This window comes from Coturnix japonica, chromosome W (assembly GCF_054131305.1).
Source record: "Coturnix japonica strain WE chromosome W, WE-NBRP24, whole genome shotgun sequence".
Taxonomy (NCBI): Eukaryota; Metazoa; Chordata; class Aves; order Galliformes; family Phasianidae; genus Coturnix; species Coturnix japonica.
Window position 1 is genome coordinate 18247698 of NC_140701.1, and position 72089 is coordinate 18319786.

Sequence of the window (72089 nt, forward strand, 5' to 3'; positions counted from 1 at the left end):
AGGATCGCACATCTTCTTCCAAAAACAAAGCTATGCATATCGAAAGTAAGTTTTCTCTTAAAAACACCGCGTTTTATCCCGAACATAACTTCTTTTCTCCCTTAAATTTCACAGTTTATCCCAGAAAGAATACATTTTACTCTAAAATATCGCCTTTTTGCCCTAAAATTAGTCATAATCTAGCCAAAATGCAGTTTCTCCTTCCATTAATTCAACATCTTTTCCTCAGAACATCGCATTTTATCCCAGAAATAACACATTTAGTACCCGAGTACCGCTTTTTATTCCGAGGATCGCACATCTTCTTCCAAAAACATAGCTATGCATATCCAAAGTAAGAAGTTTTCTCTCCAAAAACACCGCGTTTTATCCCGAACACACCTTCTTTTCTCCCTTAAATTTCACAGTTTATCCCAGAAAGAATACATTTTGACTCCAAAATATCGCCTTTTTGCCCTAAAATTAGTCATAATCTAGCCAAAATGCAGTTTCTCCTTCCATTAATTCAACATCTTTTCCTCAGAACATCGCATTTTATCCCAGAAATAACACATTTAGTAGCCCAATACCGCTTTTTATTCCGAGGATCGCACATCTTCTTCCAAAAACATAGCTATGCATATCGAAAGTAAGTTTTCTCTTAAAAACACCGCGTTTTATCCCGAACATAACTTCTTTTCTCCCTTAAATTTCACAGTTTATCCCAGAAAGAATACATTTTACTCTAAAATATCGCCTTTTTGCCCTAAAATTAGTCATAATCTAGCCAAAATGCAGTTTCTCCTTCCATTAATTCAACATCTTTTCCTCAGAACATCGCATTTTATCCCAGAAATAACACATTTAGTACCCGAGTACCGCTTTTTATTCCGAGGATCGCACATCTTCTTCCAAAAACATAGCTATGCATATCCAAAGTAAGAAGTTTTCTCTCCAAAAACACCGCGTTTTATCCCGAACACACCTTCTTTTCTCCCTTAAATTTCACAGTTTATCCCAGAAAGAATACATTTTGACTCCAAAATATCGCCTTCTTGCCCTAAAATTAGTCATAATCTAGCCAAAATGCAGTTTCTCCTTCCATTAATTCAACATCTTTTCCTCAGAACATCGCATTTTATCCCAGAAATAACACATTTAGTAGCCCAATACCGCTTTTTATTCCGAGGATCGCACATCTTCTTCCAAAAACATAGCTATGCATATCGAAAGTAAGTTTTCTCTTAAAAACACCGCGTTTTATCCCGAACATAACTTCTTTTCTCCCTTAAATTTCACAGTTTATCCCAGAAAGAATACATTTTACTCTAAAATATCGCCTTTTTGCCCTAAAATTAGTCATAATCTAGCCAAAATGCAGTTTCTCCTTCCATTAATTCAACATCTTTTCCTCAGAACATCGCATTTTATCCCAGAAATAACACATTTAGTACCCGAGTACCGCTTTTTATTCCGAGGATCGCACATCTTCTTCCAAAAACATAGCTATGCATATCCAAAGTAAGAAGTTTTCTCTCCAAAAACACCGCGTTTTATCCCGAACACACCTTCTTTTCTCCCTTAAATTTCACAGTTTATCCCAGAAAGAATACATTTTGACTCCAAAATATCGCCTTTTTGCCCTAAAATTAGTCATAATCTAGCCAAAATGCAGTTTCTCCTTCCATTAATTCAACATCTTTTCCACAGAACATCGCATTTTATCCCAGAAATAAGACATTTAGTAGCCCAATACCGCTTTTTATTCCGAGGATCGCACATCTTCTTCCAAAAACATAGCTATGCATATCGAAAGTAAGTTTTCTCTCCAAAACACCGCGTTTCATCCCGAACATAACTTCTTTTCTCCCTTAAATTTCACAGTTTATCCCAGAAAGAATACATTTTGACTCCAAAATATCGCCTTTTTGCCCTAAAATTTGTCATAATCAAGCCAAAATGCAGTTTCTCCTTCCATTAATTTAACATCTTTTCCTCAGAACATCGCATTTTATCCCAGAAATAACACATTTAGTACCCGAGTACCGCTTTTTATTCCGAGGATCGCACATCTTCTTCCAAAAACATAGCTATGCATATCCAAAGTAAGAAGTTTTCTCTCCAAAAACACCGCGTTTTATCCCGAACATAACTAATTTTCTCCCTTAAATTTCACAGTTTATCCCAGAAAGAATACATTTTGACTCCAAAATATCGCCTTTTTGCCCTAAAATTAGTCATAATCTAGCCAAAATGCAGTTTCTCCTTCCATTAATTCAACATCTTTTCCTCAGAACATCGCATTTTATCCCAGAAATAACACATTTAGTAGCCCAATACCGCTTTTTATTCCGAGGATCGCACATCTTCTTCCAAAAACATAGCTATGCATATCGAAAGTAAGTTTTCTCTTAAAAACACCGCGTTTCATCCCGAACATAACTTCTTTTCTCCCTTAAATTTCACAGTTTATCCCAGAAATAATACATTTTGACTCCAAAATATCGCCTTTTTGCCCTAAAGTTACTCATAATCTAGCCAAAATGCAGTTTGTCCTTCCATTAATTCAACATCTTTTCCTCAGAACATCGCATTTTATCCCAGAAATAACACATTTTGTACCCGAGTACCGCTTTTTATTCCGAGGATCGCACATCTTCTTCCAAAAACATAGCTATGCATATCGAAAGTAAGTTTTCTCTTAAAAACACCGCGTTTTATCCCGAACATACCTTCTTTTCTCCCTTAAATTTCACAGTTTATCCCAGAAAGAATACATTTTGACTCCAAAATATCGCCTTTTTGCCCTAAAATTAGTCATAATCTAGCCAAAATGCAGTTTCTCCTTCCATTAATTCAACATCTTTTCCTCAGAACATCGCATTTTATCCCAGAAATAACACATTTAGTAGCCCAATACCGCTTTTTATTCCGAGGATCGCACATCTTCTTCCAAAAACATAGCTATGCATATCGAAAGTAAGTTTTGTCTTAAAAACACCGCGTTTCATCCCGAACACACCTTCTTTTCTCCCTTAAATTTAACAGTTTATCCCAGAAAGAATACATTTTACTCCAAAATATCGCCTTTTTGCCCTAATATTAGTTATAATCTAGCCAAAATGCAGTTTCTCCTTCCATTAATTCAACATCTTTTCCTCAGAACATCGCATTTTATCCCAGAAATAACACATTTAGTAGCCCAATACCGCTTTTTATTCCGAGGATCGCACATCTTCTTCCAAAAACATAGCTATGCATATCCAAAGTAAGTTTTCTCTTAAAAACACCGCGTTTTATCCCGAACATAACTTCTTTTCTCCCTTAAATTTCACAGTTTATCCCAGAAAGAATACATTTTACTCCAAAATATCGCCTTTTTGCCCTAAAATTAGTCATAATCTAGCCAAAATGCAGTTTCTCCTTCCATTAATTCAACATCTTTTCCTCAGAACATCGCATTTTATCCCAGAAATAACACATTTAGTAGCCCAATACCGCTTTTTATTCCGAGGATCGCACATCTTCTTCCAAAAACATAGCTATGCATATCCAAAGTAAGTTTTCTCTTAAAAACACCGCGTTTTATCCCGAACATAACTTCTTTTCTCCCTTAAATTTCACAGTTTATCCCAGAAAGAATACATTTTACTCCAAAATATCGCCTTTTTGCCCTAAAATTAGTCATAATCTAGCCAAAATGCAGTTTCTCCTTCCATTAATTCAACATCTTTTCCTCAGAACATCGCATTTTATCCCAGAAATAACACATTTAGTAGCCCAATACCGCTATTTATTCCGAGGATCGCACATCTTCTTCCAAAAACATAGATATGCATATCGAAAGTAAGTTTTCTCTTAAAAACACCGCGTTTTATCCCGAACATACCTTCTTTTCTCCCTTAAATTTCACAGTTTATCCCAGAAAGAATACATTTTGACTCCAAAATATCGCCTTTTTGCCCTAAAATTAGTATAATCTAGCCAAAATGCAGTTTCTCCTTCCATTAATTCAACATCTTTTCCTCAGAACATCGCATTTTACCCCAGAAATAACACATTTAGTAGCCCAATACCGCTTTTTATTCCGAGGATCGCACATCTTCTTCCAAAAACATAGCTATGCATATCCAAAGTAAGTTTTCTCTTAAAAACACCGCGTTTTATCCCGAACATAACTTCTTTTCTCCCTTAAATTTCACAGTTTATCCCAGAAAGAATACATTTTGACTCCAAAATATCGCCTTTTTGCCCTAAAATTAGTCATAATCTAGCCAAAATGCAGTTTCTCCTTCCATTAATTCAACATCTTTTCCTCAGAACATCGCATTTTATCCCAGAAATAACACATTTAGTACCCGAGTACCGCTTTTTATTCCGAGGATCGCACATCTTCTTCCAAAAACATAGCTATGCATATCCAAAGTAAGTTTTCTCTTAAAAACACCGCGTTTTATCCCGAACATAACTTCTTTTCTCCCTTAAATTTCACAGTTTATCCCAGAAATAATACATTTTGACTCCAAAATATCGCCTTTTTGCCCTAAAATTAGTCATAATCTAGCCAAAATGCAGTTTCTCCTTCCATTAATTCAACATCTTTTCCTCAGAACATCGCATTTTATCCCAGAAATAACACATTTAGTAGCCCAATACCGCTTTTTATTCCGAGGATCGCACATCTTCTTCCAAAAACATAGCTATGCATATCGAAAGTAAGTTTTCTCTTAAAAACACCGCGTTTTATCCCGAACATACCTTCTTTTCTCCCTTAAATTTCACAGTTTATCCCAGAAAGAATACATTTTGACTCCAAAATATCGCCTTTTTGCCCTAAAATTAGTCATAATCTAGCCAAAATGCAGTTTCTCCTTCCATTAATTCAACATCTTTTCCTCAGAACATCGCATTTTATCCCAGAAATAACACATTTAGTAGCCCAATACCGCTTTTTATTCCGAGGATCGCACATCTTCTTCCAAAAACATAGCTATGCATATCGAAAGTAAGTTTTGTCTTAAAAACACCGCGTTTCATCCCGAACACACCTTCTTTTCTCCCTTAAATTTAACAGTTTATCCCAGAAAGAATACATTTTACTCCAAAATATCGCCTTTTTGCCCTAATATTAGTTATAATCTAGCCAAAATGCAGTTTCTCCTTCCATTAATTCAACATCTTTTCCTCAGAACATCGCATTTTATCCCAGAAATAACACATTTAGTACCCGAGTACCGCTTTTTATTCCGAGGATCGCACATCTTCTTCCAAAAACATTACTATGCATATCCAAAGTAAGAAGTTTTCTCTCCAAAAACACCGCGTTTTATCCCGAACACACCTTCTTTTCTCCCTTAAATTTCACAGTTTATCCCAGAAAGAATACATTTTGACTCCAAAATATCGCCTTTTTGCCCTAAAATTAGTCATAATCTAGCCAAAATGCAGTTTCTCCTTCCATTAATTCAACATCTTTTCCTCAGAACATCGCATTTTATCCCAGAAATAACACATTTAGTAGCCCAATACCGCTTTTTATTCCGAGGATCGCACATCTTCTTCCAAAAACATAGCTATGCATATCGAAAGTAAGTTTTCTCTTAAAAACACCGCGTTTTATCCCGAACATAACTTCTTTTCTCCCTTAAATTTCACAGTTTATCCCAGAAAGAATACATTTTACTCCAAAATATCGCCTTTTTGCCCTAAAATTAGTCATAATCTAGCCAAAATGCAGTTTCTCCTTCCATTAATTCAACATCTTTTCCTCAGAACATCGCATTTTATCCCAGAAATAACACATTTAGTAGCCCAATACCGCTATTTATTCCGAGGATCGCACATCTTCTTCCAAAAACATAGCTATGCATATCGAAAGTAAGTTTTCTCTTAAAAACACCGCGTTTTATCCCGAACATACCTTCTTTTCTCCCTTAAATTTCACAGTTTATCCCAGAAAGAATACATTTTGACTCCAAAATATCGCCTTTTTGCCCTAAAATTAGTATAATCTAGCCAAAATGCAGTTTCTCCTTCCATTAATTCAACATCTTTTCCTCAGAACATCGCATTTTACCCCAGAAATAACACATTTAGTAGCCCAATACCGCTTTTTATTCCGAGGATCGCACATCTTCTTCCAAAAACATAGCTATGCATATCCAAAGTAAGTTTTCTCTTAAAAACACCGCGTTTTATCCCGAACATAACTTCTTTTCTCCCTTAAATTTCACAGTTTATCCCAGAAAGAATACATTTTGACTCCAAAATATCGCCTTTTTGCCCTAAAATTAGTCATAATCTAGCCAAAATGCAGTTTCTCCTTCCATTAATTCAACATCTTTTCCTCAGAACATCGCATTTTATCCCAGAAATAACACATTTAGTACCCGAGTACCGCTTTTTATTCCGAGGATCGCACATCTTCTTCCAAAAACATAGCTATGCATATCCAAAGTAAGTTTTCTCTTAAAAACACCGCGTTTTATCCCGAACATAACTTCTTTTCTCCCTTAAATTTCACAGTTTATCCCAGAAATAATACATTTTGACTCCAAAATATCGCCTTTTTGCCCTAAAATTAGTCATAATCTAGCCAAAATGCAGTTTCTCCTTCCATTAATTCAACATCTTTTCCTCAGAACATCGCATTTTATCCCAGAAATAACACATTTAGTACCCGAGTACCGCTTTTTATTCCGAGGATCGCACATCTTCTTCCAAAAACATAGCTATGCATATCCAAAGTAAGAAGTTTTCTCTCCAAAAACACCGCGTTTTATCCCGAACACACCTTCTTTTCTCCCTTAAATTTCACAGTTTATCCCAGAAATAATACATTTTGACTCCAAAATATCGCCTTTTTGCCCTAAAATTAGTCATAATCTAGCCAAAATGCAGTTTCTCCTTCCATTAATTCAACATCTTTTCCTCAGAACATCGCATTTTATCCCAGAAATAACACATTTAGTACCCGAGTACCGCTTTTTATTCCGAGGATCGCACATCTTCTTCCAAAAACATAGCTATGCATATCGAAAGTAAGTTTTCTCTTAAAAACACCGCGTTTTATCCCGAACATAACTTCTTTTCTCCCTTAAATTTCACAGTTTATCCCAGAAAGAATACATTTTACTCTAAAATATCGCCTTTTTGCCCTAAAATTAGTCATAATCTAGCCAAAATGCAGTTTCTCCTTCCATTAATTCAACATCTTTTCCTCAGAACATCGCATTTTATCCCAGAAATAACACATTTAGTACCCGAGTACCGCTTTTTATTCCGAGGATCGCACATCTTCTTCCAAAAACATAGCTATGCATATCCAAAGTAAGAAGTTTTCTCTCCAAAAACACCGCGTTTTATCCCGAACACACCTTCTTTTCTCCCTTAAATTTCACAGTTTATCCCAGAAAGAATACATTTTGACTCCAAAATATCGCCTTTTTGCCCTAAAATTAGTCATAATCTAGCCAAAATGCAGTTTCTCCTTCCATTAATTCAACATCTTTTCCTCAGAACATCGCATTTTATCCCAGAAATAACACATTTAGTAGCCCAATACCGCTTTTTATTCCGAGGATCGCACATCTTCTTCCAAAAACATAGCTATGCATATCGAAAGTAAGTTTTCTCTTAAAAACACCGCGTTTCATCCCGAACATAACTTCTTTTCTCCCTTAAATTTCACAGTTTATCCCAGAAAGAATACATTTTGACTCCAAAATATCGCCTTTTTGCCCTAAAATTAGTCATAATCAAGCCAAAATGCAGTTTCTCCTTCCATTAATTCAACATCTTTTCCTCAGAACATCGCATTTTATCCCAGAAATAACACATTTTGTACCCGAGTACCGCTTTTTATTCCGAGGATCGCACATCTTCTTCCAAAAACATAGCTATGCATATCCAAAGTAAGAAGTTTTCTCTCCAAAAACACCGCGTTTTATCCCGAACACACCTTCTTTTCTCCCTTAAATTTCACAGTTTATCCCAGAAAGAATACATTTTGACTCCAAAATATCGCCTTTTTGCCCTAAAATTAGTCATAATCTAGCCAAAATGCAGTTTCTCCTTCCATTAATTCAACATCTTTTCCTCAGAACATCGCATTTTATCCCAGAAATAACACATTTAGTAGCCCAATACCGCTTTTTATTCCGAGGATCGCACATCTTCTTCCAAAAACATAGCTATGCATATCGAAAGTAAGTTTTCTCTTAAAAACACCGCGTTTTATCCCGATCATAACTTCTTTTCTCCCTTAAATTTCACAGTTTATCCCAGAAAGAATACATTTTACTCCAAAATATCGCCTTTTTGCCCTAAAATTAGTCATAATCTAGCCAAAATGCAGTTTCTCCTTCCATTAATTCAACATCTTTTCCTCAGAACATCGCATTTTATCCCAGAAATAACACATTTAGTAGCCCAATACCGCTATTTATTCCGAGGATCGCACATCTTCTTCCAAAAACATAGCTATGCATATCGAAAGTAAGTTTTCTCTTAAAAACACCGCGTTTTATCCCGAACATACCTTCTTTTCTCCCTTAAATTTCACAGTTTATCCCAGAAAGAATACATTTTGACTCCAAAATATCGCCTTTTTGCCCTAAAATTAGTATAATCTAGCCAAAATGCAGTTTCTCCTTCCATTAATTCAACATCTTTTCCTCAGAACATCGCATTTTACCCCAGAAATAACACATTTAGTAGCCCAATACCGCTTTTTATTCCGAGGATCGCACATCTTCTTCCAAAAACATAGCTATGCATATCCAAAGTAAGTTTTCTCTTAAAAACACCGCGTTTTATCCCGAACATAACTTCTTTTCTCCCTTAAATTTCACAGTTTATCCCAGAAAGAATACATTTTGACTCCAAAATATCGCCTTTTTGCCCTAAAATTAGTCATAATCTAGCCAAAATGCAGTTTCTCCTTCCATTAATTCAACATCTTTTCCTCAGAACATCGCATTTTATCCCAGAAATAACACATTTAGTACCCGAGTACCGCTTTTTATTCCGAGGATCGCACATCTTCTTCCAAAAACATAGCTATGCATATCCAAAGTAAGTTTTCTCTTAAAAACACCGCGTTTTATCCCGAACATAACTTCTTTTCTCCCTTAAATTTCACAGTTTATCCCAGAAATAATACATTTTGACTCCAAAATATCGCCTTTTTGCCCTAAAATTAGTCATAATCTAGCCAAAATGCAGTTTCTCCTTCCATTAATTCAACATCTTTTCCTCAGAACATCGCATTTTATCCCAGAAATAACACATTTAGTACCCGAGTACCGCTTTTTATTCCGAGGATCGCACATCTTCTTCCAAAAACATAGCTATGCATATCCAAAGTAAGAAGTTTTCTCTCCAAAACACCGCGTTTTATCCCGAACATACCTTCTTTTCTCCCTTAAATTTCACAGTTTATCCCAGAAAGAATACATTTTGACTCCAAAATATCGCCTTTTTGCCCTAAAATTAGTCATAATCTAGCCAAAATGCAGTTTCTCCTTCCATTAATTCAACATCTTTTCCTCAGAACATCGCATTTTATCCCAGAAATAACACATTTAGTAGCCCAATACCGCTTTTTATTCCGAGGATCGCACATCTTCTTCCAAAAACATAGCTATGCATATCCAAAGTAAGAAGTTTTCTCTCCAAAAACACCGCGTTTTATCCCGAACACACCTTCTTTTCTCCCTTAAATTTCACAGTTTATCCCAGAAAGAATACATTTTACTCCAAAATATCGCCTTTTTGCCCTAAAATTAGTCATAATCTAGCCAAAATGCAGTTTCTCCTTCCATTAATTCAACATCTTTTCCTCAGAACATCGCATTTTATCCCAGAAATAACACATTTAGTAGCCCAATACCGCTTTTTATTCCGAGGATCGCACATCTTCTTCCAAAAACATAGCTATGCATATCCAAAGTAAGAAGTTTTCTCTCCAAAAACACCGCGTTTTATCCCGAACATACCTTCTTTTCTCCCTTAAATTTCACAGTTTATCCCAGAAAGAATACATTTTGACTCCAAAATATCGCCTTTTTGCCCTAAAATTAGTCATAATCTAGCCAAAATGCAGTTTCTCCTTCCATTAATTCAACATCTTTTCCTCAGAACATCGCATTTTATCCCAGAAATAACACATTTAGTAGCCCAATACCGCTTTTTATTCCGAGGATCGCACATCTTCTTCCAAAAACATAGCTATGCATATCGAAAGTAAGTTTTGTCTTAAAAACACCGCGTTTCATCCCGAACACACCTTCTTTTCTCCCTTAAATTTAACAGTTTATCCCAGAAAGAATACATTTTACTCCAAAATATCGCCTTTTTGCCCTAATATTAGTTATAATCTAGCCAAAATGCAGTTTCTCCTTCCATTAATTCAACATCTTTTCCTCAGAACATCGCATTTTATCCCAGAAATAACACATTTAGTAGCCCAATACCGCTTTTTATTCCGAGGATCGCACATCTTCTTCCAAAAACATAGCTATGCATATCCAAAGTAAGTTTTCTCTTAAAAACACCGCGTTTTATCCCGAACATAACTTCTTTTCTCCCTTAAATTTCACAGTTTATCCCAGAAAGAATACATTTTACTCCAAAATATCGCCTTTTTGCCCTAAAATTAGTCATAATCTAGCCAAAATGCAGTTTCTCCTTCCATTAATTCAACATCTTTTCCTCAGAACATCGCATTTTATCCCAGAAATAACACATTTAGTAGCCCAATACCGCTTTTTATTCCGAGGATCGCACATCTTCTTCCAAAAACATAGCTATGCATATCCAAAGTAAGTTTTCTCTTAAAAACACCGCGTTTTATCCCGAACATAACTTCTTTTCTCCCTTAAATTTCACAGTTTATCCCAGAAAGAATACATTTTACTCCAAAATATCGCCTTTTTGCCCTAAAATTAGTCATAATCTAGCCAAAATGCAGTTTCTCCTTCCATTAATTCAACATCTTTTCCTCAGAACATCGCATTTTATCCCAGAAATAACACATTTAGTAGCCCAATACCGCTATTTATTCCGAGGATCGCACATCTTCTTCCAAAAACATAGATATGCATATCGAAAGTAAGTTTTCTCTTAAAAACACCGCGTTATATCCCGAACATACCTTCTTTTCTCCCTTAAATTTCACAGTTTATCCCAGAAAGAATACATTTTGACTCCAAAATATCGCCTTTTTGCCCTAAAATTAGTATAATCTAGCCAAAATGCAGTTTCTCCTTCCATTAATTCAACATCTTTTCCTCAGAACATCGCATTTTACCCCAGAAATAACACATTTAGTAGCCCAATACCGCTTTTTATTCCGAGGATCGCACATCTTCTTCCAAAAACATAGCTATGCATATCCAAAGTAAGTTTTCTCTTAAAAACACCGCGTTTTATCCCGAACATAACTTCTTTTCTCCCTTAAATTTCACAGTTTATCCCAGAAAGAATACATTTTGACTCCAAAATATCGCCTTTTTGCCCTAAAATTAGTCATAATCTAGCCAAAATGCAGTTTCTCCTTCCATTAATTCAACATCTTTTCCTCAGAACATCGCATTTTATCCCAGAAATAACACATTTAGTACCCGAGTACCGCTTTTTATTCCGAGGATCGCACATCTTCTTCCAAAAACATAGCTATGCATATCCAAAGTAAGTTTTCTCTTAAAAACACCGCGTTTTATCCCGAACATAACTTCTTTTCTCCCTTAAATTTCACAGTTTATCCCAGAAATAATACATTTTGACTCCAAAATATCGCCTTTTTGCCCTAAAATTAGTCATAATCTAGCCAAAATGCAGTTTCTCCTTCCATTAATTCAACATCTTTTCCTCAGAACATCGCATTTTATCCCAGAAATAACACATTTAGTAGCCCAATACCGCTTTTTATTCCGAGGATCGCACATCTTCTTCCAAAAACATAGCTATGCATATCGAAAGTAAGTTTTCTCTTAAAAACACCGCGTTTTATCCCGAACATACCTTCTTTTCTCCCTTAAATTTCACAGTTTATCCCAGAAAGAATACATTTTGACTCCAAAATATCGCCTTTTTGCCCTAAAATTAGTCATAATCTAGCCAAAATGCAGTTTCTCCTTCCATTAATTCAACATCTTTTCCTCAGAACATCGCATTTTATCCCAGAAATAACACATTTAGTAGCCCAATACCGCTTTTTATTCCGAGGATCGCACATCTTCTTCCAAAAACATAGCTATGCATATCGAAAGTAAGTTTTGTCTTAAAAACACCGCGTTTCATCCCGAACACACCTTCTTTTCTCCCTTAAATTTAACAGTTTATCCCAGAAAGAATACATTTTACTCCAAAATATCGCCTTTTTGCCCTAATATTAGTTATAATCTAGCCAAAATGCAGTTTCTCCTTCCATTAATTCAACATCTTTTCCTCAGAACATCGCATTTTATCCCAGAAATAACACATTTAGTACCCGAGTACCGCTTTTTATTCCGAGGATCGCACATCTTCTTCCAAAAACATTACTATGCATATCCAAAGTAAGAAGTTTTCTCTCCAAAAACACCGCGTTTTATCCCGAACACACCTTCTTTTCTCCCTTAAATTTCACAGTTTATCCCAGAAAGAATACATTTTGACTCCAAAATATCGCCTTTTTGCCCTAAAATTAGTCATAATCTAGCCAAAATGCAGTTTCTCCTTCCATTAATTCAACATCTTTTCCTCAGAACATCGCATTTTATCCCAGAAATAACACATTTAGTAGCCCAATACCGCTTTTTATTCCGAGGATCGCACATCTTCTTCCAAAAACATAGCTATGCATATCGAAAGTAAGTTTTCTCTTAAAAACACCGCGTTTTATCCCGAACATAACTTCTTTTCTCCCTTAAATTTCACAGTTTATCCCAGAAAGAATACATTTTGACTCCAAAATATCGCCTTTTTGCCCTAAAATTAGTCATAATCTAGCCAAAATGCAGTTTCTCCTTCCATTAATTCAACATCTTTTCCTCAGAACATCGCATTTTATCCCAGAAATAACACATTTAGTAGCCCAATACCGCTATTTATTCCGAGGATCGCACATCTTCTTCCAAAAACATAGCTATGCATATCGAAAGTAAGTTTTCTCTTAAAAACACCGCGTTTTATCCCGAACATACCTTCTTTTCTCCCTTAAATTTCACAGTTTATCCCAGAAAGAATACATTTTGACTCCAAAATATCGCCTTTTTGCCCTAAAATTAGTATAATCTAGCCAAAATGCAGTTTCTCCTTCCATTAATTCAACATCTTTTCCTCAGAACATCGCATTTTACCCCAGAAATAACACATTTAGTAGCCCAATACCGCTTTTTATTCCGAGGATCGCACATCTTCTTCCAAAAACATAGCTATGCATATCCAAAGTAAGTTTTCTCTTAAAAACACCGCGTTTTATCCCGAACATAACTTCTTTTCTCCCTTAAATTTCACAGTTTATCCCAGAAAGAATACATTTTGACTCCAAAATATCGCCTTTTTGCCCTAAAATTAGTCATAATCTAGCCAAAATGCAGTTTCTCCTTCCATTAATTCAACATCTTTTCCTCAGAACATCGCATTTTATCCCAGAAATAACACATTTAGTACCCGAGTACCGCTTTTTATTCCGAGGATCGCACATCTTCTTCCAAAAACATAGCTATGCATATCCAAAGTAAGTTTTCTCTTAAAAACACCGCGTTTTATCCCGAACATAACTTCTTTTCTCCCTTAAATTTCACAGTTTATCCCAGAAATAATACATTTTGACTCCAAAATATCGCCTTTTTGCCCTAAAATTAGTCATAATCTAGCCAAAATGCAGTTTCTCCTTCCATTAATTCAACATCTTTTCCTCAGAACATCGCATTTTATCCCAGAAATAACACATTTAGTACCCGAGTACCGCTTTTTATTCCGAGGATCGCACATCTTCTTCCAAAAACATAGCTATGCATATCCAAAGTAAGAAGTTTTCTCTCCAAAAACACCGCGTTTTATCCCGAACACACCTTCTTTTCTCCCTTAAATTTCACAGTTTATCCCAGAAATAATACATTTTGACTCCAAAATATCGCCTTTTTGCCCTAAAATTAGTCATAATCTAGCCAAAATGCAGTTTCTCCTTCCATTAATTCAACATCTTTTCCTCAGAACATCGCATTTTATCCCAGAAATAACACATTTAGTACCCGAGTACCGCTTTTTATTCCGAGGATCGCACATCTTCTTCCAAAAACATAGCTATGCATATCGAAAGTAAGTTTTGTCTTAAAAACACCGCGTTTCATCCCGAACACACCTTCTTTTCTCCCTTAAATTTCACAGTTTATCCCAGAAAGAATACATTTTACTCCAAAATATCGCCTTTTTGCCCTAATATTAGTTATAATCTAGCCAAAATGCAGTTTCTCCTTCCATTAATTCAACATCTTTTCCTCAGAACATCGCATTTTATCCCAGAAATAACACATTTAGTACCCGAGTACCGCTTTTTATTCCGAGGATCGCACATCTTCTTCCAAAAACATAGCTATGCATATCCAAAGTAAGTTTTCTCTTAAAAACACCGCGTTTTATCCCGAACATAACTTCTTTTCTCCCTTAAATTTCACAGTTTATCCCAGAAAGAATACATTTTACTCTAAAATATCGCCTTTTTGCCCTAAAATTAGTCATAATCTAGCCAAAATGCAGTTTCTCCTTCCATTAATTCAACATCTTTTCCTCAGAACATCGCATTTTATCCCAGAAATAACACATTTAGTACCCGAGTACCGCTTTTTATTCCGAGGATCGCACATCTTCTTCCAAAAACATAGCTATGCATATCCAAAGTAAGAAGTTTTCTCTCCAAAAACACCGCGTTTTATCCCGAACACACCTTCTTTTCTCCCTTAAATTTCACAGTTTATCCCAGAAAGAATACATTTTGACTCCAAAATATCGCCTTTTTGCCCTAAAATTAGTCATAATCTAGCCAAAATGCAGTTTCTCCTTCCATTAATTCAACATCTTTTCCTCAGAACATCGCATTTTATCCCAGAAATAACACATTTAGTAGCCCAATACCGCTTTTTATTCCGAGGATCGCACATCTTCTTCCAAAAACATAGCTATGCATATCGAAAGTAAGTTTTCTCTTAAAAACACCGCGTTTCATCCCGAACATAACTTCTTTTCTCCCTTAAATTTCACAGTTTATCCCAGAAAGAATACATTTTGACTCCAAAATATCGCCTTTTTGCCCTAAAATTAGTCATAATCAAGCCAAAATGCAGTTTCTCCTTCCATTAATTCAACATCTTTTCCTCAGAACATCGCATTTTATCCCAGAAATAACACATTTTGTACCCGAGTACCGCTTTTTATTCCGAGGATCGCACATCTTCTTCCAAAAACATAGCTATGCATATCCAAACTAAGAAGTTTTCTCTCCAAAAACACCGCGTTTTATCCCGAACACACCTTCTTTTCTCCCTTAAATTTCACAGTTTATCCCAGAAAGAATACATTTTGACTCCAAAATATCGCCTTTTTGCCCTAAAATTAGTCATAATCTAGCCAAAATGCAGTTTCTCCTTCCATTAATTCAACATCTTTTCCTCAGAACATCGCATTTTATCCCAGAAATAACACATTTAGTAGCCCAATACCGCTTTTTATTCCGAGGATCGCACATCTTCTTCCAAAAACATAGCTATGCATATCGAAAGTAAGTTTTCTCTTAAAAACACCGCGTTTTATCCCGATCATAACTTCTTTTCTCCCTTAAATTTCACAGTTTATCCCAGAAAGAATACATTTTACTCCAAAATATCGCCTTTTTGCCCTAAAATTAGTCATAATCTAGCCAAAATGCAGTTTCTCCTTCCATTAATTCAACATCTTTTCCTCAGAACATCGCATTTTATCCCAGAAATAACACATTTAGTACCCGAGTACCGCTTTTTATTCCGAGGATCGCACATCTTCTTCCAAAAACATAGCTATGCATATCCAAAGCAAGAAGTTTTCTCTCCAAAAACACCGCGTTTTATCCCGAACACACCTTCTTTTCTCCCTTAAATTTCACAGTTTATCCCAGAAAGAATACATTTTGACTCCAAAATATCGCCTTTTTGCCCTAAAATTAGTCATAATCTAGCAAAAATGCAGTTTCTCCTTCCATTAATTCAACATCTTTTCCTCAGAACATCGCATTTTATCCCAGAAATAACACATTTAGTAGCCCAATACCGCTTTTTATTCCGAGGATCGCACATCTTCTTCCAAAAACATAGCTATGCATATCGAAAGTAAGTTTTCTCTTAAAAACACCGCGTTTCATCCCGAACATAACTTCTTTTCTCCCTTAAATTTCACAGTTTATCCCAGAAAGAATACATTTTACTCCAAAATATCGCCTTTTTGCCCTAAAATTAGTCATAATCTAGCCAAAATGCAGTTTCTCCTTCCATTAATTCAACATCTTTTCCTCAGAACATCGCATTTTATCCCAGAAATAACACATTTAGTACCCGAGTACCGCTTTTTATTCCGAGGATCGCACATCTTCTTCCAAAAACATAGCTATGCATATCCAAAGTAAGAAGTTTTCTCTCCAAAACACCGCGTTTTATCCCGAACATACCTTCTTTTCTCCCTTAAATTTCACAGTTTATCCCAGAAAGAATACATTTTGACTCCAAAATATCGCCTTTTTGCCCTAAAATTAGTCATAATCTAGCCAAAATGCAGTTTCTCCTTCCATTAATTCAACATCTTTTCCTCAGAACATCGCATTTTATCCCAGAAATAACACATTTAGTAGCCCAATACCGCTTTTTATTCCGAGGATCGCACATCTTCTTCCAAAAACATAGCTATGCATATCCAAAGTAAGAAGTTTTCTCTCCAAAAACACCGCGTTTTATCCCGAACACACCTTCTTTTCTCCCTTAAATTTCACAGTTTATCCCAGAAAGAATACATTTTACTCCAAAATATCGCCTTTTTGCCCTAAAATTAGTCATAATCTAGCCAAAATGCAGTTTCTCCTTCCATTAATTCAACATCTTTTCCTCAGAACATCGCATTTTATCCCAGAAATAACACATTTAGTACCCGAGTACCGCTTTTTATTCCGAGGATCGCACATCTTCTTCCAAAAACATAGCTATGCATATCCAAAGTAAGAAGTTTTCTCTCCAAAACATTGCGTTTTATCCCGAACATACCTTCTTTTCTCCCTTAAATTTCACAGTTTATCCCAGAAAGAATACATTTTGACTCCAAAATATCGCCTTTTTGCCCTAAAATTAGTCATAATCTAGCAAAAATGCAGTTTCTCCTTCCATTAATTCAACATCTTTTCCTCAGAACATCGCATTTTATCCCAGAAATAACACATTTAGTACCCGAGTACCGCTTTTTATTCCGAGGATCGCACATCTTCTTCCAAAAACATAGCTATGCATATCCAAAGTAAGAAGTTTTCTCTCCAAAAACACCGCGTTTTATCCCGAACACACCTTCTTTTCTCCCTTAAATTTCACAGTTTATCCCAGAAAGAATACATTTTGACTCCAAAATATCGTCTTTTTGCCCTAAAATTAGTCATAATCTAGCCAAAATGCAGTTTCTCCTTCCATTAATTAAACATCTTTTCCTCAGAACATCGCATTTTATCCCAGAAATAACACATTTAGTACCCGAGTACCGCTTTTTATTCCGAGGATCGCACATCTTCTTCCAAAAACATAGCTATGCATATCCAAAGTAAGAAGTTTTCTCTCCAAAAACACCGCGTTTTATCCCGAACACACCTTCTTTTCTCCCTTAAATTTCACAGTTTATCCCAGAAAGAATACATTTTGACTCCAAAATATCGCCTTTTTGCCCTAAAATTAGTCATAATCTAGCCAAAATGCAGTTTCTCCTTCCATTTATTCAACATCTTTTCCTCAGAACATCGCATTTTATCCCAGAAATAACACATTTAGTACCCGAGTCCCGCTTTTTATTCCGAGGATCGCACATCTTCTTCCAAAAACATAGCTATGCATATCCAAAGTAAGAAGTTTTCTCTCCAAAACATTGTGTTTTATCCCGAACACACCTTCTTTTCTCCCTTAAATTTCACAGTTTATCCCAGAAAGAATACATTTTGACTCCAAAATATCGCCTTTTTGCCCTAAAATTAGTCATAATCTAGCCAAAATGCAGTTTCTCCTTCCATTAATTCAACATCTTTTCCTCAGAACATCACATTTTATCCCAGAAATAACACATTTAGTAGCCCAATACCGCTTTTTATTCCGAGTATCGCACATCTTCTTCCAAAAACATAGCTATGCATATCGAAAGTAAGTTTTCTCTTAAAAACACCGCGTTTTATCCCGAACATAACTTCTTTTCTCCCTTAAATTTCACAGTTTATCCCAGAAAGAATACATTTTACTCCAAAATATCGCCTTTTTGCCCTAAAATTAGTCATAATCTAGCCAAAATGCAGTTTCTCCTTCCATTAATTCAACATCTTTTCCTCAGAACATCGCATTTTATCCCAGAAATAACACATTTAGTACCCGAGTACCGCTTTTTATTCCGAGGATCGCACATCTTCTTCCAAAAACATAGCTATGCATATCGAAAGTAAGTTTTCTCTTAAAAACACCGCGTTTTATCCCAAACATAACTTCTTTTCTCCCTTAAATTTCACAGTTTATCCCAGAAAGAATACATTTTACTCCAAAATATCGCCTTTTTGCCCTAAAATTAGTCATAATCTAGCCAAAATGCAGTTTCTCCTTCCATTAATTCAACATCTTTTCCTCAGAACATCGCATTTTATCCCAGAAATAACACATTTAGTACCCGAGTACCGCTTTTTATTCCGAGGATCGCACATCTTCTTCCAAAAACATAGCTATGCATATCCAAAGTAAGAAGTTTTCTCTCCAAAAACACCGCGTTTTATCCCGAACACACCTTCTTTTCTCCCTTAAATTTCACAGTTTATCCCAGAAAGAATACATTTTGACTCCAAAATATCGCCTTTTTGCCCTAAAATTAGTCATAATCTAGCCAAAATGCAGTTTCTCCTTCCATTAATTCAACATCTTTTCCTCAGAACATCGCATTTTATCCCAGAAATAACACATTTTGTACCCGAGTACCGCTTTTTATTCCGAGGATCGCACATCTTCTTCCAAAAACATAGCTATGCATATCCAAAGTAAGAAGTTTTCTCTCCAAAACATTGCGTTTTATCCCGAACATACCTTCTTTTCTCCCTTAAATTTCACAGTTTATCCCAGAAAGAATACATTTTGACTCCAAAATATCGCCTTTTTGCCCTAAAATTAGTCATAATCTAGCCAAAATGCAGTTTCTCCTTCCATTAATTCAACATCTTTTCCTCAGAACATCGCATTTTATCCCAGAAATAACACATTTAGTAGCCCAATACCGCTTTTTATTCCAAGGATCGCACATCTTCTTCCAAAAACATAGCTATGCATATCGAAAGTAAGTTTTCTCTTAAAAACACCGCGTTTTATCCCAAACATAACTTCTTTTCTCCCTTAAATTTCACAGTTTATCCCAGAAAGAATACATTTTACTCCAAAATATCGCCTTTTTGCCCTAAAATTAGTCATAATCTAGCCAAAATGCAGTTTCTCCTTCCATTAATTCAACATCTTTTCCTCAGAACATCGCATTTTATCCCAGAAATAACACATTTAGTACCCGAGTACCGCTTTTTATTCCGAGGATCGCACATCTTCTTCCAAAAACATAGCTATGCATATCCAAAGTAAGAAGTTTTCTCTCCAAAAACACCGCGTTTTATCCCGAACACACCTTCTTTTCTCCCTTAAATTTCACAGTTTATCCCAGAAAGAATACATTTTGACTCCAAAATATCGCCTTTTTGCCCTAAAATTAGTCATAATCTAGCCAAAATGCAGTTTCTCCTTCCATTAATTCAACATCTTTTCCTCAGAACATCGCATTTTATCCCAGAAATAACACATTTAGTAGCCCAATACCGCTTTTTATTCCGAGGATCGCACATCTTCTTCCAAAAACATAGCTATGCATATCGAAAGTAAGTTTTCTCTCCAAAAACACCGCGTTTTATCCCGAACACACCTTCTTTTCTCCCTTAAATTTCACAGTTTATCCCAGAAAGAATACATTTTGACTCCAAAATATCGTCTTTTTGCCCTAAAATTAGTCATAATCTAGCCAAAATGCAGTTTCTCCTTCCATTAATTAAACATCTTTTCCTCAGAACATCGCATTTTATCCCAGAAATAACACATTTAGTACCCGAGTACCGCTTTTTATTCCGAGGATCGCACATCTTCTTCCAAAAACATAGCTATGCATATCGAAAGTAAGTTTTCTCTTAAAAACACCGCGTTTTATCCCGAACATAACTTCTTTTCTCCCTTAAATTTCACAGTTTATCCCAGAAAGAATACATTTTGACTCCAAAATATCGCCTTTTTGCCCTAAAATTAGTCATAATCTAGCCAAAATGCAGTTTCTCCTTCCATTAATTCAACATCTTTTCCTCAGAACATCGCATTTTATCCCAGAAATAACACATTTAGTAGCCCAATACCGCTTTTTATTCCGAGGATCGCACATCTTCTTCCAAAAACATAGCTATGCATATCGAAAGTATGTTTTCTCTTAAAAACACCGCGTTTCATCCCGAACATAACTTCTTTTCTCCCTTAAATTTCACAGTTTATCCCAGAAAGAATACATTTTGACTCCAAAATATCGCCTTTTTGCCCTAAAATTAGTCATAATCTAGCCAAAATGCAGTTTCTCCTTCCATTAATTCAACATCTTTTCCTCAGAACATCGCATTTTATCCCAGAAATAACACATTTAGTAGCCCAATACCGCTTTTTATTCCGAGGATCGCACATCTTCTTCCAAAAACATAGCTATGCATATCGAAAGTAAGTTTTCTCTTAAAAACACCGCGTTTTATCCCGAACATAACTTCTTTTCTCCCTTAAATTTCACAGTTTATCCCAGAAAGAATACATTTTACTCCAAAATATCGCCTTTTTGCCCTAAAATTAGTCATAATCTAGCCAAAATGCAGTTTCTCCTTCCATTAATTCAACATCTTTTCCTCAGAACATCGCATTTTATCCCAGAAATAACACATTTAGTACCCGAGTACCGCTTTTTATTCCGAGGATCGCACATCTTCTTCCAAAAACATAGCTATGCATATCCAAAGTAAGAAGTTTTCTCTCCAAAAACACCGCGTTTTATCCCGAACACACCTTCTTTTCTCCCTTAAATTTCACAGTTTATCCCAGAAAGAATACATTTTGACTCCAAAATATCGCCTTTTTGCCCTAAAATTAGTCATAATCTAGCCAAAATGCAGTTTCTCCTTCCATTAATTCAACATCTTTTCCTCAGAACATCGCATTTTATCCCAGAAATAACACATTTTGTACCCGAGTACCGCTTTTTATTCCGAGGATCGCACATCTTCTTCCAAAAACATAGCTATGCATATCCAAAGTAAGAAGTTTTCTCTCCAAAACACCGCGTTTTATCCCGAACATACCTTCTTTTCTCCCTTAAATTTCACAGTTTATCCCAGAAAGAATACATTTTGACTCCAAAATATCGCCTTTTTGCCCTAAAATTAGTCATAATCTAGCCAAAATGCAGTTTCTCCTTCCATTAATTCAACATCTTTTCCTCAGAACATCGCATTTTATCCCAGAAATAACACATTTAGTAGCCCAATACCGCTTTTTATTCCGAGGATCGCACATCTTCTTCCAAAAACATAGCTATGCATATCGAAAGTAAGTTTTCTCTTAAAAACACCGCGTTTTATCCCGAACATAACTTCTTTTCTCCCTTAAATTTCACAGTTTATCCCAGAAAGAATACATTTTACTCCAAAATATCGCCTTTTTGCCCTAAAATTAGTCATAATCTAGCCAAAATGCAGTTTCTCCTTCCATTAATTCAACATCTTTTCCTCAGAACATCGCATTTTATCCCAGAAATAACACATTTTGTACCCGAGTACCGCTTTTTATTCCGAGGATCGCACATCTTCTTCCAAAAACATAGCTATGCATATCCAAAGTAAGAAGTTTTCTCTCCAAAAACACCGCGTTTTATCCCGAACACACCTTCTTTTCTCCCTTAAATTTCACAGTTTATCCCAGAAAGAATACATTTTGACTCCAAAATATCGCCTTTTTGCCCTAAAATTAGTCATAATCTAGCCAAAATGCAGTTTCTCCTTCCATTAATTCAACATCTTTTCCTCAGAACATCGCATTTTATCCCAGAAATAACACATTTAGTAGCCCAATACCGCTTTTTATTCCGAGGATCGCACATCTTCTTCCAAAAACATAGCTATGCATATCGAAAGTAAGTTTTCTCTCCAAAAACACCGCGTTTTATCCCGAACACACGTTCTTTTCTCCCTTAAATTTCACAGTTTATCCCAGAAAGAATACATTTTGACTCCAAAATATCGCCTTTTTGCCCTAAAATTAGTCATAATCTAGCCAAAATGCAGTTTCTCCTTCCATTAATTCAACATCTTTTCCTCAGAACATCGCATTTTATCCCAGAAATAACACATTTAGTAGCCCAATACCGCTTTTTATTCCGAGGATCGCACATCTTCTTCCAAAAACATAGCTATGCATATCGAAAGTAAGTTTTCTCTTAAAAACACCGCGTTTTATCCCAAACATAACTTCTTTTCTCCCTTAAATTTCACAGTTTATCCCAGAAAGAATACATTTTGACTCCAAAATATCGCCTTTTTGCCCTAAAATTAGTCATAATCTAGCCAAAATGCAGTTTCTCCTTCCATTAATTCAACATCTTTTCCTCAGAACATCGCATTTTATCCCAGAAATAACACATTTAGTAGCCCAATACCGCTTTTTATTCCGAGGATCGCACATCTTCTTCCAAAAACATAGCTATGCATATCGAAAGTAAGTTTTCTCTTAAAAACACCGCGTTTCATCCCGAACATAACTTCTTTTCTCCCTTAAATTTCACAGTTTATCCCAGAAAGAATACATTTTGACTCCAAAATATCGCCTTTTTGCCCTAAAATTAGTCATAATCTAGCCAAAATGCAGTTTCTCCTTCCATTAATTCAACATCTTTTCCTCAGAACATCGCATTTTATCCCAGAAATAACACATTTAGTAGCCCAATACCGCTTTTTATTCCGAGGATCGCACATCTTCTTCCAAAAACATAGCTATGCATATCGAAAGTAATTTTTCTCTTAAAAACACCGCGTTTTATCCCAAACATAACTTCTTTTCTCCCTTAAATTTCACAGTTTATCCCAGAAAGAATACATTTTGACTCCAAAATATCGCCTTTTTGCCCTAAAATTAGTCATAATCTAGCCAAAATGCAGTTTCTCCTTCCATTAATTCAACATCTTTTCCTCAGAACATCGCATTTTATCCCAGAAATAACACATTTAGTAGCCCAATACCGCTTTTTATTCCGAGGATCGCACATCTTCTTCCAAAAACATAGCTATGCATATCCAAAGTAAGAAGTTTTCTCTCCAAAAACACCGCGTTTTATCCCGAACACACCTTCTTTTCTCCCTTAAATTTCACAGTTTATCCCAGAAAGAATACATTTTGACTCCAAAATATCGTCTTTTTACCCTAAAATTAGTCATAATCTAGCCAAAATGCAGTTTCTCCTTCCATTAATTCAACATCTTTTCCTCAGAACATCGCATTTTATCCCAGAAATAACACATTTAGTAGCCCAATACCGCTTTTTATTCCGAGGATCGCACATCTTCTTCCAAAAACATAGCTATGCATATCGAAAGTAAGTTTTCTCTCCAAAAACACCGCGTTTTATCCCGAACACACCTTCTTTTCTCCCTTAAATTTCACAGTTTATCCCAGAAAGAATACATTTTGACTCCAAAATATCGTCTTTTTGCCCTAAAATTAGTCATAATCTAGCCAAAATGCAGTTTCTCCTTCCATTAATTAAACATCTTTTCCTCAGAACATCGCATTTTATCCCAGAAATAACACATTTAGTACCCGAGTACCGCTTTTTATTCCGAGGATCGCACATCTTCTTCCAAAAACATAGCTATGCATATCGAAAGTAAGTTTTCTCTTAAAAACACCGCGTTTTATCCCGAACATAACTTCTTTTCTCCCTTAAATTTCACAGTTTATCCCAGAAAGAATACATTTTGACTCCAAAATATCGCCTTTTTGCCCTAAAATTAGTCATAATCTAGCCAAAATGCAGTTTCTCCTTCCATTAATTCAACATCTTTTCCTCAGAACATCGCATTTTATCCCAGAAATAACACATTTAGTAGCCCAATACCGCTTTTTATTCCGAGGATCGCACATCTTCTTCCAAAAACATAGCTATGCATATCGAAAGTATGTTTTCTCTTAAAAACACCGCGTTTCATCCCGAACATAACTTCTTTTCTCCCTTAAATTTCACAGTTTATCCCAGAAAGAATACATTTTGACTCCAAAATATCGCCTTTTTGCCCTAAAATTAGTCATAATCTAGCCAAAATGCAGTTTCTCCTTCCATTAATTCAACATCTTTTCCTCAGAACATCGCATTTTATCCCAGAAATAACACATTTAGTAGCCCAATACCGCTTTTTATTCCGAGGATCGCACATCTTCTTCCAAAAACATAGCTATGCATATCGAAAGTAAGTTTTCTCTTAAAAACACCGCGTTTTATCCCGAACATAACTTCTTTTCTCCCTTAAATTTCACAGTTTATCCCAGAAAGAATACATTTTACTCCAAAATATCGCCTTTTTGCCCTAAAATTAGTCATAATCTAGCCAAAATGCAGTTTCTCCTTCCATTAATTCAACATCTTTTCCTCAGAACATCGCATTTTATCCCAGAAATAACACATTTAGTACCCGAGTACCGCTTTTTATTCCGAGGATCGCACATCTTCTTCCAAAAACATAGCTATGCATATCCAAAGTAAGAAGTTTTCTCTCCAAAAACACCGCGTTTTATCCCGAACACACCTTCTTTTCTCCCTTAAATTTCACAGTTTATCCCAGAAAGAATACATTTTGACTCCAAAATATCGCCTTTTTGCCCTAAAATTAGTCATAATCTAGCCAAAATGCAGTTTCTCCTTCCATTAATTCAACATCTTTTCCTCAGAACATCGCATTTTATCCCAGAAATAACACATTTTGTACCCGAGTACCGCTTTTTATTCCGAGGATCGCACATCTTCTTCCAAAAACATAGCTATGCATATCCAAAGTAAGAAGTTTTCTCTCCAAAACACCGCGTTTTATCCCGAACATACCTTCTTTTCTCCCTTAAATTTCACAGTTTATCCCAGAAAGAATACATTTTGACTCCAAAATATCGCCTTTTTGCCCTAAAATTAGTCATAATCTAGCCAAAATGCAGTTTCTCCTTCCATTAATTCAACATCTTTTCCTCAGAACATCGCATTTTATCCCAGAAATAACACATTTAGTAGCCCAATACCGCTTTTTATTCCGAGGATCGCACATCTTCTTCCAAAAACATAGCTATGCATATCGAAAGTAAGTTTTCTCTTAAAAACACCGCGTTTTATCCCGAACATAACTTCTTTTCTCCCTTAAATTTCACAGTTTATCCCAGAAAGAATACATTTTACTCCAAAATATCGCCTTTTTGCCCTAAAATTAGTCATAATCTAGCCAAAATGCAGTTTCTCCTTCCATTAATTCAACATCTTTTCCTCAGAACATCGCATTTTATCCCAGAAATAACACATTTAGTACCCGAGTACCGCTTTTTATTCCGAGGATCGCACATCTTCTTCCAAAAACATAGCTATGCATATCCAAAGTAAGAAGTTTTCTCTCCAAAAACACCGCGTTTTATCCCGAACACACCTTCTTTTCTCCCTTAAATTTCACAGTTTATCCCAGAAAGAATACATTTTGACTCCAAAATATCGCCTTTTTGCCCTAAAATTAGTCATAATCTAGCCAAAATGCAGTTTCTCCTTCCATTAATTCAACATCTTTTCCTCAGAACATCGCATTTTATCCCAGAAATAACACATTTAGTAGCCCAATACCGCTTTTTATTCCGAGGATCGCACATCTTCTTCCAAAAACATAGCTATGCATATCGAAAGTAAGTTTTCTCTTAAAAACACCGCGTTTTATCCCAAACATAACTTCTTTTCTCCCTTAAATTTCACAGTTTATCCCAGAAAGAATACATTTTGACTCCAAAATATCGCCTTTTTGCCCTAAAATTAGTCATAATCTAGCCAAAATGCAGTTTCTCCTTCCATTAATTCAACATCTTTTCCTCAGAACATCGCATTTTATCCCAGAAATAACACATTTAGTAGCCCAATACCGCTTTTTATTCCGAGGATCGCACATCTTCTTCCAAAAACATAGCTATGCATATCGAAAGTAAGTTTTCTCTTAAAAACACCGCGTTTCATCCCGAACATAACTTCTTTTCTCCCTTAAATTTCACAGTTTATCCCAGAAAGAATACATTTTGACTCCAAAATATCGCCTTTTTGCCCTAAAATTAGTCATAATCTAGCCAAAATGCAGTTTCTCCTTCCATTAATTCAACATCTTTTCCTCAGAACATCGCATTTTATCCCAGAAATAACACATTTAGTAGCCCAATACCGCTTTTTATTCCGAGGATCGCACATCTTCTTCCAAAAACATAGCTATGCATATCCAAAGTAAGAAGTTTTCTCTCCAAAAACACCGCGTTTTATCCCGAACACACCTTCTTTTCTCCCTTAAATTTCACAGTTTATCCCAGAAAGAATACATTTTACTCCAAAATATCGCCTTTTTGCCCTAAAATTAGTCATAATCTAGCCAAAATGCAATTTCTCCTTCCATTAATTCAACATCTTTTCCTCAGAACATCGCATTTTATCCCAGAAATAACACATTTAGTACCCGAGTACCGCTTTTTATTCCGAGGATCGCACATCTTCTTCCAAAAACATAGCTATGCATATCCAAAGTAAGAAGTTTTCTCTCCAAAAACACCGCGTTTTATCCCGAACACACCTTCTTTTCTCCCTTAAATTTCACAGTTTATCCCAGAAAGAATACATTTTGACTCCAAAATATCGCCTTTTTGCCCTAAAATTAGTCATAATCTAGCCAAAATGCAGTTTCTCCTTCCATTAATTCAACATCTTTTCCTCAGAACATCGCATTTTATCCCAGAAATAACACATTTTGTACCCGAGTACCGCTTTTTATTCCGAGGATCGCACATCTTCTTCCAAAAACATAGCTATGCATATCCAAAGTAAGAAGTTTTCTCTCCAAAACATTGCGTTTTATCCCGAACATACCTTCTTTTCTCCCTTAAATTTCACAGTTTATCCCAGAAAGAATACATTTTGACTCCAAAATATCGCCTTTTTGCCCTAAAATTAGTCATAATCTAGCAAAAATGCAGTTTCTCCTTCCATTAATTCAACATCTTTTCCTCAGAACATCGCATTTTATCCCAGAAATAACACATTTAGTAGCCCAATACCGCTTTTTATTCCAAGGATCGCACATCTTCTTCCAAAAACATAGCTATGCATATCAAAAGTAAGTTTTCTCTTAAAAACACCGCGTTTTATCCCGAACATAACTTCTTTTCTCCCTTAAATTTCACAGTTTATCCCAGAAAGAATACATTTTACTCCAAAATATCGCCTTTTTGCCCTAAAATTAGTCATAATCTAGCCAAAATGCAGTTTCTCCTTCCATTAATTCAACATCTTTTCCTCAGAACATCGCATTTTATCCCAGAAATAACACATTTTGTACCCGAGTACCGCTTTTTATTCCGAGGATCGCACATCTTCTTCCAAAAACATAGCTATGCATATCCAAAGTAAGAAGTTTTCTCTCCAAAACATTGCGTTTTATCCCGAACATACCTTCTTTTCTCCCTTAAATTTCACAGTTTATCCCAGAAAGAATACATTTTGACTCCAAAATATCGCCTTTTTGCCCTAAAATTAGTCATAATCTAGCAAAAATGCAGTTTCTCCTTCCATTAATTCAACATCTTTTCCTCAGAACATCGCATTTTATCCCAGAAATAACACATTTAGTAGCCCAATACCGCTTTTTATTCCAAGGATCGCACATCTTCTTCCAAAAACATAGCTATGCATATCAAAAGTAAGTTTTCTCTTAAAAACACCGCGTTTTATCCCGAACATAACTTCTTTTCTCCCTTAAATTTCACAGTTTATCCCAGAAAGAATACATTTTACTCCAAAATATCGCCTTTTTGCCCTAAAATTAGTCATAATCTAGCCAAAATGCAGTTTCTCCTTCCATTAATTCAACATCTTTTCCTCAGAACATCGCATTTTATCCCAGAAATAACACATTTAGTACCCGAGTACCGCTTTTTATTCCGAGGATCGCACATCTTCTTCCAAAAACATAGCTATGCATATCCAAAGTAAGAAGTTTTCTCTCCAAAAACACCGCGTTTTATCCCGAACACACCTTCTTTTCTCCCTTAAATTTCACAGTTTATCCCAGAAAGAATACATTTTGACTCCAAAATATCGTCTTTTTACCCTAAAATTAGTCATAATCTAGCCAAAATGCAGTTTCTCCTTCCATTAATTAAACATCTTTTCCTCAGAACATCGCATTTTATCCCAGAAATAACACATTTAGTACCCGAGTCCCGCTTTTTATTCCGAGGATCGCACATCTTCTTCCAAAAACATAGCTATGCATATCCAAAGTAAGAAGTTTTCTCTCCAAAACATTGTGTTTTATCCCGAACACACCTTCTTTTCTCCCTTAAATTTCACAGTTTATCCCAGAAAGAATACATTTTGACTCCAAAATATCGCCTTTTTGCCCTAAAATTAGTCATAATCTAGCCAAAATGCAGTTTCTCCTTCCATTAATTCAACATCTTTTCCTCAGAACATCACATTTTATCCCAGAAATAACACATTTAGTAGCCCAATACCGCTTTTTATTCCGAGTATCGCACATCTTCTTCCAAAAACATAGCTATGCATATCGAAAGTAAGTTTTCTCTTAAAAACACCGCGTTTTATCCCGAACATAACTTCTTTTCTTACTTCAATTTCACAGTTTATCCCAGAAAGAATACATTTTACTCCAAAATATCGCCTTTTTGCCCTAAAATTAGTCATAATCTAGCCAAAATGCAGTTTCTCCTTCCATTAATTCAACATCTTTTCCTCAGAACATCGCATTTTATCCCAGAAATAACACATTTAGTACCCGAGTACCGCTTTTTATTCCGAGGATCGCACATCTTCTTCCAAAAACATAGCTATGCATATCCAAAGTAAGTTTTCTCTCCAAAAACACCGCGTTTTATCCCGAACACACCTTCTTTTCTCCCTTAAATTTCACAGTTTATCCCAGAAAGAATACATTTTGACTCCAAAATATCGCCTTTTTGCCCTAAAATTAGTCATAATCTAGCCAAAATGCAGTTTCTCCTTCCATTAATTCAACATCTTTTCCTCAGAACATCGCATTTTATCCCAGAAATAACACATTTTGTACCCGAGTACCGCTTTTTATTCCGAGGATCGCACATCTTCTTCCAAAAACATAGCTATGCATATCCAAAGTAAGAAGTTTTCTCTCCAAAACATTGCGTTATATCCCGAACATACCTTCTTTTCTCCCTTAAATTTCACAGTTTATCCCAGAAAGAATACATTTTGACTCCAAAATATCGCCTTTTTGCCCTAAAATTAGTCATAATCTAGCAAAAATGCAGTTTCTCCTTCCATTAATTCAACATCTTTTCCTCAGAACATCGCATTTTATCCCAGAAATAACACATTTAGTAGCCCAATACCGCTTTTTATTCCAAGGATCGCACATCTTCTTCCAAAAACATAGCTATGCATATCGAAAGTAAGTTTTCTCTTAAAAACACCGCGTTTTATCCCGAACATAACTTCTTTTCTCCCTTAAATTTCACAGTTTATCCCAGAAAGAATACATTTTACTCCAAAATATCGCCTTTTTGCCCTAAAATTAGTCATAATCTAGCCAAAATGCAGTTTCTCCTTCCATTAATTCAACATCTTTTCCTCAGAACATCGCATTTTATCCCAGAAATAACACATTTAGTACCCGAGTACCGCTTTTTATTCCGAGGATCGCACATCTTCTTCCAAAAACATAGCTATGCATATCCAAAGTAAGAAGTTTTCTCTCCAAAAACACCGCGTTTTATCCCGAACACACCTTCTTTTCTCCCTTAAATTTCACAGTTTATCCCAGAAAGAATACATTTTGACTCCAAAATATCGCCTTTTTGCCCTAAAATTAGTCATAATCTAGCCAAAATGCAGTTTCTCCTTCCATTAATTCAACATCTTTTCCTCAGAACATCGCATTTTATCCCAGAAATAACACATTTAGTAGCCCAATACCGCTTTTTATTCCGAGGATCGCACATCTTCTTCCAAAAACATAGCTATGCATATCGAAAGTAAGTTTTCTCTCCAAAAACACCGCGTTTTATCCCGAACACACCTTCTTTTCTCCCTTAAATTTCACAGTTTATCCCAGAAAGAATACATTTTGACTCCAAAATATCGTCTTTTTGCCCTAAAATTAGTCATAATCTAGCCAAAATGCAGTTTGTCCTTCCATTAATTAAACATCTTTTCCTCAGAACATCGCATTTTATCCCAGAAATAACACATTTAGTACCCGAGTACCGCTTTTTATTCCGAGGATCGCACATCTTCTTCCAAAAACATAGCTATGCATATCGAAAGTAAGTTTTCTCTTAAAAACACCGCGTTTTATCTCGAACATAACTTCTTTTCTCCCTTAAATTTCACAGTTTATCCCAGAAAGAATACATTTTGACTCCAAAATATCGCCTTTTTGCCCTAAAATTAGTCATAATCTAGCCAAAATGCAGTTTCTCCTTCCATTAATTCAACATCTTTTCCTCAGAACATCGCATTTTATCCCAGAAATAACACATTTAGTACCCGTGTACCGCTTTTTATTCCGAGGATCGCACATCTTCTTCCAAAAACATAGCTATGCATATCGAAAGTAAGTTTTCTCTTAAAAACACCGCGTTTCATCCCGAACATAACTTCTTTTCTCCCTTAAATTTCACAGTTTATCCCAGAAAGAATACATTTTGACTCCAAAATATCGCCTTTTTGCCCTAAAATTAGTCATAATCTAGCCAAAATGCAGTTTCTCCTTCCATTAATTCAACATCTTTTCCTCAGAACATCGCATTTTATCCCAGAAATAACACATTTAGTAGCCCAATACCGCTTTTTATTCCGAGGATCGCACATCTTCTTCCAAAAACATAGCTATGCATATCGAAAGTAAGTTTTCTCTTAAAAACACCGCGTTTTATCCCGAACATAACTTCTTTTCTCCCTTAAATTTCACAGTTTATCCCAGAAAGAATACATTTTACTCCAAAATATCGCCTTTTTGCCCTAAAATTAGTCATAATCTAGCCAAAATGCAGTTTCTCCTTCCATTAATTCAACATCTTTTCCTCAGAACATCGCATTTTATCCCAGAAATAACACATTTAGTACCCGAGTACCGCTTTTTATTCCGAGGATCGCACATCTTCTTCCAAAAACATAGCTATGCATATCCAAAGTAAGAAGTTTTCTCTCCAAAAACACCGCGTTTTATCCCGAACACACCTTCTTTTCTCCCTTAAATTTCACAGTTTATCCCAGAAAGAATACATTTTGACTCCAAAATATCGCCTTTTTGCCCTAAAATTAGTCATAATCTAGCCAAAATGCAGTTTCTCCTTCCATTAATTCAACATCTTTTCCTCAGAACATCGCATTTTATCCCAGAAATAACACATTTTGTACCCGAGTACCGCTTTTTATTCCGAGGATCGCACATCTTCTTCCAAAAACATAGCTATGCATATCCAAAGTAAGAAGTTTTCTCTCCAAAACACCGCGTTTTATCCCGAACATACCTTCTTTTCTCCCTTAAATTTCACAGTTTATCCCAGAAAGAATACATTTTGACTCCAAAATATCGCCTTTATGCCCTAAAATTAGTCATAATCTAGCCAAAATGCAGTTTCTCCTTCCATTAATTCAACATCTTTTCCTCAGAACATCGCATTTTATCCCAGAAATAACACATTTAGTAGCCCAATACCGCTTTTTATTCCGAGGATCGCACATCTTCATCCAAAAACATAGCTATGCATATCGAAAGTAAGTTTTCTCTTAAAAACACCGCGTTTTATCCCGAACATAACTTCTTTTCTCCCTTAAATTTCACAGTTTATCCCAGAAAGAATACATTTTACTCCAAAATATCGCCTTTTTGCCCTAAAATTAGTCATAATCTAGCCAAAATGCAGTTTCTCCTTCCATTAATTCAACATCTTTTCCTCAGAACATCGCATTTTATCCCAGAAATAACACATTTAGTACCCGAGTACCGCTTTTTATTCCGAGGATCGCACATCTTCTTCCAAAAACATAGCTATGCATATCCAAAGTAAGAAGTTTTCTCTCCAAAAACACCGCGTTTTATCCCGAACACACCTTCTTTTCTCCCTTAAATTTCACAGTTTATCCCAGAAAGAATACATTTTGACTCCAAAATATCGCCTTTTTGCCCTAAAATTAGTCATAATCTAGCCAAAATGCAGTTTCTCCTTCCATTAATTCAACATCTTTTCCTCAGAACATCGCATTTTATCCCAGAAATAACACATTTAGTAGCCCAATACCGCTTTTTATTCCGAGGATCGCACATCTTCTTCCAAAAACATAGCTATGCATATCGAAAGTAAGTTTTCTCTTAAAAACACCGCGTTTTATCCCAAACATAACTTCTTTTCTCCCTTAAATTTCACAGTTTATCCCAGAAAGAATACATTTTGACTCCAAAATATCGCCTTTTTGCCCTAAAATTAGTCATAATCTAGCCAAAATGCAGTTTCTCCTTCCATTAATTCAACATCTTTTCCTCAGAACATCGCATTTTATCCCAGAAATAACACATTTAGTAGCCCAATACCGCTTTTTATTCCGAGGATCGCACATCTTCTTCCAAAAACATAGCTATGCATATCGAAAGTAAGTTTTCTCTTAAAAACACCGCGTTTCATCCCGAACATAACTTCTTTTCTCCCTTAAATTTCACAGTTTATCCCAGAAAGAATACATTTTGACTCCAAAATATCGCCTTTTTGCCCTAAAATTAGTCATAATCTAGCCAAAATGCAGTTTCTCCTTCCATTAATTCAACATCTTTTCCTCAGAACATCGCATTTTATCCCAGAAATAACACATTTAGTAGCCCAATACCGCTTTTTATTCCGAGGATCGCACATCTTCTTCCAAAAACATAGCTATGCATATCCAAAGTAAGAAGTTTTCTCTCCAAAACACCGCGTTTTATCCCGAACATAACTTCTTTTTCTCCCTTAAATATCACAGTTTATCCCAGAAAGAATACATTTTGACTCCAAAATATCGCCTTTTTGCCCTTAAATTAGTCATAATCTAGCCAAAATGCAGTTTCTCCTTCCATTAATTCAACATCTTTTCCTCAGAACATCGCATTTTATCCCAGAAATAACACATTTAGTAGCCCAATACCGCTTTTTATTCCGAGGATCTCACATCTTCTTCCAAAAACATAGCTATGCATATCGAAAGTAAGTTTTCTCTTAAAAACACCGCGTTTTATCCCGAACATAACTTCTTTTCTCCCTTGAATTTCACAGTTTATCCCAGAAAGAATACATTTTACTCCAAAATATCGCCTTTTTGCCCTAAAATTAGTCATAATCTAGCCAAAATGCAGTTTCTCCTTCCATTAATTCAACATCTTTTCCTCAGAACATCGCATTTTATCCCAGAAATAACACATTTAGTAGCCCAATACCGCTTTTTATTCCGAGGATCGCACATCTTCTTCCAAAAACATAGCTATGCATATCGAAAGTAAGTTTTCTCTTAAAAACACCGCGTTTTATCCCGAACATAACTTCTTTTCTCCCTTGAATTTCACAGTTTATCTCAGAAAGAATACATTTTACTCCAAAATATCGCCTTTTTGCCCTAAAATTAGTCATAATCTAGCCAAAATGCAGTTTCTCCTTCCATTAATTCAACATCTTTTCCTCAGAACATCGCATTTTATCCCAGAAATAACACATTTAGTACCCGAGTACCGCTTTTTATTCCGAGTATTGCACATCTTCTTCCAAAAACATAGCTATGCATATCCAAAGTAAGAAGATTTCTCTCCAAAACACCGCGTTTCATCCCGAACATAACTTCTTTTCTCCCTTGAATTTCACAGTTTATCCCAGAAAGAATACATTTTACTCCAAAATATCGCCTTTTTGCCCTAAAATTAGTCATAATCTAGCCAAAATGCAGTTTCTCCTTTCATTAATTCAACATCTTTTCCTCAGAACATCGCATTTTATCCCAGAAATAACACATTTAGTACCCGAGTACCGCTTTTTATTCCGAGGATCGCACATCTTCTTCCAAAAACATAGCTATGCATATCCAAAGTAAGAAGTTTTCTCTCCAAAACACCGCGTTTCATCCCGAACATAACTTCTTTTTCTCCCTTAAATATCACAGTTTATCCCAGAAATAATACATTTTGACTCCAAAATATCGCCATTTTGCCCTAAAATTAGTCATAATCTAGCCAAAATGCAGTTTCTCCTTCCATTAATTCAACATCTTTTCCTCAGAACATCGCATTTTATCCCAGAAATAACACATTTAGTAGCCCAATACCGCTTTTTATTCCGAGGATCGCACATCTTCTTCCAAAAACATAGCTATGCATATCGAAAGTAAGTTTTCTCTTAAAAACACCGCGTTTTATCCCGAACATAACTTCTTTTCTCCCTTGAATTTCACAGTTTATCCCAGAAAGAATACATTTTACTCCAAAATATCGCCTTTTTGCCCTAAAATTAGTCATAATCTAGCCAAAATGCAGTTTCTCCTTCCATTAATTCAACATCTTTTCCTCAGAACATCGCATTTTATCCCAGAAATAACACATTTAGTACCCGAGTACCGCTTTTTATTCCGAGGATCGCACATCTTCTTCCAAAAACATAGCTATGCATATCGAAAGTAAGTTTTCTCTTAAAAACACCGCGTTTTATCCCGAACATAACTTCTTTTCTCCCTTGAATTTCACAGTTTATCTCAGAAAGAATACATTTTACTCCAAAATATCGCCTTTTTGCCCTAAAATTAGTCATAATCTAGCCAAAATGCAGTTTCTCCTTCCATTAATTCAACATCTTTTCCTCAGAACATCGCATTTTATCCCAGAAATAACACATTTAGTAGCCCAATACCGCTTTTTATTCCGAGGATCGCACATCTTCTTCCAAAAACATAGCTATGCATATCGAAAGTAAGTTTTCTCTTAAAAACACCGCGTTTCATCCCGAACATAACTTCTTTTCTCCCTTAAATTTCACAGTTTATCCCAGAAAGAATACATTTTGACTCCAAAATATCGCCTTTTTGCCCTAAAATTAGTCATAATCTAGCCAAAATGCAGTTTCTCCTTCCATTAATTCAACATCTTTTCCTCAGAACATCGCATTTTATCCCAGAAATAACACATTTAGTACCCGAGTACCGCTTTTTATTCCGAGGATCGCACATCTTCTTCCAAAAACATAGCTATGCATATCCAAAGTAAGAAGTTTTCTCTCCAAAAACACCGCGTTTTATCCCGAACACACCTTCTTTTCTCCCTTAAATTTCACAGTTTATCCCAGAAAGAATACATTTTGACTCCAAAATATCGCCTTTTTGCCCTAAAATTAGTCATAATCTAGCCAAAATGCAGTTTCTCCTTCCATTAATTCAACATCTTTTCCTCAGAACATCGCATTTTATCCCAGAAATAACACATTTAGTACCCGAGTACCGCTTTTTATTCCGAGTATCGCACATCTTCTTCCAAAAACATAGCTATGCATATCCAAAGTAAGAAGATTTCTCTCCAAAACACCGCGTTTCATCCTGAACATAACTTCTTTTCTCCCTTAAATTTCACAGTTTATCCCAGAAAGAATACATTTTACTCCAAAATATCGCCTTTTTGCCCTAAAATTAGTCATAATCTAGCCAAAATGCAGTTTCTCCTTCCATTAATTCAACATCTTTTCCTCAGAACATCGCATTTTATCCCAGAAATAACACATTTAGTACCCGAGTACCGCTTTCTATTCCGAGTATCGCACATCTTCTTCCAAAAACATAGCTATGCATATCCAAAGTAAGAAGTTTTCTCTCCAAAAACACCGCGTTTTATCCCGAACACGCCTTCTTTTCTCCCTTAAATTTCACAGTTTATCCCAGAAAGAATACATTTTGACTCCAAAATATCGCCTTTTTTCCCTAAAATTAGTCATAATCTAGCCAAAATGCAGTTTCTCCTTCCATTAATTCAACATCTTTTCCTCAGAACATCGCATTTTATCCCAGAAATAACACATTTAGTACCCGAGTACCGCTTTTTATTCCGAGGATCGCACATCTTCTTCCAAAAACATAGCTATGCATATCGAAAGTAAGTTTTCTCTTAAAAACACCGCGTTTTATCTCGAACATAACTTCTTTTCTCCCTTAAATTTCACAGTTTATCCCAGAAAGAATACATTTTGACTCCAAAATATCGCCATTTTGCCCTAAAATTAGTCATAATCTAGCCAAAATGCAGTTTCTCCTTCCATTAATTCAACATCTTTTCCTCAGAACATCGCATTTTATCCCAGAAATAACACATTTAGTAGCCCAATACCGCTTTTTATTTTGAGGATCGCACATCTTCTTCCAAAAACATAGCTATGCATATCGAAAGTAAGTTTTCTCTTAAAAACACCGCGTTTTATCCCGAACATAACTTCTTTTCTCCCTTGAATTTCACAGTTTATCCCAGAAAGAATACATTTTACTCCAAAATATCGCCTTTTTGCCCTAAAATTAGTCATAATCTAGCCAAAATGCAGTTTCTCCTTCCATTAATTCAACATCTTTTCCTCAGAACATCGCATTTTATCCCAGAAATAACACATTTAGTACCCGAGTACCGCTTTTTATTCCGAGGATCGCACATCTTCTTCCAAAAACATAGCTATGCATATCCAAAGTAAGAAGTTTTCTCTCCAAAAACACCGCGTTTTATCCCGAACACACCTTCTTTTCTCCCTTAAATTTCACAGTTTATCCCAGAAAGAATACATTTTGACTCCAAAATATCGCCTTTTTTCCCTAAAATTAGTCATAATCTAGCCAAAATGCAGTTTCTCCTTCCATTAATTCAACATCTTTTCCTCAGAACATCGCATTTTATCTCAGAAATAACACATTTAGTACCCGAGTACCGCTTTTTATTCCGAGGATCGCACATCTTCTTCCAAAAACATAGCTATGCATATCCAAAGTAAGAAGTTTTCTCTCCAAAACACCGCGTTTTATCCCGAACATAACTTCTTTTTCTCCCTTAAATATCACAGTTTATCCCAGAAATAATACATTTTGACTCCAAAATATCGCCATTTTGCCCTAAAATTAGTCATAATCTAGCCAAAATGCAGTTTCTCCTTCCATTAATTCAACATCTTTTCCTCAGAACATCGCATTTTATCCCAGAAATAACACATTTAGTAGCCCAATACCGCTTTTTATTCCGAGGATCGCACATCTTCTTCCAAAAACATAGCTATGCATATCGAAAGTAAGTTTTCTCTTAAAAACACCGCGTTTTATCCCGAACATAACTTCTTTTCTCCCTTGAATTTCACAGTTTATCCCAGAAAGAATACATTTTACTCCAAAATATCGCCTTTTTGCCCTAAAATTAGTCATAATCTAGCCAAAATGCAGTTTCTCCTTCCATTAATTCAACATCTTTTCCTCAGAACATCGCATTTTATCCCAGAAATAACACATTTAGTACCCGAGTACCGCTTTTTATTCCGAGTATCGCACATCTTCTTCCAAAAACATAGCTATGCATATCCAAAGTAAGAAGTTTTCTCTCCAAAAACACCGCGTTTTATCCCGAACACACCTTCTTTTCTCCCTTAAATTTCACAGTTTATCCCAGAAAGAATACATTTTGATTCCAAAATATCGCCTTTTTGCCCTAAAATTAGTCATAATCTAGCCAAAATGCAGTTTCTCCTTCCATTAATTCAACATCTTTTCCTCAGAACATCGCATTTTATCCCAGAAATAACACATTTAGTACCCGAGTACCGCTTTTTATTCCGAGGATCGCACATCTTCTTCCAAAAACATAGCTATGCATATCGAAAGTAAGTTTTCTCTTAAAAACACCGCGTTTTATCCCGAACATAACTTCTTTTCTCCCTTGAATTTCACAGTTTATCCCAGAAAGAATACATTTTGACTCCAAAATATCGCCTTTTTGCCCTAAAATTAGTCATAATCTAGCCAAAATGCAGTTTCTCCTTCCATTAATTCAACATCTTTTCCTCAGAACATCGCATTTTATCCCAGAAATAACACATTTAGTACCCGAGTACCGCTTTTTATTCCGAGGATCGCACATCTTCTTCCAAAAACATAGCTATGCATATCCAAAGTAAGAAGATTTCTCTCCAAAACACCGCGTTTTATCCCGAACATAACTTATTTCTCCCTTAAATTTCACAGTTTATCCCAGAAAGAATACATTTTGACTCCAAAATATCGCCTTTTTGACCTAAAGTTACTCATAATCTAGCCAAAATGCAGTTTCTCCTTCCATTAATTCAACATCTTTTCCTCAGAACATCGCATTTTATCCCAGAAATAACACATTTAGTAGCCCAATACCGCTTTTTATTCCGAGGATCGCACATCTTCTTCCAAAAACATAGCTATGTATATCGAAAGTAAGTTTTCTCTTAAAAACACCGCGTTTCATCCCGAACATAACTTCTTTTCTCCCTTAAATTTCACAGTTTATCCCAGAAAGAATACATTTTGACTCCAAAATATCGCCTTTTTGCCCTAAAATTAGTCATAATCTAGCCAAAATGCAGTTTCTCCTTCCATTAATTCAACATCTTTTCCTCAGAACATCGCATTTTATCCCAGAAATAACACATTTAGTAGCCCAATATCGCTTTTTATTCCGAGGATCGCACATATTCTTCCAAAAACATAGCTATGCATATCCAAAGTAAGAAGTTTTCTCTCCAAAACATTGCGTTTTATGTCGAACACACCTTCTTTTCTCCCTTAAATTTCACAGTATATTCCAGAAAGAATACATTTTGACTCCAAAATATCGCCTTTTTGCCCTAAAATTAATCATAATCTAGCAAAAATGCAGTTTCTCCTTCCATTAATTCAACATCTTTTCCTCAGAACATCGCATTTTATCCCAGAAATAACACATTTAGTACCCGAGTACCGCTTTTTATTCCGAGGATCGCACATCTTCTTCCAAAAACATAGCTATGCATATCCAAAGTAAGAAGTTTTCTCTCCAAAACACCGCGTTTTATCCCGAACATAACATCTTTCTCCCTTAAATATCACAGTTTATCCCAGAAATAATACATTTTGACTCCAAAATATCGCCATTTTGCCCTAAAATTAGTCATAATCTAGCCAAAATGCAGTTTCTCCTTCCATTAATTCAACATCTTTTCCTCAGAACATCGCATTTTATCCCAGAAATAACACATTTAGTAGCCCAATACCGCTTTTTATTCCGAGGATCGCACAACTTCTTCCAAAAACATAGCTATGCATATCGAAAGTAAGTTTTCTCTTAAAAACACCGCGTTTCATCCCGAACATAACTTCTTTTCTCCCTTAAATTTAACAGTTTATCCCAGAAAGAATACATTTTGACTCCAAAATATCGCCTTTTTGCCCTAAAATTAGTCATAATCTAGCCAAAATGCAGTTTCTCCTTCCATTAATTCAACATCTTTTCCTCAGAACATCGCATTTTATCCCAGAAATAACACATTTAGTAGCCCAATATCGCTTTTTATTCCGAGGATCGCACATATTCTTCCAAAAACTTAGCTATGCATATCCAAAGTAAGAAGTTTTCTCTCCAAAACATTGCGTTTTATCCCGAACATAACATCTTTCTCCCTTAAATATCACAGTTTATCCCAGAAATAATACATTTTGACTCCAAAATATCGCCATTTTGCCCTAAAATTAGTCATAATCTAGCCAAAATGCAGTTTCTCCTTCCATTAATTCAACATCTTTTCCTCAGAACATCGCATTTTATCCCAGAAATAACACATTTAGTAGCCCAATACCGCTTTTTATTCCGAGGATCGCACATCTTCTTCCAAAAACATAGCTATGTATATCGAAAGTAAGTTTTCTCTTAAAAACACCGCGTTTCATCCCGAACATAACTTCTTTTCTCCCTTAAATTTCACAGTTTATCCCAGAAAGAATACATTTTGACTCCAAAATATCGCCTTTTTGCCCTAAAATTAGTCATAATCTAGCCAAAATGCAGTTTCTCCTTCCATTAATTCAACATCTTTTCCTCAGAACATCGCATTTTATCCCAGAAATAACACATTTAGTAGCCCAATACCGCTTTTTATTCCGAGGATCGCACATCTTCTTCCAAAAACATAGCTATGCATATCGAAAGTAAGTTTTCTCTTAAAAACACCGCGTTTTATCCCGAACATAACTTCTTTTCTCCCTTGAATTTCACAGTTTATCCCAGAAAGAATACATTTTACTCCAAAATATCGCCTTTTTGCCCTAAAATTAGTCATAATCTAGCCAAAATGCAGTTTCTCCTTCCATTAATTCAACATCTTTTCCTCAGAACATCGCATTTTATCCCAGAAATAACACATTTAGTACCCGAGTACCGCTTTTTATTCCGAGGATCGCACATCTTCTTCCAAAAACATAGCTATGCATATCGAAAGTAAGTTTTCTCTTAAAAACACCGCGTTTCATCCCGAACATAACTTCTTTTCTCCCTTAAATTTCACAGTTTATCCCAGAAATAATACATTTTGACTCCAAAATATCGCCTTTTTGCCCTAAAATTAGTCATAATCTAGCCAAAATGCAGTTTCTCCTTCCATTAATTCAACATCTTTTCCTCAGAACATCGCATTTTATCCCAGAAATAACACATTTCGTAGCCCAATATGGCTTTTTATTCCGAGGATCGCACATCTTCTTCCAAAAACATAGCTATGCATATCCAAAGTAAGAAGTTTTCTCTCCAAAACACCGCGTTTTATCTCGAACACACCTTCTTTTCTCCCTTAAATTTCACAGTATATTCCAGAAAGAATACATTTTGACTCCAAAATATCACCTTTTTGCCCTAAAATTAATCATAATCTAGCAAAAATGCAGTTTCTCCTTCCATTAATTCAACATCTTTTCCTCAGAACATCGCATTTTATCCCAGAAATAACACATTTAGTACCCGAGTACCGCTTTTTATTCCGAGGATCGCACATCTTCTTCCAAAAACATAGCTATGCATATCCAAAGTAAGACGTTTTCTCTCCAAAACACCGCGTTTTATCCCGAACATAACTTCTTTTCTCCTTTAAATATCACAGTTTATCCCAGAAAGAATACATTTTGACTCCAAAATATCGCCTTTTTGCCCTAAAATTAGTCATAATCTAGCCAAAATGCAGTTTCTCCTTCCATTAATTCAACATCTTTTCCTCAGAACATCGCATTTTATCCCAGAAATAACACATTTAGTAGCCCAATACCGCTTTTTATTCCGAGGATCGGACATCTTCTTCCAAAGACATAGCTATGCATATCGAAAATAAGTTTTCTCTTAAAAACACCGCGTTTTATCCCGAACATAACTTCTTTTCTCCCTTAAATTTCACAGTTTATCCCAGAAAGAATACATTTTGACTCCAAAATATCGCCTTTTTGCCCTAAAATTAGTCATAATCTAGCCAAAATGCAGTTTCTCCTTCCATTAATTCAACATCTTTTCCTCAGAACATCGCATTTTATCCCTGAAATAACACATTTAGTACCCGAGTACCGCTTTTTATTCCGAGGATCGCACATCTTCTTCCAAAAACATAGCTATGCATATCCAAAGTAAGAAGTTTTCTCTCCAAAAACACCGCGTTTTATCCCGAACACACCTTCTTTTCTCCCTTAAATTTCACAGTTTATCCCAGAAAGAATACATTTTGACTCCAAAATATCGCCTTTTTGCCCTAAAATTAGTCATAATCTAGCCAAAATGCAGTTTCTCCTTCCATTAATTCAACATCTTTTCCTCAGAACATCGCATTTTATCCCAGAAATAACACATTTAGTAGCCCAATACCGCTTTTTATTCCGAGGATCGCACATCTTCTTCCAAAAACATAGCTATGCATATCCAAAGTAAGAAGATTTCTCTCCAAAACACCGCGTTTTATCCCGAACATAACTTATTTCTCCCTTAAATTTCACAGTTTATCCCAGAAAGAATACATTTTGACTCCAAAATATCGCCTTTTTGCCCTAAAGTTACTCATAATCTAGCCAAAATGCAGTTTCTCCTTCCATTAATTCAACATCTTTTCCTCAGAACATCGCATTTTATCCCAGAAATAACACATTTAGTAGCCCAATACCGCTTGTTATTCCGAGGATCGCACATCTTCTTCCAAAAACATAGCTATGCATATCGAAAGTATGTTTTCTCTTAAAAACACCGCGTTTCATCCCGAACATACCTTCTTTTCTCCCTTAAATTTCACAGTTTATCCCAGAAAGAATACATTTTGACTCCAAAATATCGCCTTTTTGCCCTAAAATTAGTCATAATCTAGCCAAAATGCAGTTTCTCCTTCCACTAATTCTACATCTTTTCCTCAGAACATCACATTTTATTCCAGAAATAACACATTTAGTACCCGAGCACGGCTTTTTATTCCGAGGATCGCACATATTCTTCCAAAAACATAGCTATGCATATCCAAAGTAAGAAGTTTTCTCTCCAAAACATTGCGTTTTATCCCGAACATACCTTCTTTTCTCCCTTAAATTTCACAGTTTATCCCAGAAAGAATACATTTTGACTCCAAAATATCGCCTTTTTGCCCTAAAATTAGTCATAATCTAGCAAAAATGCAGTTTCTCCTTCCATTAATTCAACATCTTTTCCTCAGAACATCGCATTTTATCCCAGAAATAACACATTTAGTAGCCCAATACCGCTTTTTATTCCGAGGATCGCACATCTTCTTCCAAAAACATAGCTATGCATATCGAAAGTAAATTTTCTCTCCAAAAACACCGCGTTTTATCCCGAACACACCTTCTTTTCTCCCTTAAATTTCACAGTTTATCCCAGAAAGAATACATTTTGACTCCAAAATATCGCCTTTTTGCCCTAAAATTAGTCATAATCTAGCCAAAATGCAGTTTCTCCTTCCATTAATTCAACATCTTTTCCTCAGAACATCGCATTTTATCCCAGAAATAACACATTTAGTACCCGAGTACCGCTTTTTATTCCGAGGATCGCACATCTTCTTCCAAAAACATAGCTATGCATATCCAAAGTAAGAAGTTTTCTCTCCAAAACACCGCGTTTTATCCCGAACATAACTTCTTTTCTCCCTTAAATTTCACAGTTTATCCCAGAAAGAATACATTTTGACTCCAAAATATCGCCTTTTTGCCCTAAAATTAGTCATAATCTAGCCAAAATGCAGTTTCTCCTTCCATTAATTCAACATCTTTTCCTCAGAACATCGCATTTTATCCCAGAAATAACACATTTAGTAGCCCAATACCGCTTTTTATTCCGAGGATCGCACATCTTCTTCCAAAAACATAGCTATGCATATCGAAAGTAAGTTTTCTCTTAAAAACACCGCGTTTCATCCCGAACATAACTTCTTTTCTCCCTTAAATTTCACAGTTTATCCCAGAAAGAATACATTTTGACTCCAAAATATCGCCTTTTTGCCCTAAAATTAGTCATAATCTAGCCAAAATGCAGTTTCTCCTTCCATTAATTCAACATCTTTTCCTCAGAACATCGCATTTTATCCCAGAAATAACACATTTAGTACCCGAGTACCGCTTTTTATTCCGAGGATCGCACATCTTCTTCCAAAAACATAGCTATGCATATCCAAAGTAAGAAGTTTTCTCTCCAAAAACACCGCGTTTTATCCCGAACACACCTTCTTTTCTCCCTTAAATTTCACAGTTTATCCCAGAAAGAATACATTTTGACTCCAAAATATCGCCTTTTTGCCCTAAAATTAGTCATAATCTAGCCAAAATGCAGTTTCTCCTTCCATTAATTCAACATCTTTTCCTCAGAACATCGCATTTTATCCCAGAAATAACACATTTAGTACCCGAGTACCGCTTTTTATTCCGAGGATCGCACATCTTCTTCCAAAAACATAGCTATGCATATCCAAAGTAAGAAGATTTCTCTCCAAAACACCGCGTTTTATCCCGAACATAACTTATTTCTCCCTTAAATTTCACAGTTTATCCCAGAAAGAATACATTTTGACTCCAAAATATCGCCTTTTTGCCCTAAAGTTACTCATAATCTAGCCAAAATGCAGTTTCTCCTTCCATTAATTCAACATCTTTTCCTCAGAACATCGCATTTTATCCCAGAAATAACACATTTAGTAGCCCAATACCGCTTTTTATTCCGAGGATCGCACATCTTCTTCCAAAAACATAGCTATGCATATCGAAAGTAAGTTTTCTCTTAAAAACACCGCGTTTTATCCCGAACATAACTTCTTTTCTCCCTTGAATTTCACAGTTTATCCCAGAAAGAATACATTTTACTCCAAAATATCGCCTTTTTGCCCTAAAATTAGTCATAATCTAGCCAAAATGCAGTTTCTCCTTCCATTAATTCAACATCTTTTCCTCAGAACATCGCATTTTATCCCAGAAATAACACATTTAGTACCCGAGTACCGCTTTTTATTCCGAGGATCGCACATCTTCTTCCAAAAACATAGCTATGCATATCGAAAGTAAGTTTTCTCTTAAAAACACCGCGTTTCATCCCGAACATAACTTCTTTTCTCCCTTAAATTTCACAGTTTATCCCAGAAATAATACATTTTGACTCCAAAATATCGCCTTTTTGCCCTAAAATTAGTCATAATCTAGCCAAAATGCAGTTTCTCCTTCCATTAATTCAACATCTTTTCCTCAGAACATCGCATTTTATCCCAGAAATAACACATTTCGTAGCCCAATATGGCTTTTTATTCCGAGGATCGCACATCTTCTTCCAAAAACATAGCTATGCATATCCAAAGTAAGAAGTTTTCTCTCCAAAACACCGCGTTTTATCTCGAACACACCTTCTTTTCTCCCTTAAATTTCACAGTATATTCCAGAAAGAATACATTTTGACTCCAAAATATCACCTTTTTGCCCTAAAATTAATCATAATCTAGCAAAAATGCAGTTTCTCCTTCCATTAATTCAACATCTTTTCCTCAGAACATCGCATTTTATCCCAGAAATAACACATTTAGTACCCGAGTACCGCTTTTTATTCCGAGGATCGCACATCTTCTTCCAAAAACATAGCTATGCATATCCAAAGTAAGACGTTTTCTCTCCAAAACACCGCGTTTTATCCCGAACATAACTTCTTTTCTCCTTTAAATATCACAGTTTATCCCAGAAAGAATACATTTTGACTCCAAAATATCGCCTTTTTGCCCTAAAATTAGTCATAATCTAGCCAAAATGCAGTTTCTCCTTCCATTAATTCAACATCTTTTCCTCAGAACATCGCATTTTATCCCAGAAATAACACATTTAGTAGCCCAATACCGCTTTTTATTCCGAGGATCGGACATCTTCTTCCAAAGACATAGCTATGCATATCGAAAATAAGTTTTCTCTTAAAAACACCGCGTTTTATCCCGAACATAACTTCTTTTCTCCCTTAAATTTCACAGTTTATCCCAGAAAGAATACATTTTGACTCCAAAATATCGCCTTTTTGCCCTAAAATTAGTCATAATCTAGCCAAAATGCAGTTTCTCCTTCCATTAATTCAACATCTTTTCCTCAGAACATCGCATTTTATCCCTGAAATAACACATTTAGTACCCGAGTACCGCTTTTTATTCCGAGGATCGCACATCTTCTTCCAAAAACATAGCTATGCATATCCAAAGTAAGAAGTTTTCTCTCCAAAAACACCGCGTTTTATCCCGAACACACCTTCTTTTCTCCCTTAAATTTCACAGTTTATCCCAGAAAGAATACATTTTGACTCCAAAATATCGCCTTTTTGCCCTAAAATTAGTCATAATCTAGCCAAAATGCAGTTTCTCCTTCCATTAATTCAACATCTTTTCCTCAGAACATCGCATTTTATCCCAGAAATAACACATTTAGTAGCCCAATACCGCTTTTTATTCCGAGGATCGCACATCTTCTTCCAAAAACATAGCTATGCATATCCAAAGTAAGAAGATTTCTCTCCAAAACACCGCGTTTTATCCCGAACATAACTTATTTCTCCCTTAAATTTCACAGTTTATCCCAGAAAGAATACATTTTGACTCCAAAATATCGCCTTTTTGCCCTAAAGTTACTCATAATCTAGCCAAAATGCAGTTTCTCCTTCCATTAATTCAACATCTTTTCCTCAGAACATCGCATTTTATCCCAGAAATAACACATTTAGTAGCCCAATACCGCTTGTTATTCCGAGGATCGCACATCTTCTTCCAAAAACATAGCTATGCATATCGAAAGTATGTTTTCTCTTAAAAACACCGCGTTTCATCCCGAACATACCTTCTTTTCTCCCTTAAATTTCACAGTTTATCCCAGAAAGAATACATTTTGACTCCAAAATATCGCCTTTTTGCCCTAAAATTAGTCATAATCTAGCCAAAATGCAGTTTCTCCTTCCACTAATTCTACATCTTTTCCTCAGAACATCACATTTTATTCCAGAAATAACACATTTAGTACCCGAGCACGGCTTTTTATTCCGAGGATCGCACATATTCTTCCAAAAACATAGCTATGCATATCCAAAGTAAGAAGTTTTCTCTCCAAAACATTGCGTTTTATCCCGAACATACCTTCTTTTCTCCCTTAAATTTCACAGTTTATCCCAGAAAGAATACATTTTGACTCCAAAATATCGCCTTTTTGCCCTAAAATTAGTCATAATCTAGCAAAAATGCAGTTTCTCCTTCCATTAATTCAACATCTTTTCCTCAGAACATCGCATTTTATCCCAGAAATAACACATTTAGTAGCCCAATACCGCTTTTTATTCCGAGGATCGCACATCTTCTTCCAAAAACATAGCTATGCATATCGAAAGTAAATTTTCTCTCCAAAAACACCGCGTTTTATCCCGAACACACCTTCTTTTCTCCCTTAAATTTCACAGTTTATCCCAGAAAGAATACATTTTGACTCCAAAATATCGCCTTTTTGCCCTAAAATTAGTCATAATCTAGCCAAAATGCAGTTTCTCCTTCCATTAATTCAACATCTTTTCCTCAGAACATCGCATTTTATCCCAGAAATAACACATTTAGTACCCGAGTACCGCTTTTTATTCCGAGGATCGCACATCTTCTTCCAAAAACATAGCTATGCATATCCAAAGTAAGAAGTTTTCTCTCCAAAACACCGCGTTTTATCCCGAACATAACTTCTTTTCTCCCTTAAATTTCACAGTTTATCCCAGAAAGAATACATTTTGACTCCAAAATATCGCCTTTTTGCCCTAAAATTAGTCATAATCTAGCCAAAATGCAGTTTCTCCTTCCATTAATTCAACATCTTTTCCTCAGAACATCGCATTTTATCCCAGAAATAACACATTTAGTAGCCCAATACCGCTTTTTATTCCGAGGATCGCACATCTTCTTCCAAAAACATAGCTATGCATATCGAAAGTAAGTTTTCTCTTAAAAACACCGCGTTTCATCCCGAACATAACTTCTTTTCTCCCTTAAATTTCACAGTTTATCCCAGAAAGAATACATTTTGACTCCAAAATATCGCCTTTTTGCCCTAAAATTAGTCATAATCTAGCCAAAATGCAGTTTCTCCTTCCATTAATTCAACATCTTTTCCTCAGAACATCGCATTTTATCCCAGAAATAACACATTTAGTACCCGAGTACCGCTTTTTATTCCGAGGATCGCACATCTTCTTCCAAAAACATAGCTATGCATATCCAAAGTAAGAAGTTTTCTCTCCAAAAACACCGCGTTTTATCCCGAACACACCTTCTTTTCTCCCTTAAATTTCACAGTTTATCCCAGAAAGAATACATTTTGACTCCAAAATATCGCCTTTTTGCCCTAAAATTAGTCATAATCTAGCCAAAATGCAGTTTCTCCTTCCATTAATTCAACATCTTTTCCTCAGAACATCGCATTTTATCCCAGAAATAACACATTTAGTACCCGAGTACCGCTTTTTATTCCGAGGATCGCACATCTTCTTCCAAAAACATAGCTATGCATATCCAAAGTAAGAAGATTTCTCTCCAAAACACCGCGTTTTATCCCGAACATAACTTATTTCTCCCTTAAATTTCACAGTTTATCCCAGAAAGAATACATTTTGACTCCAAAATATCGCCTTTTTGCCCTAAAGTTACTCATAATCTAGCCAAAATGCAGTTTCTCCTTCCATTAATTCAACATCTTTTCCTCAGAACATCGCATTTTATCCCAGAAATAACACATTTAGTAGCCCAATACCGCTTTTTATTCCGAGGATCGCACATCTTCTTCCAAAAACATAGCTATGCATATCGAAAGTATGTTTTCTCTTAAAAACACCGCGTTTCATCCCGAACATACCTTCTTTTCTCCCTTAAATTTCACAGTTTATCCCAGAAAGAATACATTTTGACTCCAAAATATCGCCTTTTTGCCCTAAAATTAGTCATAATCTAGCCAAAATGCAGTTTCTCCTTCCATTAATTCAACATCTTTTCCTCAGAACATCGCATTTTATCCCAGAAATAACACATTTAGTAGCCCAATACCGCTTTTTATTCCGAGGATCGCACATCTTCTTCCAAAAACATAGCTATGCATATTGAAAGTAAGTTTTCTCTTAAAAACACCGCGTTTCATCCCGAACATAACTTCTTTTCTCCCTTAAATTTCACAGTTTATCCCAGAAAGAATACATTTTGACTCCAAAATATCGCCTTTTTGCCCTAAAATTAGTCATAATCTAGCCAAAATGCAGTTTCTCCTTCCATTAATTCAACATCTTTTCCTCAGAACATCGCATTTTATCCCAGAAATAACACATTTAGTAGCCCAATATCGCTTTTTATTCCGAGGATCGCACATATTCTTCCAAAAACATAGCTATGCATATCCAAAGTAAGAAGTTTTCTCTCCAAAACATTGCGTTTTATCTCAAAAACACCTTCTTTTTTCCCTTAAATTTCACAGAATATTCCAGAAAGAATACATTTTGACTCCAAAATATCGCCTTTTTGCCCTAAAATTAATCATAATCTAGCCAAAATGCAGTTTCTCCTTCCATTAATTCAACATCTTTTCCTCAGAACATCGCATTTTATCCCAGAAATAACACATTTAGTACCCGAGTACCGCTTTTTATTCCGAGGATCGCACATCTTCTTCCAAAAACATAGCTATGCATATCCAAAGTAAGAAGTTTTCTCTCCAAAACACCGCGTTTTATCCCGAACATAACTTCTTTTCTCCCTTAAATATCACAGTTTATCCCAGAAAGAATACATTTTGACTCCAAAATATCGCCTTTTTGCCCTTAAATTAGTCATAATCTAGCCAAAATGCAGTTTCTCCATCCATTAATTACACATCTTTTCCTCAGAACATCGCATTTTATCCCAGAAATAACACATTTAGTAGCCCAATACCGCTTTTTATTCCGAGGATCGCACATCTTCTTCCAAAAACATAGCTATGCATATCCAAAGTAAGAAGTTTTCTCTCCAAAACACCGCGTTTTATCCCGAACATAACTTCTTTTCTCCCTTAAATTTCACAGTTTATCCCAGAAAGAATACATTTTACTCCAAAATATCGCCTTTTTGCCCTAAAATTAGTCATAATCTAGCCAAAATGCAGTTTCTCCTTCCATTAATTCAACATCTTTTCCTCAGAACATCGCATTTTATCCCAGAAATAACACATTTAGTAGCCCAATACCGCTTTTTATTCCGAGGATCGCACATCTTCTTCCAAAAACATAGCTATGCATATTGAAAATAAGTTTTCTCTTAAAAACACCGCGTTTCATCCCGAACATAACTTCTTTTCTCCCTTAAATTTCACAGTTTATCCCAGAAAGAATACATTTTGACTCCAAAATATCTCCTTTTTGCCCTAAAATTAGTCATAATCTAGCCAAAATGCAGTTTCTCCTTCCATTAATTCAACATCTTTTCCTCAGAACATCGCATTTTATCCCAGAAATAACACATTTAGTACCTGAGTACCGCTTTTTATTCCGAGGATCGCACATCTTCTTCCAAAAACATAGCTATGCATATCCAAAGTAAGAAGTTTTCTCTCCAAAACATTGTGTTTTATCTCGAACACACCTTCTTTTCTCCCTTAAATTTCACAGTATATTCCAGAAAGAATACATTTTGACTCCAAAATATCGCCTTTTTGCCCTAAAATTAATCATAATCTAGCAAAAATGCAGTTTCTTCTTCCATTAATTCAACATCTTTTCCTCAGAACATCGCATTTTATCCCAGAAATAACACATTTAGTAGCCCAATATCGCTTTTTATTCCGAGGATCGCACATATTCTTCCAAAAACATAGCTATGCATATCCAAAGTAAGAAGTTTTCTCTCCAAAACATTGCGTTTTATCTCAAAAACACCTTCTTTTTTCCCTTAAATTTCACAGAATATTCCAGAAAGAATACATTTTGACTCCAAAATATCGCCTTTTTGCCCTAAAATTAATCATAATCTAGCCAAAATGCAGTTTCTCCTTCCATTAATTCAACATCTTTTCCTCAGAACATCGCATTTTATGCCAGAAATAACACATTTAGTACCCGAGTACCGCTTTTTATTCCGAGGATCGCACATCTTCTTCCAAAAACATAGCTATGCATATCCAAAGTAAGAAGTTTTCTGTCCAAAAACACCGCGTTTTATCTCGAACACACCTTCTTTTCTCCCTTAAATTTCACAGTTTATCCCAGAAAGAATACATTTTGACTCCAAAATATCGCCTTTTTGCCCTAAAATTAGTCATAATCTAGCCAAAATGCAGTTTCTCCTTCCATTAATTCAACATCTTTTCCTCAGAACATCGCATTTTATCCCAGAAATAACACATTTAGTACCCGAGTACCGCTTTTTATTCCGAGGATCGCACATCTTCTTCCAAAAACATAGCTATGCATATCCAAAGTAAGAAGTTTTCTCTCCAAAACACCGCGTTTTATCCCGAACATACCTTCTTTTCTCCCTTAAATTTCACAGTTTATCCCAGAAAGAATACATTTTGACTCCAAAATATCGCCTTTTTGCCCTAAAATTAGTCATAATCTAGCCAAAATGCAGTTTCTCCTTCCATTAATTCAACATCTTTTCCTCAGAACATCGCATTTTATCCCAGAAATAACACATTTAGTAGCCCAATATCGCTTTTTATTCCGAGGATCGCACATATTCTTCCAAAAACATAGCTATGCATATCCAAAGTAAGAAGTTTTCTCTCCAAAACATTGTGTTTTATCTCGAACACACCTTCTTTTCTCCCTTAAATTTCACAGTATATTCCAGAAAGAATACATTTTGACTCCAAAATATCGCCTTTTTGCCCTAAAATTAATCATAATCTAGCAAAAATGCAGTTTCTCCTTCCATTAATTCAACATCTTTTCCTCAGAACATCGCATTTTATCCCAGAAATAACACATTTAGTACCCGAGTACCGCTTTTTATTCCGAGGATCGCACATCTTCTTCCAAAAACATAGCTATGCATATCCAAAGTAAGAAGTTTTCTCTCCAAAACACCGCGTTTTATCCCGAACATAACTTCTTTTCTCCCTTAAATATCACAGTTTATCCCAGAAATAATACATTTTGACTCCAAAATATCGCATTTTGCCCTAAAATTAGTCATAATCTAGCCAAAATGCAGTTTCTCCTTCCATTAATTCAACATCTTTTCCTCAGAACATCGCATTTTATCCCAGAAATAACACATTTAGTAGCCCAATACCGCTTTTTATTCCGAGGATCGCACATCTTCTTCCAAAAACATAGCTATGCATATCGAAAGTAAGTTTTCTCTTAAAAACACCGCGTTTTATCTCGAACATAACTTCTTTTCTCCCTTAAATTTCACAGTTTATCCCAGAAAGAATACATTTTGACTCCAAAATATCGTTTTTTTGCCCTAAAATTAGTCATAATCTAGCCAAAATGCAGTTTCTCCTTCCATTAATTCAACATCTTTTCCTCAGAACATCGCATTTTATCCCAGAAATAACACATTTAGTAGCCCAATACCGCTTTTTATTCCGAGGATCGCACATCTTCTTCCAAAAACATAGCTATGCATATCGAAAGTAAGTTTTCTCTTAAAAACACCGCGTTTCATCCCGAACATAACTTCTTTTCTCCCTTAAATTTCACAGTTTATCCCAGAAAGAATACATTTTGACTCCAAAATATCGCCTTTTTGCCCTAAAATTAGTCATAATCTAGCCAAAATGCAGTTTCTCCTTCCATTAATTCAACATCTTTTCCTCAGAACATCGCATTTTATCCCAGAAATAACACATTTAGTACCCGAGTACCGCTTTTTATTCCGAGGATCGCACATCTTCTTCCAAAAACATAGCTATGCATATCCAAAGTAAGAAGATTTCTCTCCAAAACACCGCGTTTTATCCCGAACATAACTTATTTCTCCCTTAAATTTCACAGTTTATCCCAGAAAGAATACATTTTGACTCCAAAATATCGCCTTTTTGCCCTAAAGTTACTCATAATCTAGCCAAAATGCAGTTTCTCCTTCCATTAATTCAACATCTTTTCCTCAGAACATCGCATTTTATCCCAGAAATAACACATTTAGTACCCGAGTACCGCTTTTTATTCCGAGGATCGCACATCTTCTTCCAAAAACATAGCTATGCATATCCAAAGTAAGAAGTTTTCTCTCCAAAACACCGCGTTTTATCCCGAACATAACTTCTTTTCTCCCTTAAATTTCACAGTTTATCCCAGAAATAATACATTTTGACTCCAAAATATCGCCTTTTTGCCCTAAAATTAGTCATAATCTAGCCAAAATGCAGTTTCTCCTTCCATTAATTCAACATCTTTTCCTCAGAACATCGCATTTTATCCCAGAAATAACACATTTAGTACCCGAGTACCGCTTTTTATTCCGAGGATCGCACATCTTCTTCCAAAAACATAGCTATGCATATCCAAAGTAAGAAGTTTTCTCTCCAAAAACACCGCGTTTTATCCCGAACACACCTTCTTTTCTCCCTTAAATTTCACAGTTTATCCCAGAAAGAATACATTTTGACTCCAAAATATCGCCTTTTTGCCCTAAAATTAGTCATAATCTAGCCAACATGCAGTTTCTCCTTCCATTAATTCAACATCTTTTCCTCAGAACATCGCATTTTATCCCAGAAATAACACATTTAGTACCCGAGTACCGCTTTTTATTCCGAGGATCGCACATCTTCTTCCAAAAACATAGCTATGCATATCCAAAGTAAGAAGATTTCTCTCCAAAACACCGCGTTTTATCCCGAACATAACTTATTTCTCCCTTAAATTTCACAGTTTATCCCAGAAAGAATACATTTTGACTCCAAAATATCGCCTTTTTGCCCTAAAGTTACTCATAATCTAGCCAAAATGCAGTTTCTCCTTCCATTAATTCAACATCTTTTCCTCAGAACATCGCATTTTATCCCAGAAATAACACATTTAGTAGCCCAATACCGCTTTTTATTCCGAGGATCGCACATCTTCTTCCAAAAACATAGCTATGCATATTGAAAGTATGTTTTCTCTTAAAAACACCGCGTTTCATCCCGAACATACCTTCTTTTCTCCCTTAAATTTCACAGTTTATCCCAGAAAGAATACATTTTGACTCCAAAATATCGCCTTTTTGCCCTAAAATTAGTCATAATCTAGCCAAAATGCAGTTTCTCCTTCCATTAATTCAACATCTTTTCCTCAGAACATCGCATTTTATCCCAGAAATAACACATTTAGTAGCCCAATACCGCTTTTTATTCCGAGGATCGCACATCTTCTTCCAAAAACATAGCTATGCATATTGAAAGTAAGTTTTCTCTTAAAAACACCGCGTTTCATCCCGAACATAACTTCTTTTCTCCCTTAAATTTCACAGTTTATCCCAGAAAGAATACATTTTGACTCCAAAATATCGCCTTTTTGCCCTAAAATTAGTCATAATCTAGCCAAAATGCAGTTTCTCCTTCCATTAATTCAACATCTTTTCCTCAGAACATCGCATTTTATCCCAGAAATAACACATTTAGTAGCCCAATATCGCTTTTTATTCCGAGGATCGCACATATTCTTCCAAAAACATAGCTATGCATATCCAAAGTAAGAAGTTTTCTCTCCAAAACATTGCGTTTTATCTCAAAAACACCTTCTTTTTTCCCTTAAATTTCACAGAATATTCCAGAAAGAATACATTTTGACTCCAAAATATCGCCTTTTTGCCCTAAAATTAATCATAATCTAGCCAAAATGCAGTTTCTCCTTCCATTAATTCAACATCTTTTCCTCAGAACATCGCATTTTATCCCAGAAATAACACATTTAGTACCCGAGTACCGCTTTTTATTCCGAGGATCGCACATCTTCTTCCAAAAACATAGCTATGCATATCCAAAGTAAGAAGTTTTCTCTCCAAAACACCGCGTTTTATCCCGAACATAACTTCTTTTCTCCCTTAAATATCACAGTTTATCCCAGAAAGAATACATTTTGACTCCAAAATATCGCCTTTTTGCCCTTAAATTAGTCATAATCTAGCCAAAATGCAGTTTCTCCATCCATTAATTACACATCTTTTCCTCAGAACATCGCATTTTATCCCAGAAATAACACATTTAGTAGCCCAATACCGCTTTTTATTCCGAGGATCGCACATCTTCTTCCAAAAACATAGCTATGCATATCCAAAGTAAGAAGTTTTCTCTCCAAAACACCGCGTTTTATCCCGAACATAACTTCTTTTCTCCCTTAAATTTCACAGTTTATCCCAGAAAGAATACATTTTACTCCAAAATATCGCCTTTTTGCCCTAAAATTAGTCATAATCTAGCCAAAATGCAGTTTCTCCTTCCATTAATTCAACATCTTTTCCTCAGAACATCGCATTTTATCCCAGAAATAACACATTTAGTAGCCCAATACCGCTTTTTATTCCGAGGATCGCACATCTTCTTCCAAAAACATAGCTATGCATATTGAAAATAAGTTTTCTCTTAAAAACACCGCGTTTCATCCCGAACATAACTTCTTTTCTCCCTTAAATTTCACAGTTTATCCCAGAAAGAATACATTTTGACTCCAAAATATCTCCTTTTTGCCCTAAAATTAGTCATAATCTAGCCAAAATGCAGTTTCTCCTTCCATTAATTCAACATCTTTTCCTCAGAACATCGCATTTTATCCCAGAAATAACACATTTAGTACCTGAGTACCGCTTTTTATTCCGAGGATCGCACATCTTCTTCCAAAAACATAGCTATGCATATCCAAAGTAAGAAGTTTTCTCTCCAAAACATTGTGTTTTATCTCGAACACACCTTCTTTTCTCCCTTAAATTTCACAGTATATTCCAGAAAGAATACATTTTGACTCCAAAATATCGCCTTTTTGCCCTAAAATTAATCATAATCTAGCAAAAATGCAGTTTCTTCTTCCATTAATTCAACATCTTTTCCTCAGAACATCGCATTTTATCCCAGAAATAACACATTTAGTAGCCCAATATCGCTTTTTATTCCGAGGATCGCACATATTCTTCCAAAAACATAGCTATGCATATCCAAAGTAAGAAGTTTTCTCTCCAAAACATTGCGTTTTATCTCAAAAACACCTTCTTTTTTCCCTTAAATTTCACAGAATATTCCAGAAAGAATACATTTTGACTCCAAAATATCGCCTTTTTGCCCTAAAATTAATCATAATCTAGCCAAAATGCAGTTTCTCCTTCCATTAATTCAACATCTTTTCCTCAGAACATCGCATTTTATGCCAGAAATAACACATTTAGTACCCGAGTACCGCTTTTTATTCCGAGGATCGCACATCTTCTTCCAAAAACATAGCTATGCATATCCAAAGTAAGAAGTTTTCTGTCCAAAAACACCGCGTTTTATCTCGAACACACCTTCTTTTCTCCCTTAAATTTCACAGTTTATCCCAGAAAGAATACATTTTGACTCCAAAATATCGCCTTTTTGCCCTAAAATTAGTCATAATCTAGCCAAAATGCAGTTTCTCCTTCCATTAATTCAACATCTTTTCCTCAGAACATCGCATTTTATCCCAGAAATAACACATTTAGTACCCGAGTACCGCTTTTTATTCCGAGGATCGCACATCTTCTTCCAAAAACATAGCTATGCATATCCAAAGTAAGAAGTTTTCTCTCCAAAACACCGCGTTTTATCCCGAACATACCTTCTTTTCTCCCTTAAATTTCACAGTTTATCCCAGAAAGAATACATTTTGACTCCAAAATATCGCCTTTTTGCCCTAAAATTAGTCATAATCTAGCCAAAATGCAGTTTCTCCTTCCATTAATTCAACATCTTTTCCTCAGAACATCGCATTTTATCCCAGAAATAACACATTTAGTAGCCCAATATCGCTTTTTATTCCGAGGATCGCACATATTCTTCCAAAAACATAGCTATGCATATCCAAAGTAAGAAGTTTTCTCTCCAAAACATTGTGTTTTATCTCGAACACACCTTCTTTTCTCCCTTAAATTTCACAGTATATTCCAGAAAGAATACATTTTGACTCCAAAATATCGCCTTTTTGCCCTAAAATTAATCATAATCTAGCAAAAATGCAGTTTCTCCTTCCATTAATTCAACATCTTTTCCTCAGAACATCGCATTTTATCCCAGAAATAACACATTTAGTACCCGAGTACCGCTTTTTATTCCGAGGATCGCACATCTTCTTCCAAAAACATAGCTATGCATATCCAAAGTAAGAAGTTTTCTCTCCAAAACACCGCGTTTTATCCCGAACATAACTTCTTTTCTCCCTTAAATATCACAGTTTATCCCAGAAATAATACATTTTGACTCCAAAATATCGCATTTTGCCCTAAAATTAGTCATAATCTAGCCAAAATGCAGTTTCTCCTTCCATTAATTCAACATCTTTTCCTCAGAACATCGCATTTTATCCCAGAAATAACACATTTAGTAGCCCAATACCGCTTTTTATTCCGAGGATCGCACATCTTCTTCCAAAAACATAGCTATGCATATCGAAAGTAAGTTTTCTCTTAAAAACACCGCGTTTTATCTCGAACATAACTTCTTTTCTCCCTTAAATTTCACAGTTTATCCTAGAAAGAATACATTTTGACTCCAAAATATCGTTTTTTTGCCCTAAAATTAGTCATAATCTAGCCAAAATGCAGTTTCTCCTTCCATTAATTCAACATCTTTTCCTCAGAACATCGCATTTTATCCCAGAAATAACACATTTAGTAGCCCAATACCGCTTTTTATTCCGAGGATCGCACATCTTCTTCCAAAAACATAGCTATGCATATCGAAAGTAAGTTTTCTCTTAAAAACACCGCGTTTCATCCCGAACATAACTTCTTTTCTCCCTTAAATTTCACAGTTTATCCCAGAAAGAATACATTTTGACTCCAAAATATCGCCTTTTTGCCCTAAAATTAGTCATAATCTAGCCAAAATGCAGTTTCTCCTTCCATTAATTCAACATCTTTTCCTCAGAACATCGCATTTTATCCCAGAAATAACACATTTAGTACCCGAGTACCGCTTTTTATTCCGAGGATCGCACATCTTCTTCCAAAAACATAGCTATGCATATCCAAAGTAAGAAGATTTCTCTCCAAAACACCGCGTTTTATCCCGAACATAACTTATTTCTCCCTTAAATTTCACAGTTTATCCCAGAAAGAATACATTTTGACTCCAAAATATCGCCTTTTTGCCCTAAAGTTACTCATAATCTAGCCAAAATGCAGTTTCTCCTTCCATTAATTCAACATCTTTTCCTCAGAACATCGCATTTTATCCCAGAAATAACACATTTAGTACCCGAGTACCGCTTTTTATTCCGAGGATCGCACATCTTCTTCCAAAAACATAGCTATGCATATCCAAAGTAAGAAGTTTTCTCTCCAAAACACCGCGTTTTATCCCGAACATAACTTCTTTTCTCCCTTAAATTTCACAGTTTATCCCAGAAATAATACATTTTGACTCCAAAATATCGCCTTTTTGCCCTAAAATTAGTCATAATCTAGCCAAAATGCAGTTTCTCCTTCCATTAATTCAACATCTTTTCCTCAGAACATCGCATTTTATCCCAGAAATAACACATTTAGTACCCGAGTACCGCTTTTTATTCCGAGGATCGCACATCTTCTTCCAAAAACATAGCTATGCATATCCAAAGTAAGAAGTTTTCTCTCCAAAAACACCGCGTTTTATCCCGAACACACCTTCTTTTCTCCCTTAAATTTCACAGTTTATCCCAGAAAGAATACATTTTGACTCCAAAATATCGCCTTTTTGCCCTAAAATTAGTCATAATCTAGCCAACATGCAGTTTCTCCTTCCATTAATTCAACATCTTTTCCTCAGAACATCGCATTTTATCCCAGAAATAACACATTTAGTACCCGAGTACCGCTTTTTATTCCAAGGATCGCACATCTTCTTCCAAAAACATAGCTATGCATATCCAAAGTAAGAAGTTTTCTCTCCAAAACACCGCGTTTTATCCCGAACATACCTTCTTTTCTCCCTTAAATTTCACAGTTTATCCCAGAAAGAATACATTTTGACTCCAAAATATCGCCTTTTTGCCCTAAAATTAGTCATAATCTAGCCAAAATGCAGTTTCTCCTTCCATTAATTCAACATCTTTTCCTCAGAACATCGCATTTTATCCCAGAAATAACACATTTAGTAGCCCAATACCGCTTTTTATTCCGAGGATCGCACATATTCTTCCAAAAACATAGCTATGCATATCCAAAGTAAGAAGTTTTCTCTCCAAAACATTGTGTTTTATCTCGAACACACCTTCTTTTCTCCCTTAAATTTCACAGTATATTCCAGAAAGAATACATTTTGACTCCAAAATATCGCCTTTTTGCCCTAAAATTAATCATAATCTAGCAAAAATGCAGTTTCTCCTTCCATTAATTCAACATCTTTTCCTCAGAACATCGCATTTTATCCCAGAAATAACACATTTAGTACCCGAGTACCGCTTTTTATTCCGAGGATCGCACATCTTCTTCCAAAAACATAGCTATGCATATCCAAAGTAAGAAGTTTTCTCTCCAAAACACCGCGTTTTATCCCGAACATAACTTCTTTTCTCCCTTAAATATCACAGTTTATCCCAGAAATAATACATTTTGACTCCAAAATATCGCCTTTTTGCCCTAAAATTAGTCATAATCTAGCCAAAATGCAGTTTCTCCTTCCATTAATTCAACATCTTTTCCTCAGAACATCGCATTTTATCCCAGAAATAACACATTTAGTACCCTTAGTACCGCTTTTTATTCCGAGGATCGCACATCTTCTTCCAAAAACATAGCTATGCATATCCAAAGTAAGAAGTTTTCTCTCCAAAACACCGCGTTTTATCCCGAACATAACTTCTTTTCTCCCTTAAATATCACAGTTTATCCCAGAAAGAATACATTTTGACTCCAAAATATCGCCTTTTTGCCCTAAAATTAGTCATAATCTAGCCAAAATGCAGTTTCTCCTTCCATTAATTCAACATCTTTTCCTCAGAACATCGCATTTTATCCCAGAAATAACACATTTAGTAGCCCAATACCGCTTTTTATTCCGAGGATCGCACATCTTCTTCCAAAAACATAGCTATGCATATCGAAAGTAAGTTTTCTCTTAAAAACACCGCGTTTCATCCCGAACATAACTTCTTTTCTCCCTTAAATTTCACAGTTTATCCCAGAAAGAATACATTTTGACTCCATGTCATGGTTTAATAATTTTGTATTTTTTGCTATCAGTATTCCACATCATAACATCATATAAAGCATGAATAATTTTACTGAATCTGCAACTTACAGAAGAAGACTACATCTCCCAGGGAACAACACGATAGGTCACGGGACCTGGACTCTATATTAACTCTGTCGCAGAACAGACTGACGTCTTTCGAGTTCTGGCGTTCAGGGGAGTGTGTGGGAGCCTTCAGCCGTTCGCCTAGATTTACAGTAGGCCTCTCGGTTACGGGACTCATTCTCTCTCCTATTTTGCTTGATTCGTTAGCTCAATTTTCAATTTTCAATTATATTGATGATATTGTGTTATCCTGTATTTCGATATAGTATTTAGTAAATAAGTGTGCCTCCTTAGATCGTTGCCGCTGTTTTCTTTTCCTAATTAACTTTTTCCTTTCGGCCTAGGGCCCCTCCGGGGCCCACGGCCCTTGTCACGGACGCAGGTGGATTTTTTTAGTTCAAACCGTGACAGATTTTGGTGGAGAATGCGGGCAAATTGAGTTGCTGTTTTTCTGTGTTTTCTTCTGTTGCTCTTTTAGCTTTTAACAGAGCTACGAGTTTTTTTCCCTGTTAAGGAGCTATCTCGTGTTTGCGATTCTGCACCTGCGAGCTTGACCTTGAAAGTCCAGGCGGACTGCCAATACTCCAGTATATTTTATAAACACTGCTGAGCTTTGTTTTCTTTTACTTTTTTCTCTCTATTGGAAAAAAAAAAAAAAAATGTTTTCTCTACTAAATTTGTTTTACCAGGGACTGTGTGCCATTGGTTCCTTTTTTGAGACGCTCCGAACATATTGGGCCATGTTTAAGCTAGCCACTTTTCCTTATGGAGCTATACAATTGTATAATGGATTGAAAGCATGGTTAGCAATGCTCACTTCGTATCTGTATACAGCTCTAGAGGGAGCAACTAATGCAACTAATTATACAGAAACGGTGATTTTTAAGCGTGCTCCTCTTTCTTTCTATGAATCCTTTATGCAGTTTTTGAATGATCAGTGGGTCACACTCTTAATCTCCCTGATCTTATTGTTGATTATTGTAATAATCTCACTCAGTATCTGGATTTATAACATCCGGAGGAAGTCTTCCCTAGAACCAGAGAATACTGAGTGGCAGGGAATTGAAGAGATTCTCCAAGGACAGACATCTTCAGTGTTATGGAGCTTCACTCCTGAACACTTGAAGAATCCTGAGAGTTTGATTGCATATTTGAGGCAGGAATGTTGTGGCTCAGGCAGATCTCAGGAGGCACAAATGATTTTGGGCCTAGCTAATGCTTATTGGGCCTTAGTCAATACCATTCCTGAGAGAGAGAGTCTTAGAGCTGAGGCAGAAAAACTTTGGACTGAGAAGGTAGAGAGAGAAAAAGCTTTTGAAGCTGAGAGAAAAGATCTCCTGTACCAACGAGACTCAATCTGGTACGAGAAAGAGAGTCTTAGAGCTGACGCAGAAAAACTTTGGACTGAGAAGGTAGAGAGAGAAAAAGCTTTTGAAGCTGAGAGAAAAGATCTCCTGTACCAACGAGACTCAATCTGGTACGAGAAAGAGAGTCTTAGAGCTGACGCAGAAAAACTTTGGGATGAGAAAAGCTCCCTGCAATCCCAACTCAACACTCTCCAGTCCGAGTACAGCGCCCTCCGGTCCGAGCACGACGCTCTCCAGTCCGAGCACGGCGCCCTCCGGTCCGAGCACGACGCTCTCCAGTCCGAGCACGGCGCCCTCCGGTCCGAGCATGACACTCTCCAGACTGAGCGCGATGCCCTCCGGTCCGAGCATGACACTCTCCAGACTGAGCATGATGCCTTCCAATCCAACTGCGACACCCTCCAGTCCGAGCACAACACTCTTCAGTCTGTGCATAATGCCCTCCAGTCCGAGCATAACGCTCTTCAGACTGAGCACAATGCCCTCCAGACCGAGCACAACACTCTTCAGTCCGAGCATAATGCCCTCCGGTCCGAGCATAACGCTCTTCAGACTGAGCACAATGCCCTTCGGACCGAGCACAACACTCTTCAGTCCGAGCATAACACTCTTCAGACCGAGCACAATGCCCTCCAGACCAAGCTCAACACTCTCCAGACTGAGCGCGATGCCCTCCGGTCCGAGCATGACACTCTCCAGACTGAGCGCGATGCCCTCCGGTCCGAGCACGACACTCTCCAGTCCGAGCACAGCGCCCTCCTGTGTAAGTGCGTCGATCTCCAGGTCAAACATGACTCTATTGACTCGTTGTACACTGACCTCAAGGCCGACTACAACGCCCTCAAAGCCAGTCGCAGCACCCTCCGGTCTGTGTACGACGAGCTCCTGTCTGACTACGACGCTCTCCAGTCTGAGCACGACGCCCTCCAGTCTAGTTATAACGTCCTCAGGGCGGAATGCGACACCCTCAAGTCTGAACCGTATGTACTCCAACTTAACCAACCACCGGGGGCACCAGATACAATGTTGGTTGCCCCTGTAAGAGGGCGAAAAACAAAACGAGTTTCAACTCAGATAGAGAAAATGCAGAAGGAGTTAGAAGAGCGGAGGGAGTTAGGAGAGCAGGACTCAGGAGAGCAGGGGGACTCAGGAGAGCAGGGGGACTCAGGAGGTCAGGGGGACTCAGGAGAGCAGGAGGAGTCAGAAGACCAGAGGAAGTCGGCGGAGCAGAGGTTGTTAGAGCAGTATAAGAAGATGTTAGAGGAGGAGAAGAAGTCAGAGGAGCAGAGAAAGTTAGGAGAGAGGAAAAAGGAGGAAGGTCGCCTGGAGGAAATAACACAAGCGTCAGAGTCAGGGTCAGAGTTAGACGAGGAGCCAAAAGCTAGATTTTCTTTACGAGAATTTCTCGAGTCCAAACTTATAGATGGGGCAGCCTCATCAACACAGCTGCCAACATTAACACCTGAGACTCTTGATAGAGCAAAAGGTGAGCAAAGTATTACGACCATTATTGATCGATCTTTTAAACTGAGTGAAATTCGAGATCTGAGAAAGGATTTCACACGTCAGCCAAAAGAAAATATGGTCACTTGGTTACTTCGCTGCTGGGACAATGGTGCCAACAGTGCGTGGCTCGATGGCAGTGAAGCTCGCCAACTGGGTAGCATTTCCAGGGACTCACGTGTGGACAGAGGTATAGGCACATGCCAAAATCGGTCCTACACCCTCTGGAAGCGGATGTTGATAGCGGTAAGAGATAGATTCCCCTTTAAACGGGACTTGGAGCCTGAGAAAAAGAAATGGACTGATATGGAGAAAGGTATCCAATTTTTGAGAGAAAGGGCTCTGGTGGAAATGCTCTACAGCCCCCAGTTCAATCGTAACAATCCAAACCAATTACATGATCCTGAAGCAGTCCACGTTCCACGACAAATGTGGCGTGACTTTACAAAGGCAGCTCCAGAAAAGCATGCCAGTGCACTTGCATTGGTATATGGCAAAGGGGAAAGAAAGCCCCTTGTAAATGAGCTAATTAGCAGACTTCAGGAGCTTGAATTATTTATAAGCGCTACAGAAGTTAAGCTTTATACTTCAGCCATTGTCCAAATGGGAAAAAAAATAGTGGAAAGGTTAGACAAAGTGGAGGAAACACAAAGTGATATTATTGACAAATTGGCTAATGTGCCTGATGTAGATGAATCCACGGTGGTACCAGATGATGGAAACCAGGATTTCCACGATCGCCTATTGAGAGAGCTAAACAACATGAGTTCCTCTCGACCTGTATCATCGAAAATCTCAACCATAAAAAAGAGACGACCTCGTATTCAAGCAAACGACAATGATAAGACCATACGTTTTGCTTTGTTGTATTTCTTGAGTAATCATGGGGAGGATATAAAGAAGTGGTATAACTCATCCACTTCTGCACTTCAGGCACGAGTGAAAGAATTACAATCCAAAACAACCACCAAGGTGAACTCTTCCAAACGGGGGAGAGTTCCAGTTGCTGCAAGTCAACGAGGTAAACAATAGAGGGGCCCTGCCCCCAGCCAGGGGGGGGAAAGGGACAACAGAGTATACTGGACTGTGTGGATTAAGTGGCCTGGCACATCTCAACCACAGAAATATAAAGCCTTGGTGGACACTGGTGCACAATGCACCCTAATGCCCTCAAGTCACCAAGGGACACAACCAATTTATATCCATGGAGTGACTGGGGGTTCCCAAGAATTGACTATGTTGGAGGCCGAAATAAGCCTCACTGGTAAAAACTGGCGAATGCACCCTATTGTGACTGGTCCAGAGGCTCCATGTATACTGGGAATCGATTACCTTAGGATGGGATATTTCAAGGATCCCAAGGGGTATCGATGGGCCTTTGGGATAGCTGCTGTAAACACAAATGGTGTTAAGCAGCTGTCAACTTTACCTGGTCTGTCAGATGATCCTTCTGCTGTGGGGTTGCTCCAGGTAAAAGACCAAGAGGTACCAATTGCCACCAAAGTGGTTCACAGACGGCAGTACCGCACCAATAGGGACTCATTGCTCCCCATTCAAAAGCTAATTCGCCAATTAGAAAATCAGGGAGTGATTAGCAAAACGCACTCGCCTTTTAACAGCCCCATATGGCCAGTGCGTAAAACCAGTGGGGAATGGAGGCTGACGGTAGATTACCGTGGCCTGAATGAAGTCACACCTCCATTAAGTGCTGCTGTACCAGACATGCTAGAACTCCAGTATGAATTGGAGTCAAAAGAAGCTAGGTGGTATGCCACCATTGACATTGCTAATGCTTTCTTTTCCATCCCATTGGCTGCAAAATGTAGGCCACAGTTTGCTTTTACCTGGAGAGGTATTCAGTATACCTGGAACCGTTTACCCCAGGGGTGGAAGCACAGCCCAACAATTTGCCATGGATTGATCCAAGCTGTTTTGGAACAGGGTAATGCTCCTGAGCACTTGCAGTATATTGATGACATTGTGGTGTGGGGCCATACAGCAGCAGAGGTTTCCAAAAAAGGGAAACAGATAATCCAAATTCTTTTGAAAGCTGGTTTTGCCATTAAGCGCAGCAAGGTGAAGGGGCCTGCCCAGGAAATCCAGTTCTTAGGCATAAAATGGCAAGATGGACGTCGTCACATCCCAGCAGATGTGATTGACAAAATCACTGCTATGTCTCCGCCCACAAATAAAACAGAGACCCAATCTTTTCTGGGAGTAGTGGGCTTTTGGAGAATGCATGTCCCAAACTACAGCCACATAGTGAGCCCTCTCTATCAGGTAACACGGAAGAAGAATAATTTCTCATGGGGTCCTGAGCAGCAGCAGGCTTTTGAGCAGATAAAACAAGAAATAGCCCGTGCCGTGGCCTTGGGGCCAGTACGGACGGGACAGGATGTGAAGAACATCCTCTACACTGCTGCTGGAGAGAAAGGTCCCACCTGGAGTTTGTGGCAAAGAGCCTCAGGAGAGACCCGAGGCCGACCCCTAGGATTTTGGAGTCGAGCATATAAAGGGTCTGAGGAGCGCTACACTCCAACTGAGAAGGAGATCTTAGCCGTGTATGAGGGGGTTCGGGCTGCTTCTGAAGTAGTTGGGACAGAGGTTCAGCTTCTTCTAGCACCTCGCTTGCCAGTAATAAACTGGATGTTTAAAGGACAGGTTCCCTCCACCCATCATGCTACTGATGCCACTTGGAGTAAGTGGATTTCATTAATTACTCAACGAGCTCGAATGGGAAAACTCAGCCGTCCTGGAATTCTAGAAGTGATCATGGACTGGCCTGAGAGTAAAAAAATTGAAACACCACCTACAGAAGAGGTATCACGTGCTAAAGAGGCACCACCATACAATGAGCTACCAGAAAACGAAAAGAAATTTGCCCTATTCACAGACGGATCATGTCGTATTGTAGGGAAGCATCGCAGATGGAAAGCTGCTGTATGGAGCCCCACACGACAAGTTGCAGAAGCCACCGAAGGTAAAGGAGAATCAAGTCAATTCGCAGAGGTAAAGGCTGTTCAGCTGGCTTTAGATGTGGCTGAACGGGAGAGGTGGCCAATGCTTCATCTTTATACTGATTCATGGATGGTGGCAAATGCCTTATGGGGGTGGTTGCAACAGTGGGAAAATGATAATTGGCAACGAAAGGGTAAACCTGTTTGGGCTGCTGAACTGTGGAAAGACATTGCTGCCCGAATAAGGAACATTGTTGTAAAGGTGCGCCATGTAGATGCTCATGTGCCTAAAAGTAAGGCTACTGAAGAACATAAAAATAACCATCAGGTTGATCGAGCTGCCAAAATTGAGGTGGCTCAAATAGACTTGGACTGGCAGAACAAGGGTGAATTATTCCTAGCTCGGTGGGCCCATGAGACTTCAGGTCATCAAGGAAGGGATGCAACATATAAGTGGGCCAGAGACCGAGGGGTGGACTTAACTATGGACGCTATTGCTCAAGTTATTCATGATTGTGAAACATGCGCCATAATTAAACAAGCCAAGAGGATGAAACCTATTTGGGGGGAAGGGCGATGGCAAAAGTATAAATATGGAGAGGCATGGCAGGTTGATTATATCACCTTGCCACGATCTCGCAATGGTAAGCGTTATGTACTCACCATGGTGGAGGCAACCACTGGGTGGCTCGAAACATACGCAGTACCCCATGCTACCGCCCGAAACACCATATTAGGGTTGGAAAAGCAAATCCTGTGGCGGCATGGCACTCCGGAAAGAATTGAATCAGATAATGGGACCCATTTTAAAAATTCCCTTGTAACCACTTGGGCCAAAAATCATGGCATTGAGTGGATTTACCATATTCCCTATCATGCACCAGCTTCTGGTAAGATTGAACGATTCAATGGGTTGTTGAAAACTATGTTAAAAGCAATGGGTGGCGGAACGTATAAAAATTGGGAGAACCATTTAGCAGAAGCCACCTGGTTGGTCAACACTCAAGGATCTAGTAATCGCAATGGTCCTAACCAATCCAGCTCCCTACGTACCGTGGAGGGAGATAAGGTTCCTGTAGTACACATAAAGAGCGTGTTGGGAAAGACGGTTTGGGTCCTTCCAGCATCTGGAAAGGGCAAACCTCTCCGGGGTACTGTCTTTGCCCAGGGACCTGGGTGCACATGGTGGGTGATGGACAAAAATGGGAATGTCCAATGTGTACCACAAGGGAATTTGATGTTGGGGGAGTGCAGCCAATGATTTTCCTGTAGATATATAGGTAGAGTCTCAGAAAATATTTCAATTAGGTACAGAATAGTTCAATTAGGTATAGGACTTAAGATAGAGTGGATTAATGTTACGGAAACACTTTCTCTCTATATACCTCAATTAGGCATTCTGTAAGCAAGTTTTCCATCTGGACTCTATATCCTGCACTGGCCATGCATGTGTAGAGCACACATGGAAAGAAGTATAAGTCAAAAGGAAATCTGCTGTGGTGGCTGGGAAGAGATGAGTGCACCTTGATGTGGGGGACGCCCTACTAGCACTGCCTTTCCCCTCTACCGCTGACATGTTTTCCTTTTTCTGGCAGTTTTGCCATTTTCTCAAAATTAATAAATAGTAGGTTAGGTTATAGAGTTTTGTTCTCAACTTAGGGATTTGTATGGAATAAATATAAAGTGTTGAGAAAAATAAGGTTGCTGATTATTCACAATTATACATATGAGTGTGTATGTATGTATAAATATAATGTAATGATGTAGAATAAGGGGTGGAATGTCATGGTTTAATAATTTTGTATTTTTTGCTATCAGTATTCCACATCATAACATCATATAAAGCATGAATAATTTTACTGAATCTGAAACTTACAGAAGAAGACTACATCTCCCAGGGAACAACACGATAGGTCACGGGACCTGGACTCTATATTAACTCTGTCGCAGAACAGACTGACGTCTTTCGAGTTCTGGCGTTCAGGGGAGTGTGTGGGAGCCTTCAGCCGTTCGCCTAGATTTACAGTAGGCCTCTCGGTTACGGGACTCATTCTCTCTCCTATTTTGCTTGATTCGTTAGCTCAATTTTCAATTTTCAATTATATTGATGATATTGTGTTATCCTGTATTTCGATATAGTATTTAGTAAATAAGTGTGCCTCCTTAGATCGTTGCCGCTGTTTTCTTTTCCTAATTAACTTTTTCCTTTCGGCCTAGGGCCCCTCCGGGGCCCACGGCCCTTGTCACGGACGCAGGTGGATTTTTTTAGTTCAAACCGTGACACTCCAAAATATCGCCTTTTTGCCCTAAAATTAGTCATAATCTAGCCAAAATGCAGTTTCTCCTTCCATTAATTCAACATCTTTTCCTCAGAACATCGCATTTTATCCCAGAAATAACACATTTAGTAGCCCAATACCGCTTTTTATTCCGAGGATCGCACATCTTCTTCCAAAAACATAGCTATGCATATCGAAAGTAAGTTTTCTCTTAAAAACACCGCGTTTCATCCCGAACATACCTTCTTTTCTCCCTTCAATTTCACAGTTTATCCCAGAAAGAATACATTTTGACTCCAAAATATCGCCTTTTTGCCCTAAAATTAGTCATAATCTAGCCAAAATGCAGTTTCTCCTTCCATTAATTCAACATCTTTTCCTCAGAACATCGCATTTTATCCCAGAAATAACACATTTAGTAGCCCAATATCGCTTTTTATTCCGAGGATCGCACATATTCTTCCAAAAACATAGCTATGCATATCCAAAGTAAGAAGTTTTCTCTCCAAAACATTGTGTTTTATCTCGAACACACCTTCTTTTCTCCCTTAAATTTCACAGTATATTCCAGAAAGAATACATTTTGACTCCAAAATATCGCCTTTTTGCCCTAAAATTAATCATAATCTAGCAAAAATGCAGTTTCTCCTTCCATTAATTCAACATCTTTTCCTCAGAACATCGCATTTTATCCCAGAAATAACACATTTAGTAGCCCAATACCGCTTTTTATTCCGAGGATCGCACATCTTCTTCCAAAAACATAGCTATGCATATCGAAAGTAAGTTTTCTCTTAAAAACACCGCGTTTTATCCCGAACATAAATTCTTTTCTCCCTTAAATTTCACAGTTTATCCCAGAAATAATACATTTTACTCCAAAATATCGCCTTTTTGCCCTAAAATTAGTCATAATCTAGTCAAAATGCAGTTTCTCCTTCCATTAATTCAACATCTTTTCCTCAGAACATCGCATTTTATCCCAGAAATAACACATTTAGTACCCGAGTACCGCTTTTTATTCCGAGGATCGCACATCTTCTTCCAAAAACATAGCTCTGCATATCCAAAGTAAGAAGTTTTCTCTCCAAAAACACCGCGTTTTATCCCGAACACACCTTCTTTTCTCCCTTAAATTTCACAGTTTATCCCAGAAAGAATACATTTTGACTCCAAAATATCGCCTTTTTGCCCTAAAATTAGTCATAATCTAGCCAAAATGCAGTTTCTCCTTCCATTAATTCAACATCTTTTCCTCAGAACATCGCATTTTATCCCAGAAATAACACATTTAGTACCCGAGTACCGCTTTTTATTCCGAGGATCGCACATCTTCTTCCAAAAACATAGCTATGCATATCCAAAGTAAGAAGTTTTCTCTCCAAAACACCGCGTTTTATCCCGAACATACCTTCTTTTCTCCCTTCAATTTCACAGTTTATCAAAGAAAGAATACATTTTGACTCCAAAATATCGCCTTTTTGCCCTAAAATTAGTCATAATCTAGCCAAAATGCAGTTTCTCCTTCCATTAATTCAACATCTTTTCCTCAGAACATCGCATTTTATCCCAGAAATAACACATTTAGTAGCCCAATATCGCTTTTTATTCCGAGGATCGCACATATTCTTCCAAAAACATAGCTATGCATATCCAAAGTAAGAAGTTTTCTCTCCAAAACATTGTGTTTTATCTCGAACACACCTTCTTTTCTCCCTTAAATTTCACAGTATATTCCAGAAAGAATACATTTTGACTCCAAAATATCGCCTTTTTGCCCTAAAATTAATCATAATCTAGCCAAAATGCAGTTTCTCCTTCCATTAATTCAACATCTTTTCCTCAGAACATCGCATTTTATCCCAGAAATAACACATTTAGTACCCGAGTACCGCTTTTTATTCCGAGGATCGCACATCTTCTTCCAAAAACATAGCTATGCATATCCAAAGTAAGAAGTTTTCTCTCCAAAACATTGTGTTTTATCTCGAACACACCTTCTTTTCTCCCTTAAATTTCACAGTATATTCCAGAAAGAATACATTTTGACTCCAAAATATCGCCTTTTTGCCCTAAAATTAATCATAATCTAGCAAAAATGCAGTTTCTCCTTCCATTAATTCAACATCTTTTCCTCAGAACATCGCATTTTATCCCAGAAATAACACATTTAGTACCCGAGTACCGCTTTTTATTCCGAGGATCGCACATCTTCTTCCAAAAACATAGCTATGCATATCCAAAGTAAGAAGTTTTCTCTCCAAAACACCACGTTTTATCCCGAACATAACTTCTTTTCTCCCTTAAATATCACAGTTTATCCCAGAAAGAATACATTTTGACTCCAAAATATCGCCTTTTTGCCCTAAAATTAGTCATAATCTAGCCAAAATGCAGTTTCTCCTTCCATTAATTCAACATCTTTTCCTCAGAACATCGCATTTTATCCCAGAAATAACACATTTAGTAGCCCAATACCGCTTTTTATTCCGAGGATCGCACATCTTCTTCCAAAAACATAGCTATGCATATCGTAAGTAAGTTTTCTCTCCAAAAACACCGCGTTTTATCCCGAACACACCTTCTTTTCTCCCTTAAATTTCACAGTTTATCCCAGAAAGAATACATTTTGACTCCAAAATATCGCCTTTTTGCCCTAAAATTAGTCATAATCTAGCCAAAATGCAGTTTCTCCTTCCATTAATTCAACATCTTTTCCTCAGAACATCGCATTTTATCCCAGAAATAACACATTTAGTACCCGAGTACCGCTTTTTATTCCGAGGATCGCACATCTTCTTCCAAAAACATAGCTATGCATATCCAAAGTAAGAAGTTTTCTCTCCAAAACACCGCGTTTTATCCCGAACATAACTTCTTTTCTCCCTTAAATTTCACAGTTTATCCCAGAAAGAATACATTTTGACTCCAAAATATCGCCTTTTTGCCCTAAAATTAGTCATAATCTAGCCAAAATGCAGTTTCTCCTTCCATTAATTCAACATCTTTTCCTCAGAACATCGCATTTTATCCCAGAAATAACACATTTAGTAGCCCAATACCGCTTTTTATTCCGAGGATCGCACATCTTCTTCCAAAAACATAGCTATGCATATCGAAAGAAAGTTTTCTCTTAAAAACACCGCGTTTCATCCCGAACATAACTTTTTTTCTCCCTTAAATTTCACAGTTTATCCCAGAAAGAATACATTTTGACTCCAAAATACCGCCTTTTTGCCCTAAAATTAGTCATAATCTAGCCAAAATGCAGTTTCTCCTTCCATTAATTCAACATCTTTTCCTCAGAACATCGCATTTTATCCCAGAAATAACACATTTAGTAGCCCAATATCGCTTTTTATTCCGAGGATCGCACATATTCTTCCAAAAACATAGCTATGCATATCCAAAGTAAGAAGTTT